Here is a 71,855-nt window from a genome sequence, read left to right as displayed (position 1 = left end):
AACAAAAGAATTTAGAAGAAAAGGTAATCCGTTAGTCAGTACAAAGAATTTCATATCCTGAATATAATCCTGAAAAAATTGAAGATCTAGGGGCCTTTGACAGACTATTTTTTTTCTTTGCATAAAACAGTTTTGACTTTCACTCTAATGCAGCCTTAGTCCAGTTGAAGGCAAGTAGCTTGCTATTTGATAGGGCTATTTGCATTTCAAAGCTAATCAGTATTAAATAATCCGCTGGCAAAAGAAGAGTAAGAAGGTCATTGTGTGCATTTTATTATTGTGTAAACCTGGGAAAACAAGCTGAGAGTCTGAGAAAGCTCAAATTCTAACAGATAAGAAAGTGTTTTATGTAAAAGGTCTCTTAATGAGTGAGTTAGTCTTTATTTCTCTGACTGACTTCCGCAGAGTCAGGAGGATCACATGACAGCTAGGCTTTATAAGGAAGTAAAGACAACCCGTGAAGAGAAAAACCATTTATTTTCAATACTTAAGGTAAAAGAACTTCTTAAATATTTAGTTCTTATTCTTCTGTAACTTTTGAGAACATTTAACAGTTTTAATTAATATTTAATATTAAATTATACTATTTCATTGGCCAATTCATATCAAACTTGATTATAACTCTAATTCAGTGGTTCTTAACCCTGGCACGTTAGAATCACCAAGAGAAAAGAAAAATATTGATGTTCGTTCCTACCCCAGAGAGTTGATGTAATTAATTTGGGGTGTGGTCTGGTCATCAGTATTTTCTAATAATTCCCAGGGAATTCTCCTGGGTTGAAAGTTGAGAACCATCCGGGTGCAGTGGCTCATGCCTGTAATCCCAGCACTTTGGGAGGCCGAGACAGGTGGATCATAAGATCAGGAGTTCGAGGCCAGCCTGGCCAAGATGGTAAAACCCCGTCTCTACTAAAAATACAAAAATTAGCCGGATGTAGTGGCGGGCGCCTGTAATCCCAGCTACTCGGGAGGCTGAGGCAAGAGAATCGCTTGAACTTGGGAGGCAGAGGTTGCAGTGAGCCGAGATTGTGCCACTGCACTCCAGCCTGGGTGACAGAGAGCAAGACTCCATCTCAAAACAAACAAACAAACAAACAAAAAACAAAAAAAAAAGAAAGGAAGAAAGTTGAGAACCATTATCCATTATTATAATTTATATGCTGAGTATATCCTTCTCTGCAAATAAGACCTCAATGACTCTCCCACTGTTTACAGTATGGTCTTAAATTTTAATTGCATACATCTATTGGTTAAAAAAAAAGAAAGAAAATTAGAGGTGCGGCGGCTCCCCCCTGTATAATGTCAGCACTTCAAGAGGCCAAGACAGGAAGATTGCTTGAGCCTGGGAGTTTGAGTCTAGCCTGGGCAACACAGTGAGACCCTGTCTCTACAAACATTTTAAAAATTAGCCAGGCATGGTAGCCTGTGCCTGTGGCCCCAGCTACTTGGGATGCTGACATGGTAGGACTGCCTGAGCCCAGGAAGTCTCAACTTCCTGGTTTAGTCCTACCACTAAAGCCTCAGCTTTAGTGAGTCACCGCGCTCCAGCCTGGATAACAGAGTGAGGCCCCGCCTCAACAACAAAAAAAAGAAAAAATTAGAGCACATACCAAAGTATATGTGTGTATGTATATGTGTATATATATATACACACATTATTATACACACATATATATTCAAATTATTTAGGTGTGTTATTTTTACCAATATGTTATCTATATTACAAAACAGAAAAAAGACATTAATAAATCTATGAATAATTAATAAATAATTTCTTCCTATACCCCTTACCATCCTTTTAGCCACTTCACTTTGGAAACAACTGTTTCATAGGATAAAGAATAAATTCCAGGCTAGGCACAGTGGCTCATGCCTGCAATCTCAGCACTTTGGGAGGCTGAGGCGGGTGGATCACCTGAGGTCAGGAGTTTGAGACCAGCCTGGCCGACATAGTGAAACCCCGTCTCTACTAAAATACAAAAATTAGCTAAATGTGGTGGCACATGCCTGTAATCCCAGCTACACGGGAGGCTGAGGCATGAGAATCACTTGGGCCTGGGATGTGGAGGTTGCAGTGAGCCAAGATCACGCCACTGCACTCCAGCCCGGGAAACAGAGCGAGACTCTGTCTCAAAAAATAAAATAAAATAAAACAAATAAATAAATAAATAAATTCCATATCATGGAGTTCAAGGTTTTTCTCTAGGCAAAATTTCATCTCTCTTTTATTGTTTTTTTGTTTGTTTGTTTTGTTTTTTTTTTTGAGATGGTGTCTCACTCTGTTGCCAGGCTGGAGTGCAGTGGTGCAATCTTGGCTCAGTGCAACCTCCACCTCCCGGATTCAAGCGATTCTCCTGCCTCAGCCTCCCGAGTAGCTGGGACTACGGGCGTGTGCCACCATGCTCAGCTTATTTTGTATTTTTAGTAGAGACAAGGTTTCACCATGTTGGCCAGAATGATCTTGATCTCTTGACCTCGTAATCCGCCTGCCTTGGCCTCCCAAAATGCTGGGATTACAGGTGTGAGCCACCACGCCCGGCCTCTTTTATTGCTATATATCCTACTGTTTTAGGTTATCGTTACTTTTTTTGTTGCTGATTTTTTTTTTTTCAGACGGAGTCTCGCTGTGTTGCCCAGGCTGGAGGGCAGTGGTGTGATCTCAGCTCACTGCAACCTCCGCCTCCCAGGTTCACGCGATTCTCCTGCCTCAGCCTCCTGAGTAGCTGGGATTACAGTGTGCGCCACCACGCCTGGCTAATTTTTGTATTTTTAGTAGAGACGAGGTTTCACCATGTTGGTCAGGCTGGTCTTGAGCTCCTGACCTCGTGATCCACCTGCCTCGGCCTCCGAAAGTGCTCTGATTACAGGCGTGAGCCACCGGGCCTGGCCAGAAGATGTTTTTTAGCATAGCACAGGTTCAATCAATTCTCTGCTTCAGCCTCCCAAGTAGCTGGAATCACAGGCACCTGCCACCATACCTGACTAATTTTTGTATTTTTAGTAGAGATGGGGTTTCACCATCTTGGCCAGGCTGGTCTTGAACTCCTAACCTCATGATCCACCCACTTTGGCCTCCCAAAGTGCTGGGATTAAAGGCATAAGCCACCATGCCCGGCCTGTTGCTGATGTTTTAAAATCATCACTATATATTTTACTATTTTATGTCCAGTTTCTCAGGGAGTCTGAGATGAGGACTTGCAGGTAGAAAGTTTATCGAGGAGTGAAGGACATAGGATTGGGGCACTTGCAACAAAGCCCTTAGCCAAATCTCATTCTGAAGAGGGGCTCTGGGATGCTCACCGTGCATCCTTGCATTCCACTGCGTTCCTTGCATTCAAGGGCTTAGCACAGACTGTTCCTCACTCTGGAATATTTTACCCTCAAATTTCACAGGCTGGGCTTCTGGTCTGGAAAAGCTCTCTCAAAGGATGAATAGAATTTAGATAGATGGTAAACTCCCTGATTAGCAGTGAGCTGATCTGTTATACTTTTCTATCTCTCACACTGCTTAATACATACTAGGCCCTCAGTTCTAAAAATATATATGTTTATATTATTATATATTAATTACATATATATGTGTAATTTTAATTAACATGCTGAGTGAGGCCAGGCACGGTGGCTCATGCCTGTAATCCCAGCACTTTGGGAGGCTGAGGTGGGCGGATCACCTGAGGTCAGGAGTTTGAGACCAGCCTTGCCAACATGGTGAAATCCCCGTCTCTACTAAAAATACAAAAATTAGCTGGGTATGGTCGTGGGTGCCTATAATCCCAGCTACTTGGGAGGCTGAGGCACGAGAATCGCTTGAGCCTGGGAGGTGGAGTTTGCAATGAGCCAAGATTTTGCCACTGCACTCCAGCCTGGGTGACAGAGCAAGACTCTGTCTCAAAAAAAAAAAAAAAACAAAAACAAAAACAAAAAAAGCATGCTGAGTGTATAAATTGAATAGCTAGAGAAGACTGGACAAAGATTTCAGGCTGGTAGCAGAGCTGGAGGGAAACAGAGGTGACAGAACTCAAGACATGCCGGGGGGTCAGAGAGAAAGAGCATTTGGTGGGAAAGGAGTGCTCTTTTGCAGGAACAAAATGGCCAAGAGGATCAGCAACAGAAGGTAGGTTTGGAGATTTTTGTAGACCTTAAATAATATATTTTATGTTGTTCATTGTATGAAATGAAGAACACATAAAAATCTTGCTAAGGAAACACACATCTGAGCATTGTTACTTCCAATCCCAGGACTTACATGGTTAAGTCTGAATTCCTCAACCAGACTTCCATTCTTAAATGTTTCAAGTCTCTTTTCATCCCTTAATCTTCTTGTTTTCCCATTCCTCTGACATCCCCACGTGGTCACTACACACCCTAGCAAATCCCCCAGTTGGAATTAATCTTCCCATATTGTCAAGGCAGTCTGTTTCACCCATGGCTATAGACCTTGTTAGTTTGCCAGTTGACTGAGTTCTTTGAGTAGATGTCATCGCAGGCACCAGATTGCATGCATACAGAGAGCGTGGGCAGTGTCTTACTCATCTTTGTCCACGCTCCTTCCAGCACTCAGTAGAGAGTGGTATTCAGGGAAGGTCATTTGAAATAGTGATTTCTTATTATAAACCAGTGAAAAGGCTGAATGTTGTTTCCTCTTATAAACTGACATTGATACACATTACAAGTAGGCCAACATAAAAAAACTGCTTAATGGATAGTAAAAGGCACAGTTATATAAATTCCTCTGCTTGAAGAATTATTTCTACCTGAATCACAAGGTGTTTTCCATCCAACTAACAAAAGTAGTTGCGTTAAGTCTTCGAAATGTTTGACGGGGTGAAAAAAATTATGAGAAAGGTCAGTTACTATTAGGAAAAAAAGTTTTTCTACTGAGAGGAGAACCTGTCATGACTAGATTTTATGACCTTCCTGGCTGGGTTCTGTTAAAGAAACACAAATTTTCTCTTGTCATAGTTTGATTTTTTTTTTTTTTGAGACAGAGTCTCGCTTTGTCACCCAGGCTGGAATGCAGTGGCGTGATCTCAGCTCACTGCAAGCTCCATCTCCTGGGTTCACGCCATTCTCCTGCTTCAGCCTCCTGAGTAGCTGGGACTACAGGCACCTGCCACCACACCCAACTAATTTTTTGTACTTTTAGTAGAGACAGGGTTTCACTGTGTTAGCCAGGATGGTCTTGATCTCCTGACCTCGTGATCCGCCCGCCTCCACCTCCCAAAGTGCTGGGACTACAGGCGTGAGCCACCGCGCCCGGCCAGTTTGATTTTTTTTTTTTAAGTGAAGGAACGGTCAGGATAATTATACTTGACATTTTGTGGATTACAAAGATCATATTGTCAGCTGTGTTGGGTGCAGGGCTGGACTTTATTCCTTTAGTTGATAAGCATTATCAACATTTACAAGACAGAAACCTTATATGAAAGTCATTATTTGTATTTCCTGGTTCATAGTTGGTTTCGAATCTCTGCCTGTACCGTGCTTATGTTTGATTACTAAGTGTGCTTTCATACAGGGACAGAGAGAGTCTCCGGACATGGAGGAAGCCACTAGACAAGGCCAATAAAAACATAAACCTGGGCTATTTTTAATGAATAACCAGTAGGTATGAATGAGTAACAAATGAGCAGCAATCTGGCTGGGCGCGGTGGCTCATGTTTGTAATTCCAGCGCTTTGGGAGGCTGAGGCTAGCAGATCACTCGAGTCAGGAGTTCAAGACCAGCCTGGCCAACATGGTGAAACCCTCTCTAGTAAAAATACAAAAAAAATTAGCTGGGCATGGGGGCGTGTGCCTGCAGTCACAGCTACTCGGGAGGCTGAGGCAGGATAATTGATTGAACCTGGAAGGTGGAGGTTGCAGTGAACCGAGATCATGCCACTGCACTCTAGCCTGGGTGACAGAGCGAGACTCCATCTCAAAACAAAGAAACACACAAACAAACAAACAAATAAACATACAGTAATCTACTTGAAAATGGAAAAATGTTTCTTAATCCCCCCTGGAGGGCTATAGATAGGTGACTATGTCATACATACCATTGTATGTCCCTCAGGCAATATACCCCGGAAGGGAATGCCCCGGCTAGAGCTCAACTCCAGAGACTATACTGAGAATGGTGCCCTTACGAGTTGGAGAACATGGCAGCCCTAGAAGGCATTCAATAATACTTTCTTTTTTCTTTTTGAGATAGGATCTTGCTCTGTCACCTAGGCTGGAGTACAGTGACACGATCGTGGCTCACTGTAGCCTTGACATTCCGGGCCCAAGTGATCCTCCTACCTCAGCATAAGTATTTTTTTTTTTTTTTCTATTTGTAGAGACAGAGTCTCCCTGTGTTGCCCAGGCTGGTCTCAAACTCCTACGCTTGAGCGATCTTCCCCCTTGGCCTCCCAAAGTGCTGGGATTACAAGTATAAGTCACCGCGCCCAGCCAATAATGATTTCTTGATTGAAGGAATGAATGAATTAAAAGGTTCATCTTTGGACACAAAGGCTGACAAAAGTTTGACAAAAGGCATTTTGAAACCAGGACCTTTATTATAATATTAGTCTAAACAGTGGGACCCATGAATAAGCATGGCAATGCTATATTCACCATAGCAGACATCCTTGAAAATGTGCCTCCCCAGATAGATCAGCTAAGAAAGAATAATTCTACATACAATCACTTGCAGATATGTTTCCTGATAGAAATACCAGGAACAAAGCTAACATCAATGTCAAGTCCAGAAAATGATTTTTGAATGTTGGTAGTTTCCCTCTTCACATTCTGCTCTCTTCACTCTCCTATCCCTGAAGCACAGATGCTGTCCTTTAGTTTGAATAAGTAAGAAGTGCCAGTGAGTCATATTAGCTATTTTTAATGCACAGACATGTGAGGGATCTGTTTGATGGAGGACTTGCTTGCCAGCAATCGAGTTCGAGAAAGTCCAGGGCTTCAAGCCAGATTCTGGAGTGAGGCAGAAATGGGGACTAGACAGAAAAGATTGTAGGCTTTTCAGGCTAGAACGGAGAAAGTGCAGATGCAAAACTAGGGTTTAATTTGAGGAATCATTTAGAGTAGGTGTTGATTTAGGAAGATCTAAAAGACGTAGAATTAATGGAAAGGTTAATGATGGGCCTCTTGAAGTGAGCGAATGATGACAGATTATGGGATACACTTAGCTCCTAATTATTATGTATTTTAATACTTAGGTGCTAAAAAGTGGTAGCTAAAAATAAATAGTCATATATTTTTAAATAGTAGATTTCTTCCCTTCCCTAAATTTCTAACCTTGTTTCATGAACACAAACCTAATTTTAAAGGTAAAGGAAACTCATGCCAAGCAGCAAACAAAGAGACTGTATTAATTCTTCAGTTCACAAGTAGGGAAGTATTGATTGAGATTAGAGAATTATTTGTTTGCTTATTTATGGTATTAATTTATATATTTGGTTTCTTGCCTTACAGATAATTTAGGCAGAAATGACAGCTACCTGCCTTAAGACAACAAACCTACAATCTATAACATTCTCCCACCCAGCAATCTCACATATCTGGAACCCAGATGGGAAACTAGAATAACCCTCCAAATCTTTACCCATATAAATAGGTGTTATAAGATTCATGCTTTAAGTCAGTCAGTACTTTTCAACCACAATAAACCACTCAAGCCCTCACTCATTATTTGTTTACTTTAATTTTAGACATAATGATAATAAGCTTGGTTATCAGGGTTTATTTAGACCACAGGAGACCACAGGAGCATGTGGCTGCACATTTCCTTTGGCATGAACAATTATAAAAGGGTTTTCACATCCATCATTAGCTGCTCAAGGCAGACACAGCAATAGCATCAAGAAGTGTCAGTTGAGTGCCTGACAGCCCCAAGAAGACAGAATAATTCTAAACAGTAGGCAGATAAACCACAAAAATAGACTAGTCTGTAGCCATGGTTAGGAAGAAAGAGAAAGACATATGTCACCATTCTCAGATGGCATCTCTTTCCAGACTCAGAACCCCACGTGCATAGAGAGGTTGTCCAGTCCAGGCTCCTGGTTAGCACACAATTCCCATCAACAGTTCTCTTTTTGGGTGGTCAGACAGTTCTGCTGATGTGTTGGCAAGGAATCTGTGATGATTAATTTTATGTGTGATAAATTTTCTTTTTTCTTCTTCTTCTTTTTTTTTTTTTTTTTTTTTACCAGCACTCCTGATTTGGAATGGATTTTTTTTTTTTTTTTTTTTTTTGAGACAGGCTCTCACTCAATCATCCAGGCTGGAGTGCAGTAGCACAATCACAGCACCCTGTAGTCTCAATCTCCAAGGCTCAAGCAATCCTTCCATCTCAGCCTCCCTAATAGCAGGGACTACAGGTGTGCGCAACCATGCCCTGCTAATTTTTTATCTCCTTGTAGAAACTGAGTTTCTCCATGTTGTCCAAGCTGGTCTTGAACTCCTGGGCTCAAGCAATCTACCCGCCTCAGCCTCCCAAAATGCTGGGATTACAGGCGTGAGCTACTGCACTGGGCTAATTTTATTTTCTTTAACTTGGCTGGGTCGTAGTACCCAGGTATATGATCAAACATTATTCTGGATGTTTCTGAGAGCGTGTTTTTGGATGAAATTGACATTCAAGTTGGTGGACTTTGAATAAGACAGGTTACCATTACTTTTTTCATTTTTAAGACAGGATGATATGGTTTGGCTTTGTGTCCCCACTCAAATCTCATCTCTAACTGTAATCCCCACATGTTGAGGGTGGGACCTGGTGGGAGGTGATTGGATCATGGGGGTGGTTTCCCCCATGCTGTTCTTGTGATAGTGAGTTCTCATGAGATCTGATGGTTTAAAAGTGTAGCATTTCTCATCCTCTGTCTCTCCTGCCACCTTATGAGGAAGGTGCTTGCTTCTCCTTCACCTTCTACCATGATTGAAAGTTTCCTGAGATCTCCACAGCCATGCAGAACTGTGAGTCAATTAAACCTATTTTCTTTATAAAGTATGCAGTCCCAGGTAGTTCTTTCCCCACCCCCAACCTCCACCCTCTGAGACAGATTCTTGCTTTGTCGCCCAAGCTGGAGTGCAGTGGCAGATCTCATCTCACTGCAACCTCCACCTCCTGAGTTCAAGCAATTCTCTTGCCTCAGCCTCCTGAGTACATGGGATTACAGGAGCGTGCCACCACAACTGGCTAATTTCTGTGTTTGTATTTTATTGTATTTTATTTATTTATATATTTTTTGAGATGGAGTCTCGCTGTGTTGCCCAGGCTGGAGTGCAGTGGCACAATCTCAGCTCACTGCAGCCTCGACCTCCTGGGATCAAATGATCCTCCCACCTCAGCCTTGTGAATAGCTGGGACCACAGGCATGCGCCTCCATGCCCAGCTAATTTTTGTATTTTTTGTAGAGTTGGGATTTTGCCACGTTGCCCAGGCTGGTCTCAAACTCCTGAGCTCAAGGGATCCACGTGCCTTGGCCTCCCAAAGTGCTGGAATTACAGATGTGAGCCATCACGCCTGGCCCAGATTACTCTTCCTAATGTGGGTAAGTCTCATCCAATCGGTTGATGGCTTGAATAGAATGAAAGACTGAGCTACCTGCCGCAAAAGGGAATCTGTAGCAGATGACCTTCAGACTTGAACTGCAGCATCAACTCTACCCTGGGTCTTCAGCCAGCTGGTCTACCCTGCAGATTTTGGACTTGCCAACCCCCATAATTGTGTAAGACAATTTCTTTATAAACAAGTTTCCTTGTGTGTATATACATCCTATTGATTCTGTTTCTCTGGAGAAACCTGCCTAATACAAAATCCCTTTCCAAATTAGGACATGATACATCGCATAGCCCCGGATGTGACAGTAAATAAAAATTCATAATGAAAAATGTTCTTTGTAGCATTATTTATAACAACAAATTGAAATTAGCCTATATGCACATCAATAATGAATTGAATAAATGAATTATAAAACTACTTTCACGCCATAGAAAGCAATTGAGATACAACTGTATAAAATGGTGGTGGTGATGTAAAAGTATGACCAAGGTAGATTGTTAGAGAAAAAATGCAATTTGCGGTGAAGTATACATAATTGGATCCCACTTACGTAGAAATTTATATAGTTGGAAAATAGTATGATAAAAATAGGTAACACTTACTGAGGGCTTCCTATATGCATTCACTTCATTCATTAAATTCAACAAATATTTATTGCATGCTGTGCTGGGTGACAGGCTCTCAGCAGTAAATTAGACCAGTGGTTTTCAACCTGGGTGATTTTGCCCCCCAGAGGACATTTGGCCATGTCTATAAATACTTTTTGTTGCAGGTAGAAGTGGGTAGAAGCCAGAGATGCTGCTACACAACCCACAGTGTGCAGGACACCAGCCCCTCTTTCCACTACCGGAAATTATTCAGCCTAAAATATCAGTAGTACAGAGGTTGAAAACCCCTAAATCAAACAAAATCCCTGCCTTTATGGAGTTGGCGGTAATTAATTTAATTCTCATGTTGCCTCTATTGGGTAGGTACTATTATGATCCTCATTTTATAGATGTGGAACACATAGCAACAAAAAGGTCAAGTAAAGGCACAGGCCAGGGGCCAGGTGTGGTGGCTCACACCTGTAATCCCAGCACTTTGGGTGGTGGAGGCTGGCGAATCACTTGAGGTCAGGAGTTCGAGACCACCCCGGCCAACATGGCGAAACCCTGTCTCTACTAAAAATACAAAAATTATCCTGGCATGGTGGCACGCGCCTGTAATCCCAGCTACTTGAACCCGGGAGGTTGAGGTTGCTGTGAGCCGAGATTGTGCCACTGCACTCCAGCCTGGGTGACAGAGTGAGACTCCATCTCAAAAAAACAAAAAAACAAAAAGCCAGGCACAGTGACTCACGCCTGTAATCCCAGCACTTTGGGAGGCCAAGGCTGGTGGATTACCTGAGAGGCCAGGAGTTTGAGACCAGCCTGGCCAACATGCGGAACCCCGTCTCAACTAAAAAAAATTAGCCAGGCGTGGTGGTGGGCGCCTGTAATCCCGGCTACTCAGGAGGCTGAAGCAGGAGAATTGCTTGAACCCAGGAGGCGGAGGCTGCAGTGAGCCGAGATGGCACCACTGCACTCCAGCCTGGGCAAGGGCAAAATTCTGTCTCAAAAAAAAAAAAAAAAAAAAGACACGGGCTAAACGACTCACAGGTACCTCTGTAAATTGGGGTTAAGGTGAACTTTCACTTTTACATAATATATTTTGATATATTTAAAATTTTAATAAACTTATTTTACTTTTATAATAATTAGCTTTGTAATTAAAATGTGAGTTAAAAATATTTTTAAATGATTTATCACTTCCAGTTACTTGTTTAAAACAATCCTACCTTTCCAGGCCCTCCATGATCTAGTCCCATTTGCTTCTCCAACTCATTGCTCCTCGCCTCATGCACTCTCCATTCCAGCTACCCTAGGTTAATGTCTTTTTTGAGTTTGGGACTTTTGTTCGCTCATTATTCCATTACCTGCGAAACCAAGTAAGATCTTGCACATAAATTATGAATCAAAATGAATTATAAAGAGGAGTTTCTTTCATATTGAATCAAAATCCGCTTTTCTTTTTTTTTTCTTTCTTTTTCTTTTTTTGAGACGGAGTTTCGTTCTTGTTGCCCAGGCTGGAGTGCAATGACGCGATCTCCGGCTCACCGCAACCTCCGCCTCCCGGGTTCAAGCGATTCTCCTGCCTCAGCCTCCTGAGTAGCTGGGATTACAGGCATGTGCCACCATACCCGATTAATTTTGTGTTTTTAGTAGAGACAGGGTTTCTCCATATTGGTCAGGGTGGTCTCGAACTCCCAACCTCAGGTGATCCGCCCGCCTCGGCCTCCCAAAGTGTTGGGATTACAGGCGTGAGAGACCGCGTCCGGCCCAAAATCTGCTTTTCTGTAATGATTTTTACCAATTAGTCTTAGTATTCTATTAGATATTTACAGTTTTCTTTATTTCTCTCTCTCCGCACCCCTTCTCTCTTTCTTTTTTCTTTTTTTCTTTTTTCTTTTTTTTTGAGACAGAGTCTCGCTCTATTGTCCAGGCTGGAGTGCAATGGCGCGATCTCGGCTCACTGCAGCCTCCGCCTCCCAGGTTCAAGCAATTCTCCTGCCTTAGCCTCCTGAATAGCTGGGACCACCGGCTTGCACCACCACGCCTGGCTAATTTTTGTAGTTTTAGTAAAGACCAGGTTGATATTTACAGGTTTCTATTCAAGGCATCGTCACAAGACAATACTACCAACATTTAAATATTTTTATATAAGTTTTCTCTAAGTTAAGCTTCTCTAACACTTTCAGACATTTTGCTGGCTGAACCTTGTTTCAATAGCGTTTACCATCCTAGCTTCTTTTCTTAGCTAGAATACTCCACTTTGCCAATATCCTTCCTGAAGTGGGGCATGCTGGAGAGTACACCAGAGTCCAGGGATGAAACGAGTAGTTAGAAAGCAAACAGCTTCCTGTGCTTTGTTTTTTTCTGAACTTTGTGTGTGTGGAGCTCTCATTGCACTCACTTCCTTGACGGTGTGTCCCACATCACTGAATCACAGTTCACTGCAATAATCAGCAATGGCTGTCACGGTGCTGAGTCCTCAGTAAGGTATTATTCAGCGCATTCTGTTTAAGACGGCAGGAAAGCATTTAATATAAATAGCATTTAATGCAATTTATATTTTTATATAAATGAATTCAATTTTTAAAAAAACTGGTGTTTATTCAAGAGGTACTCACACGGCTATCTGGAGCACTTTATTCTCAAAAAACCCCCCAATTCCCCCAAACAATCTGGAGAGGCAACATTTAATTGTATCATGAATCAATAAGTAGCAGTACTTCAAGTGACCAACTTTTTTGTTGCTGTTGAGGCAGTGTCTCACTCTGTCACCTAGGCTGGATTGCAAGTGGCATGACCACAGCTCGCTGCAGCCTTGACCTCTCAGGCTCAAGCAATCCTCCCTCCTCAGGCTCTTGAGTAGCTGGGACTACAGGCACGTGCCACCATGCCCGGCTCATTTTCTTTTTTTTTAGTTTTTTTTTTTAGAGACAAGAGTCTCCCTGTGTTGCCCAGGCTGGTCTCGAACTCCTGGGCTCAAGCGATCCTCCCCACTCGGCCTCCCAAAGTGCTGAGATTACAGGCATGAGCCACCATGCCCAGCCAAGTGACCAAAATATTATCATCTTCCTTCTCCATTATCTAGTCTCTCGCAACAAAGAACACCTTCCAGTCGCGTTCCAATCATGTTACTGCTTTTCCGCAAGTTTTCTATCGGTGCGTGGGTGGTTCAGTGGTAGAGTTCTCGCCTGCCACGCGGGAGGCCCGGGTTCGATTCCCGGCCCATGCAACACGGTAATGTGTTTTGGAGCGTGCGCGGGAGGTTGCGGTGAGCCGAGACTGCACCGTTGTACTCCAGCCACAGCAACAATGAGAGAAACTTCGTCTCAAAAACAAACAAAAAAACGTTCAAGGGGTCCCAAATGCTTCTTCAATTGAATGATTTGTAGAACAGGCTTTGTGACCCAGTGACTAACTGACCATCCTTTATCACAAAAGACACTAGTTTTCCTCCCATATAGCATTTCCTCCCCAGTCAGGAGAGAGACTTTCCCCCAAACATGTCTCAGCTCAGCCATCTGGAGTTTGCGCATGTGTTTGCCATGTTAATCCCTCCTTCGTAAGCGCTCTCTCTGGGGTTGTGAATCTTCTCAAACGGTATGAGTTTGACAGCTAAAATGGACTGATTTAAATCACTGTTCGCACACTGAAAATACAGTGGAATCAAGGTTCAGAGAAGATGGCTTGAGGACCTTGCTTTACTAGGAAGCAAGTTCTGGAACGGACACTTGCTTTTGGAGTACCCTTTCCTATCTTCTATTTAATTACTTAATCCTTTATTATATTCTCCCTGTCCCCTATTGCCCCCACCCCTGCACTTTTTAACCTCTTCCTGTAAGACACTAAACATATAAAAGAATATAGGGGAAAACAGTAAAAATAACAGCTAACTATTGATAAGAGTGTTTCAGATAGATCCGGGCTCTTCACTTACTTTATCCGTAGTCTTCACAACGGTTCATATAAGGAAGAGGTGGACGCAATTTTTTTTTTTTTTTTTTTGAGACGGGGGTCTCTCTCTGTCGCCCAGGCTGGAGTGCAGTGGCGCGATCTCGGCTCACTGCAAGCTCCGCCTCCCGGGTTCACACCATTCTCCTGCCTCAGCCTCCCGAGTAGCTGGGACTACAGGCGCCCGCCACCACGCCCAGCTGATTTTTTGTATTTTTAGTAGAAACGAGGTTTAACTGTGTTAGCCAGGATGGTCTCGATCTCCTGACCTTATGATCCGCCCACCTCGGCTTCCCAAAGTGCTGGGATTACAGGCGTGAGCCACCGCGCCCGGCCTGAATACACATACTTTAAAGACGTGAAATTGGCTGTTTAGTAATTATTCAGAGCCACACCAGTACTAAATTTATTAAAGGGGAAACAAAAAAAAAATTTGTAACTCATTATTAGATATCACTGTGCCCGTGGGGAGAATGGAAGAGGGACATTTGTGGATGGATATGTGAAAAAAAAAAAAAAAAAATTCAAGAGCCATTGATGATTCTTTTAGCAAAAAAATGGAAGCATTATGAATTACGGTGCAAGGGTCAAGGAGTATTGGGAGTTAGTTTCCCTGACGAATGCTGAGTCAGATTTACTTTGAAGTTGGAACCATTGGACTTTTGAAAACCTATAGAAAAGAGAGTGGATGGTAGCTAGGGAGCTAAAAAGTCTTTGATGCTTTATTTTTGTATGGGCTTTCTATTACAATTATTGGGAAGTAATATTTGGGTGGGACTATTTCTATATCAAATAGTCTGTATTTGCGTGGGCTGACATTTAGATTGAATCTACAGTAGGATTACTACACAGCTTTGAGATCTGGGTTTGTGAAGCACGTGGTTCATAACATAAAAAAGAGTGATTTGAATGTCTCACAATTTTCATTATGACAACTTGGATGAACAACATCTACAGTAATTTCTAAGTCTCACACCATTCCAGCCACACCCAGTCTGGGCAACAGAGTGAGACCCCCACCTTCAAAAATACATACATACATAAATAAAAGAAGAATAAAGAAAAGAAAAATGGAGATTTCTTTGTATATGTGTGTATAAAAATCAGGAAGCTAAGACAAAATATTCCGAAAGTATGAGTCACAAAATTATATTACTTGACATATGATCAGGATCACAAACTGAGATAATTGTATTTTGAAAGATTAATGCTAAAAAAGTTGGGAAACTATATACATGATTACAGCATGAAATTAAGAAAATAATAAGGCAAGCAGTTTTATCCTGGATAAAACATTTTTTGGTGGGGTGGTGGGGGTAGGGGGGCGTCCTGGTGAAGACTAAGAAATCTGTTAGACAAATTCTAAAAGAGCTGAGCTGTAACATTTTTATTTATTTATTTATTTATTTTTAAAATTTTTTTAGATTTCAGTGTTGTTCGGGAGTGGTGGCTCATGCCTGTAATCCCAGCACTTTCAGAGGCCGAGGCCGGCAGATCACCTGAGGTCAGGAGTTCCAGACCAGCCTCACCAACATGGTGAAACCCCGTCTCTATTAAAAATACAAAAATTAGCTAGGTGTGGCGGCATACGCCTGTAATCCTAGCTACTCGGGAAGCTGAGGCAGGAGAATCTCTTGAACCCGGGAGACGGAGGTTATAGTCAGCCGTGACCGCACCCCTGCACTCCAGCATGGGTGACAGAGGGAGACTCTGTCTCAGAAAAAAAAAAAAAAGATTTGAGTCTCACCATGTTGCCTAGGCTGGTCTCAAACTCCTGGCCTCAAGCAACCTTCCTACAGGCACGAGCTACTGCTCCTGGAAAGACTGTATTTCTTTAAATCTTAGAATTTAAAGACCATCTGGGAATAAAGTTGGCTTGGAGGGAGGATGAAGAGATTGGAGCTGTTGATGGAAAACAAAACACCATCACATTTTTTCCCTTGCTCTTCTTTCAATAAATATCGGTTGACCTCCTGCATTGATCTCCCTCATTGCTATCCCCAATTTATTTTTTTTAATATTCTAAATGTGTAAGATAAACCTGAGAAATATTTGACCTCATGCAACAATGTAATTTCCATTCTCAGTTCCTCCAAATCAGGGAGCCGTCTATATTCTCATTTTTCAGGAGTAAGATTGGCAGATAACTGTAAATCCATGCTCACTAGCAGTGTAAAATTTACACAGAGAGGAAACTACAAGTAGATAGAGTTGTTGTTAAGTTCAGCTCTGTCTAATTTAGAAATGAATCTCGTGTTTGGATAATCTAGTCTTAGCTCATTTTATTTATTCAGCCAAGTTATTTCCTGCACAGATCCCTCCTTTGCCTGCCAACTGTAATCATTTTTTGCTTTTCATGTTAGTTCCCACTACTCCTATTTGAAGTGCCACCACATACAGCTTGCGGTTGCTTTACTTTCCGTCTAGTTAATCTCACCCGTACTGGTCATCTAAACAAGCCAATTCTTCCCAATCTCTTGATTTTCTGATCATTCCTTCCATAATGAATCTATAATCTGATGGAAAGAGACCATTTTACGTTGAGTAACTTTAGTTATTTTTAGTGTGTCTCTTACTCACTCTCCTAAGTGACGTCACCTCTCATGTTGCCTCATCAGGAAAATGATTAGGCAACATGGAGTAGGATTAGATGGGGTGTCCTTAATTCTGGGTGCATATTAGTAGTATTTGGGGAACTTTAAAAAAATACTGCTTACCCGGGCCTGCTGGCTTATGCCTGTAATCCCAGCACTGTGGGAGGCTGAGGCAGGTGGATTGCTTGAGCTCAGGAGTTTGACACCAGCCTGAGCAACATAGTGAGCCCCTGTCTCTACACACATGCACACACGCACACACACGCGCACACATGCACACACCCGCACATACACAGCTACTCCTTCACCACATAAGACAAGCGTAATCAAATTTTCTTAGCATAAGACCTGGGCGTTGTTGGCATTTTATTAAAAGCTCAGCCAGAGTTAGGAACCACAGTATGAATGATTTTCACCTACCTCTCCAACTTTATGATTCCCTCATTCTCTTTTTTAAAAAAAAATTTTGTAGAGACGGGGGTCTCCCCGTGTTGCCCAGATTGGGATCAAACTTCTGGGCTCAAGTGATCCTCCTGCCTCAGCCTCCCAAAGTATTGGGATTTCAGTCATGAGCCACTGAGCCTGGTCGATTCCCTTATTCTTTTTTTTTTTTTTTTTTTTAACATATTCTTGCTCTGTCACATGGGCTGGAGTGCAATGGCGCAATCTCAGCTCACTGCAACCTCTGCAACCTCTGCCTCCCGGGTTCAAGCGATTCTCCTCCTCATCCTCCCGAGTAGCTGGGATTACAGGCGCCTGCCACTACGCCTGGCTGATTTTTGTATTTTTAATAGAGATGGGGTTTCAGTATGTTAGGCTGGTCTCGAACTCTTAACCTCACATGATTTGCTGGCCTCGGCCTTCCAAAGTGCTGGGATTATAGGCGTGAGCCACCACACCCGGCTCCTTAATATTATACTTACTGACTTGCACTGTTTTTCCTCTATAATTTTTATAAGACACTAAAGGAGACGGGCTTTCTTGATGTGATTCATTAACAGTTTGAATATGACTATTAATATCATACCCATAACATATGATATTAGTGAGATTATGTGACATCGTTCTGTGACATTTTAACCACAAGGGTATTAAGAAAAATAAATACAGTAGGGAGCAGAGCTTGAGCCCACATTTCTTAAGATGTTAAAAAAAAAGCTTATGTTTTTTGCATAACATCTTTAATGCTTCCATATGCTAAATGCTGAATGTACAATTAAGATGCCTTCCATGGTGTCTCTGCTGAGGGAGACAGTCAAGAAAACCAGTGATTCAGAGAGGCGTGCATGAGATGCCATGGCAAAAAAAAGAACTACCTGTCTCAGACTGGGACGCAGGGGACGATTTCCACACTCCTATGTCTGAAGAGTACTGTACAAGTATCTAGAGGAAAAGGGGGTGGAAGTTGAAGGGTAGTGAGACAGGAATAATACAGGGTGGTGGTAGGAGAATAGAAAATTCTAGGCAGCAGTTTCACATGACTATCAAAAAGGAAACTGTTGAAATAGCTGCATAAACTAGGGGCTGATACTTTGCAAACCAGGGTGTAGACCAAGCTGGCTGAGGCTGACTGGACCCAACATGGTGCTGGATTTCACCTAGGTCTCATGAGGACTTCACTGTACATTCATTAACATACTAAATTACATACCCACCAATGCCATGACACTTCTGGGAACACCCATATTTGGTGTAAAAATGGGTGGCACCACAGTTCCAAGAAATCTTCACCTTTTTTCCAGAAATCTTCATGAATATTTCACCCTTTGGCTAAAGAAACCCATAAAGATAGCAGCCCCAAGCCCTGCTGGGAGTGTCTCTCTCTTGAGTAGGCCGGAACTGCACTTCCGTGGAGATTCACTTTGCAGTAAATCTTCATACAGTCACTGTTTTCTGACTCGTCGTCTTTGGATTCCTTCTATATCGGTGTCAAGTGCCTGGACACTAGCAGGGGTCAGGGTCTCACCAGTATTTGGGGACCTCCCCCAGCCAACTGATACCGTGGGTTGACAGGTAAGATGTCCTCTGAGAAGTGCAAGGAGTTCAGCGAAATGTGGGCAGTTTGGGATGACAAGGATACAGAGGTTATGGAAGGGGCATATCGCGAAGGAGCTTATTTCAAATTCATTCACCAGATATTCTCTCTTCACCTCACTATAGCGTAATGGAATTGCTCCACCTCACCTTTTACGAGAACCAGTACGACATTAATTAAATATTTTCAGAAGTGTATACTACCGAAATAAATTGAAACAAAAATGAAGTCTTTGGGAAAGAAAATAACTCAAAACATGCTTATAATAGACTCCTGATTTGGTGAAACTTTTATTCATGTTGCAACGTTTTTAAAATTTGTTTTCATTTTTCTTTGACCCAATATCATTGTTATACTAGAGCTTAACTTCTTATCTCAAAATATAATTCCTTATTTTTCCTGTTCTAGGAACTATTTGGCTAAATTATTTTTCTTCATAGTCATTGGGATTATAAGTACAAGGATGCTTTCTACACATGTATGTTTCAGCTTAAAATGAATAGCCCTTGAGCATGTTGCATGATGTCTGCCTTCTCCGTCACTCTGTAATTTCTCTCTTTTTCTGTCTCTCATCTTCTGTATCTGTAAAAAATAAATCTGTGGTAATTTTCATCACTCATTAAGCTCATATCGATTTCTGCCTCTCCTGGAATTTATGGTACTGGATGTATTTTAATTTTTAAATAAAAGTGCCCCAAATTATTTTGTATTATTTTCTAACTATCTTATTAATTTTGCCTATCTACATGATAGTAATATAATAATGGTTAGAATATTAAGACACATGAAGCAAGAAAATATTTTTCAAATTAATTAATTTTATTATTTTATTTTATCTTTATTTTTTATGAGATGGGATCTCACTATGTTGCCCAGGGTGGTCCCAAACTCCTGAGCTCAAGCGATTCTTCCACCTTGGCCTCCCAAAGTGCTGGGATTACAGCCACCATGCCCTACCTAGAAAATCTTAAAGATTAAAAAAATAGAAGGACGCCGGGCATGGTGGCTCATGCCTGTAATCCCGGCACTTTGGGAGGCTGAGGTGGGCAGATTACGAGGTCAGGAGATCAAGACCATCCTGGCTAAAAAGGTGAAACCCCGTGTCTACTAAAAAAAAAATACAAAAATTAGCCGGGCATGGCAGCGGGCACCTGTAGTCCCAGCTACTCGGGAGGCTGAGGCAGGAGAATGGCGTGAACCTGGGAGGTGGAGCTTACAGTGAGCCAAGACAGTGCCACTGCACTCCAGCCTGGGCAACAGAGCGAGACTCCGTCTCAAAAAAAAAAAAAAAAAAAATAGAAGGACTAAAATTTCTGGCTATTATAATATGTTAAAATGTTCAATAAATAGACCTGCACTTTATTGGTGTTAGAAATGACTTGTAGATCAGTACAATAGAATGAACAGCCCATAAACATGTCTAAGTTTATTTAAGTGTTTAAAAAGAAGATAATTCAAATTTAGTATGGGTCAGTAGACTGGTATCTCAAAGGACTTTGACAAATCCAATATTTCTTCCTAGTTTAAAAATAAAAGCAAACAAAGCAAATATACAGATAAGGAACTTAAACCATCACTAAATAGGAATAAATGTAAAGTCTTTGAAATTAAAATTGTGTGTGTATGTGTGTATATGTTTAAACTATATGTCAAAGCCAGTATTGTTTTTCATGGAAGCATTAAAAGATTTTGCAATGGAAGGCAAAGAAGTCCATCATCACTACTAGTACTCCTAATTTAGTGGTACTACTCAATGTAATTACTCAATGTAATTAGACGTGAGAAAGTAGTAAGAGGTATGAATACTTGAAAGAGGAGACACAATTATTGTTTGCAGATAATAATATATCAATTAAAACAGAAGAAACAATGAGATAAATCAGTAAGCTAGTTGACTTCACACACACAAAAGTATCTAAATCAATAGTTTTTCTATATATAAAGAAGACTTGATTAGATAATATAGTGGAGTAAAGTTACCAACTGCAGTAGCAACCAGAGAAGAAAAAATTATTAGAAAAAGAGCTGAGCATGATGCCACACATCTGTAATCCCAGCTACTCAGGAGGCTGAGGTGGGAGGATTGCCCTAGCTCAGGAGTTTGAGATCAGCTTGGGCAATATAGCACAAAACTGTCTCGAAAAAAACCCAAAACCAAAACCAAAACAAACAAACAAACAAAAAACAGAAAGAAAGATAAGAAAAAAAAACTAGAAAGAAAATTGACAAGAAATGGGCAGAAACTAGGTGAAGAAAAGTTAACACTCTCGAAGGATTTAACAGACAAGGATCTGAAGAAATACTCTAATACAAACTGCTGGAGCTGGGCGTGATATCTCAAAGGGCATGTTTAAAACAAGTTTAGATGATTGCTAAATTTTCTTCTGAGGAGGGCAATTTCTGGTAACTGGAGGGCCCTTTGTTTGGCTGAGCATCAAGGCAAGTTTGAGGAAGCAAGTTGAGCAGAAGAACTGATTTGTTTGCCAGCCACCCTCTACCCCAGTCCCAGATATAACAGATAATGAGAAAGAACAGACATGTCTATGAGGGATTTTTTTCTGTGAGATGTGTTTTGCAAAACCTGTTTTCCACCTTCTCTATGAAAACTCCAGTGATGTTTACATGTTCACTGAGGTTTTTACATTAGAGGATTATTTAAGAGCTTCAAAGACAGGCTGAGTTCACGTATCCTGGTAGTCATAAGGTAAGGGATGAACACAAATGCAGCTATATATGGTCTTGGTGTTCCCTCCTGGTCCCTCAGATTAGGAGACACCTGAAATCTGGGTTTGTTAATTAATTAATTAATTTTTATTTATTTATTTTTGAGACAGAGTGTCGCTCTATCACCCAGGCTGGAGTGCAATGGCCTGATCTCAGCTCACTGCAACCTCCGCCTCCTGGGTTCATGCGATTTTCCTGCCTCAGTCTCCCAAGTAGCTGGGATTACAGGCATGTGCTGCCACAGCCAGCTAATCTTGTGTTTTTAGTAGAGACGGGGTTTCACCATGTTGGCTAGGCTGTTCTTGAACTCCTGACCTCAGGTAATTCATCCTCTTCAGCCTCCCAAAGTGTTAGGATTACAGGCGTGAGCCACTGCACCTGGCCAGAAGGCTGTTTATTGTAGAATTAATTATAATTATAGAAGTTGAAAAGAATTCAAGCAATCAATCATAGAGTATTAGTTAAATAACTTATAATACATCCACTTAAGAGAATACTATGTACCCATTAACAATGATGTGGTATGCTGGGCGCAGTGGCTCAGGCCTGTAATCACAGCACTTTGGGAGGCCAAGGTGGGAGGACTGCTTGAGCTCAGGAGTTGGAGACCAGCCTGGGCAACATGGTGAAACCCTGTCTCTACCAAAAATACAAACAATTAGCCAGGCATGGTGGCACATCTGTGATTCCAGCTATTCAGGAGGCTGAGGTGGGAGGATTGCTTGAGCCCAGGAGGTAGAGGTTGCGGTGAACCGAGATCACGCCACTGCACTCCAGCCTGAGCATCACAGAGAGATCCTGTCTCAAAACAACAACAACAACAACAACAACAACAAAAGCACCCAAAAAAACAACCAATGATGTGGTAAATATTTATATACTGACATAGTGATTTGTTGTTAGGTAACAAAGACAATTTCTACAACACAATATAATTTATGATATTTTGGTAGGAAAAATTTATCCATGTGTATCAGGTACCATATATATCAGGTCCCATGGAACCGTAGTCTATAAATGTATGCATGTTTAGGAGGCGGAATTATGGGGGATTGGAATGCTTTCTATGCTTCTCTATGTTTTCTGTTTTTTAAATGAAATAAACTCGTATGATGATGATGAGGGTGAAACAAGCAAGACAAATGTACCCATCAAATCTTTTAGGGCTCTAATATCTTACTACTCCTTGAAAAATATTTGTGTTATGTTTTCCCTTCATCTTAGTTTATAACTTTTTTTCTTTTTGAGACGGAGTCTGGCTCTGTCGCCCAGGCTGGAGTGCAGTGGCGCGATCTCGGCTCACTGCAAGCTCCGCCTCCCGGGTTCACGCCATTCTCCTGCCTCAGCCTCCGGAGTAGCTGGGACTACAGGCGCCCGCCACCACGCCCGGCTAATTTTTTGTATTTTTAGTAGAGACGGGGTTTCACCATGTTAGCCAGGATGGTCTCGATCTCCTGACCTCGTGATCTGCCCGCCTCGGCCTCCCAAAGTGCTGGGATTACAGGCGTGAGCCACCGCCCCCGGCCCTTAGTCTACTCATTTAAAAAGAGGCAAGAGTTTCTCTCCCTCTCCTTCGGGGAGCTGCAGCTTTCCTTGTATTTTTTGGCATGAACAAGCTGTAGGAAGGGTGGATCAGTGCCTTCCTGCAAACCCCAGCAGTGTTTCAGGTAAGAACGTTACTGTTTTGGCACCTGTTCCAACACAATCACCCAGGGCAATTCCAGTGCCAAAAACTTTCTCAATGTGTGTGGGTATATAACATTCTGGGAAGTGACCTAGCTAATCACACATGGACATAAATATGGGAAAAGCTAATCACACGTGGACATAAATATGGGAAAAGACACTACAGACTATTACAAGGTGGGGAGTGGGAGGGTTGAAAAACCTATGTTGTGGTATGCTTACTACCTGGGTGATGGAATTCGAACCCCAAACCTCAGCATCATGCAATATTCCCATGCAACTAACCAGCACATCTACCTCTGTATCTGAAATAAAAGTTGAAGTTAAAAAAAAAAAAGGAAAAAGAAAGCCAAACGTGAGTGGGCTGGGTGGCTCATGCCTGTAATCTCAGCACTTTGGAAGGCTGAGGCGAGAGGATTGCTTGAGGCCAGGAGTTCAAGACCAGCCTGGGTGGCCGGGCACGGTGGCTCATGCCTGTAATCCCAGCACTTTGGGAGGCCGAGGCAGGTGGATCACAAGGTCAGGAGTTCAAGACCAGCCTGGCCAAGATGGTGAAACCCTGTCTCTACTAAAAACACAAAAAAAATTAGCCAGCTGTGGTGGCAGGTGCTTGTAATCCCAGCTACTCAGGAGGTGAGGCAGAGAATTGCTTGAACCCAGGAGGCAGAGGTTGCAGTGAGCCGAGATCAAGCCACTGCACTCCAGCCTGGGCAACAGAGCAAGACTCTGTCTCAAAAAAAAAAAAAAAAAAAAAAAGACCAGCCTGGGCAACATAGTGAGACCTCATCTCTACTAAAAATAAAAATTAAAAGATTAGGGGACTGTGGTGGCATGTACCTGTAGTCTCAACTACCCAGAAGGCTGAGGCAGGAGGATTAGTTGAGTCCAGGAGATCGAGGCTGCAGTGAGCTGTGATTGCACCACTGTACTCCAGCCTAGGTGACAGAATGAGACTCTGTATAAAAAAGAAGAAAAGGAAAAAAAAAAAAGAAAGCTAAACATGAGCTGTTAGGCATGGCTGCACACACACACACACACACACACACACACACACACACACACACACATTTTCCGACCTTTTTCAGACATTTTCAGACTGCTTTCGGTCTTGAAACTAGGCCAGTATACCGACTACATGGGATGTTACATCATTTTTCTTGCTACTTTTCTATGTATTTTGCAAGCTGAATCAGTGTTCGCAGATACTCTTGCGTTTCAGTCCGAGTAAGATAGTCTTTAAGATACCTTTTAATATGCACGTTGAAAAGATAGAATGTATGATGCTGAGATTACAGGGATTGAGAAAGGCAAAGTATGTGAATCAGGTAGGCCAGTTCTCTGGCTTTGTAATTTGACATTTTAAATGAGTAGCACATCCTTTAACCAACAAAGTTATGGGCTAGCCTAGAAAGAGAAACCACTTGAATTTTAAATAGAGGATACAGAGAAGAGAACAGAATCTTCCCTGTGAACTGTCTTAGCAGCATCTGGTTCTTTTGAGGTACTTTGAATGTGTTGGAGCTTAGAAACGGATACCCCAAAATATGGCACTTTGACATGCTGAACTGAAAAAGAAGCCTCGAGGTCTCTTGGACCTCCTCCCTGTCCTGTCTCTTAATCCTCCTTGCAGGATGAAGTTGTCCCCTGAAATTCCTTATTTGCCTACATTTTGGACCTGACAATGAAGAAAACAATTACTTCTGGCCCCTTCCCTGAGTTTTTATTAACTGAACTCATGGGAAGAAAGACTGAATTCTATCAACACGCCTGGACAGACTGGTCACAAACTATTGTCTGCTCTGCTGGCCCAAAAGACTTTATCCCAGGCCACTGTATGTTCTCCAGGCCCATTGAAATCCCTTAAAAATCATCTACACTTCTCTATCTGTCTTTCCCCTAAGAAGTATATACAACCATCTGTACCTCACTGGGATATTGGACAATCATTCTGTGATTCTCCCTCATGCTCACTAACACATCTGTAGGCCATTTTGCCTATTAATCTGCCTTTTGTCAGTTGATTTTTCAGTAAGCCTTCAGATGGCAAAGAGAAGTTTTTCCTTGATCCCTATAAATTTATAGTAGAATGTATGCTATAAAAGACCTGATAGCCCCATTGTCATGGATGACATTTCTCTCATGTGGGTGTGCCAACTCGTGCAGATGAGAATTTTATAAATGTGTGTGCTCCTGTGAATTAGACTGTTATAGTAACATTAAACTGCTAAAGAACTTCACCTACTTTCTGGATTTGCTAGTAAATAATTTGGCTAATTTTTTTTTCAGTCTAAAGGCAGATAGCTAATAAGCTACATGAATTGGCCCAGTGGATTAAGTAATTTTTCATAATGCCTGATTACTAGTTTCTGAGAGTAGGATATCTAGAGAAGGAGTTTTTGGGGGAGATAGGAACAGAGGCTGATCAATTTATTTCTTTATGCTTTGACCTCCTCTAAGAAAAATGCTGGCTGCTACAAAAGTTTCTATCTTAACATTTTTCTGCAAGTTTGCTATTATCATTTATGAACTCCCCATTTCCCACAGAGGAAGGAAAGAATAGACAGAACTGAGTGATAAACTAGACAAAGGGAATGGCTTAGTAGGACACGGCTTCTGCCTTTTGTGTTTCCAGTATTTGTCTACTGCTAAGGAAATCGGTATGTGGCACATAACTGGGGCAAAGGATTCAACACTCAGCGCTTCAAGCAAGAAGTCATCATCATTAGCATTATTGTGGCAGCTACAAGGAGACGCCCAACAATTTACTGCAAATGAGATAAAATGGATACACTGACTCCCAGCTGGATTTTTACTATTTTTGTCCACATTCTGAGGGCTATCAAAATACTTTTTAATTCACTTCCAGACCATCCCAACTTCTACAATGACTCTTTCTCTCTATAACCAGCTAAACTTAATTTCATTATGATTTGCCAAAGGTTAACTGAGAAAAGTAACAGCCAAGAATTAAGAAAACAGGTATAACATGAAAGAGGGAAAAAATCATTTATTTTGGACGGTGGCCTGACCAAGCAACATGGCTCCAGAGTGGAATGAAAGAGATAAAAATAGGAAGACAATTGGGTGAAGCAGAAAAGAAAACCAGGAGCAGTAGAAACAGATCAATGAGAATGTGTTTCTAGAGCCTATTATGTTTCTAAAGTTGAAGTGATAAACATATTGCATACCCTTTGTTCTAGAGACCTTTCAAAAGACAGAATTCCTTTATTCAAGCATTGAGCTCTCTCCATCTTTAGAGTCTTTTCAGTTTGTTTCACACAGTGTCAGAAGGTTGCCTCAAAAGTTGGTAGAATTACTGTAATTCCCTCCCTGACAGTAGTAAAGTTGGATCCTGCTGATTAGAGCAAAACACAAAAGCTCACTTCCAGAGAACTGTGATCTTCTCATAAAACAGTTGGCATCGCCTGAAAGGGAGGTATTGTTGGTAGGTAAGCCAATGTCCTAGGGCCTGGGACTCAGCCAGCATCTCATGTAACAACCATGCTGCCTATCCACTTTTGTTTGTTTTCCCAGACAAAAATGATTGCAACACATTTCAGAGCCAATGCAAAAACTCTGCGTTTGTAGTATACTGACTTGCTGTCAATAATTAGATGTTCTAAATTGCTACACTAGACAATGAGGTCCAACTTAAAAAAATACAAAAACCCAGTTAAAATCTCAATTGGCCAAGAGGTTATTTCTGCAAAATGATCACCAGTGGTTTTTTTTTTTTCTTTTATTTTTTGGGGGGTGGGGGGGTGGGCGGGTGTGGAGTAGATGAAATGTGTCCAGAGAAGAAAAAAAAATCATACTTCTGTAAATATTTTCTTAACTTCCTTTTGCCAGGCAGCTCTGGTTTAGTGAGACATACACTAGGTTAAATTTCAAAACACTTGGATACTAACTGTGCTACTTTGGAGCAAGCCATTTAATCTCCCTGAGGCCCAGATCATTCATCTATAAAGTGAGAATAGTAATACTTCAACTGACCACGTCACAGTATGATTAAATATCCAATGATATATTGTACATGAAAGCATTTATCAACTGCAAGGCATGATACTAATGTGAGGACTGTAGAGTTGCCTTTATTTTCCTCAGAGCAGATTTAATTCTGGGGTGCTGGAGAGAAGTAGGAGAGGTTCAGCTCCAGCTCTATCTCATTTCCCCACGTCTGAGAGGCTGGAAGAGAAAGGAGTGGATCTTGAGTTGGCAACTCCCATTTCTCCATCAGCAGAAAGAGAAAACTGGTTTTCACGTTTCCTCCTACCCCATGAAGTAAGAGTCCCTTCCTCTAAATGTTAAAGAAATTTATTAACTCTCTAGATTTTCCTTGACTTTTGCTTCTTTATCTAGGCTATGTTGTTCAATATGACAGCCACTAGTGATTTGTGGTTACTGAACTCAAGAAATATGGTTAATCAAAATTGAGATGTGCTGTTAGTGAAGAATACATGCCAGGTTTTGAAGATAATAGTCCAAAAATACCTGAAAGAATGTAAAATATCTCACTAATGTTTTTTATGTTGATTTCACATTGTAAAGATAATATTTTAGATATATTAGATTGTACAAGATATGTTGTTAAAAGTAAATTTTATGTTTCTTTTGACTTTTTCAAATGTAGCTACTAGAGTTTAAAATTTTATATTTTATATCACTTTATATGTCTTTTTTTTTTTCCCAAGATGGAGTCTTGCTCTATTGCCCAGGCTGGAGTGCAGTGGTGTGATCTCGGCTCACTGCAACCTCTGTCTCCCAGGATCAAGCAATTCTCCTGCCTTAGCCTCCCGAGTAGCTGGGATTACAAGTGTGTTCCACCACGCCTGGCTAATTTTTTGCATTTTTAGTAGAGATGGGTTTCACCATGTTGGCCAAGCTGGTCTCAAACTCCTGACCTCAGGTGATCCACCCGCCTTGGCCTCCCAAACTGCTGGGATTACAGGCATGAGCCACCGCACCCAGCCTCACTTTATATTTCTATTGGATTTGGACAATCAGAGAGGAAGGAAAAACCTGAGTCCCCAGTAGCCTTATTTCATGCCTCTTTCTTTCCATTTTTCAGTCTCTCTCCACCTTCATGCGTTCCAGGTATTGGGAAGTCAATTCTTTTGAGACAAACATCAAGAAACCAAAGAAAGATCAATAGGAAGATCATTTCGTCACATTTATAGCACATGGCACCAAATAGACAGTCAGCATTCATTCAGTCAATCAACCATGCAGTTAATTAAAATGAAGAATACAGAAATTTGGCAATCTCATGTCCTGAAAAAACAGATACACTAGGAATGAGTAATTTCTCTTTTCACTCTTACAAGTTCTGGAAAGGAGGAGATACTTTGATTAGGCTATGAACTATACTGTGTATAGTCGCTTATTAAAATCTTATTTTATATAATGGCTATCTGTAGGCATTTAAAAAAAACTCCCTTCTAAAGGTCTGGATATCTTGAGGTCAATAAATGTGCTCTGTATCCAATAAGTACTGAGCAAATGTTGTTGAATATAATGAATAAAATAAATGATATAATCAGTCTATCACTTTATCTTTCTAACCAAAATTAAAATTTGAAGCTAAAATGTTGTATGGTTGATCTGATGATGATATAGGCATTAAAACATGAGTTGTGCCTTAAGGTATGCTTTGCTTTTATCTGATAAAACAATCTTATTTAAATTTTTTTTTTTTAATAATACAGACTAGGTCTCAATATGTTGCCCAGGGTGGTTTTGAATTCTTGGGCTCAAGCAATCCTTCTGCCTCAGACTTCAAAAGTGCTGGATTACAGGTGTGAGCCACCACACCCAGCCAGAAAAATCTTATTTTTAAGTCACTTCAAAAAGTAACCCATTTGAGAGTGAATAAATTCTTCCCAGATTAAATCCTGGCTGATGAAGAACACTTATTCCTAAAATAAAATCCCCATCCATTTTTGTCATCTCAGCAACCATCTAAAAATTGTCCCAGGAACAAACTGATTCACCCTATATGAAATAACAGAATAACAGAGAAGAACAATAATCCCATTAACCTGGTAGATCCGGAATGAAATGCAGCTGGAGGATGGAGCAGATTGGAGGTGGGAACAGTGAACACTCAGCAGGCTCCCAGCCCCAACACCCCTGGAGTCTCAACAGCCTCAATCCATCTGGAAGAGAGGGCTTGGGGGAAGGTCTGAGCATGGCTGCAGGGATCAAAGCTAAGCAGGGGAAAACAGCTAGAGCACTGTCTGCTCTTTGAGCAAAGATAATAGAGTCCTCTCTGTGGTGAAGAGAATGAACACACAGGAAGATTTAAAAACACAACAAACCCAGAGCTGATCAGATTCCTTTATTCCATACCTCAAACTCATCAGGCTTGTCCTCAATTCAGAATCTCTCTATATTGAATTACAGGGTTAGAAAAATAAAGGGCATCCCATTGAGTGCTTTTCAAACAGTGGGTTGCCACGCTTTAGTGTGAGAGAATCAATTCAGTGGGTGGAGGTTTGCATTTAGAAACTGAAATAAATTAGAATGGAAAAGAGAAGGAATTGCATGGAAAAGGGATAAATATTGTTTCATGAATTTTTTGGTGTGTGTGTGTTTGGTACACATATAAACTACATCTTATTGTAGGCATTAGCCAAACTGTGAAACTGAAAATCAGTCAACTCTATCTCCCTCCCATATTATTATGGGTTATTAAAATCAGTTCTTCAGGCCTTCAGGAATAGGCTTTTTAGAACCTCCACAGCTAATTCTCTGTTGAGGTATTCCTCCTGCCTTCTAGAAATATAGACCATGTCACAGACTCAGTGCAAACCATCCTGAAAAATAGCTCCAGGATCAGGCATTGCATTATGAGGAAGCTAATACTGTTTGTCAGAATCTGAGGGCAGCCTCCCTTTAAAGACCCTAATTAAGGAGAGGGAATGACGAAAAAATGGTAATAGCATGCCTCAAATGTGAGGCTGCCTCTTGGCCACTATTCATTAGAAAGCCCACAAACTGTGGGCTCTATTTAAGGAACGTCTGGGATGGTTTTGGGCGGGGAAGCAAACAGACCCAGTCAAATACTTCCCCTTTTATTCTCAACTCTGTTGTCAGCTTACTTTTCTCACCTTGATTTATTTCTTGAAATTTTAGTCAAATTCATTGACAATTTGCCTTATGATTCACAAAGTAGATGAGAGTGAATAGAGAAGCGACCTGACAGAGAAGAGAGCAGGACTATTTAAAAGATTCTGGCAAGAGGTGAGAACATTCCTCGATCCACTATAGAAAACCACCAGTGATCAAACAAACACACTGAGTTCCATTTCTAGGTCTCAAGGAATTAAGCATAACATTCAAAGTTGACTAGATAAAGGAAAGATTTATTATTATTATTATTTTGAGATGGAGTTTCACCCTTGTCATCCAGGGTGGAGTGCAGTGGCCGGATCTTGGCTCACTGCAATCTTCGCCTCCTGGGTTCAAGCGATTCTTCTGCCTCAGCCTCCCGGGTAGCTGGGATTCCAGCCACCCGCCACCACGCCGGGCTAATTTTTGTTTTTGTAGTTGAGAAGGGGTTTCGCCATGTTGGCCAGGCTGGTCTCAAACTCATGACCGCAGGTGATCCACCCGTCTTGGCCTCCCAAAGTGCTGGGATTACAGTTGTGAGCCACTGCACCTGGTCAAGGAAAGATTATTAATGACAGACTTCATTGCATTCTGCAAAGCTGAAAGGCAAGGAAAGAATTGGGGGATGGAGGGGGGAATTCCCTAAAAGAAGTCCTAGTAAAGTTGTATATCAAGAAAAAGGCAGATATCTTCATATCCAGACACAAAAGAAAGTTCTTAAGGTTTTACAATGGTATGGCCACTAACACAACCTTTCAAAGAAGAGCAAACGTCCTTATCGCCCCAAGAAATCAAAGTAAACCATGTGAAACCCAAGTGTAGGAAATCCCGCTGCTCAGATAAAGTATCCAGTGTGGCACTGAAACAGCACTATTGCTTTCAGGCAGCCTGGCTTAACCTTGAGTAAAGCCTTTCCTGGGAGTTCAGCTCAGTGAAACAGACATTCTGTCAACTGTATCAGAGACAAGGATTTTAGCTGTAATTATGGTCTGCTAATCTGGTGTAGCTTTAGTTAAACAAACAGAATCAGCACATTATCATTAGGGAGGCAACATAGTTTTCTCTCCCTTCCACAGAGCATTGCTCTAGGAGAGAGACGACTATTGAAAAGTTTGGCTGCTGTTACCAGTTTTACTTCTATCTAATCTTTTAGGAGCTCAGTTTCTCCAAATGAAGAAATGTGTGACACCCTCCCATCTCACAGGATTGCTGAAAAAACACAAAAAAGGCAGTGTTTAAACATGTCGTAACTGGGCACTGAATTGTTCCTGATGAGTCTGTACTGTTCTGTCCTTTCTCTCCCACCATCTCTGGGAAACTGGCATGAAATGGGTCTCACTGCCTACTTTTTTGTCTTTTCTTCCCAGGCCCTTCTCTCCTCTGGTTAACCCGGTCTGAAGACTTGGAGACATCTGTCATATTTTAGATACAGAGGAGTATTCCAGCTTAAATGGTTGCTTTCAGAATACTAATTCTTGGCCTCCCTCCCCAGCCCCAGTAAAGAATATCTTACGGTGGGAAATTCAGTTTGCTGAAAGCTGGATATTAAACATAATTTTGAGATATAGCTCAGCTAATATTTCCTTCGAATTATGCCATGACAGCAAAACTTGCCTCATTTATGAGCCCTTTAATATGAAATTGTCTTCCTTTTTCCCTCCCTTTCTTTCTCTGTTTCTCTTTCCTCTCCTCCCTCTTTCCCTCCCTCCCTTCCTCCCTTCCTCCCTCCCTCCCTTCCTCCCTTCCTCCCTTCCTCCCTTCCTCCCTTCCTCCCTTCCTCCCTCCCTCCCTTCCTCCCTTGCTCCCTTCCTTCCTTCCAATATTTCTGCATGTCCACCATGTGCTAGGCTATCTCTAGCACAATCTCTCCTCCAGACACTCACTTTAGTGGGAAATGTAAATATAAAAATTGAAAACATATGTTATTTTAAGTGTCAAAAGACAAAATTACAACAAATTTAGTTATAGATCAAAGATGGGCATTTATTTGGGATTTACAAATCAGGGCAGCCTTCATTCCATCAAATGTACTGAAAGCTCTCACGAGCAACTGCTGAACAGTGGGTTTTACAAGGTGGGAACAAGGAAACAGAACAATAGAAAAAAAAAAGCTTGACTGGTAAACATTAGGTTACTTCAGGTTACTTTTTTATATGAGTTTAAGCAAACGGAAGTGTCCTTGTTATAGCTGACTCAGACTGGAATCTCCAGTTTTCAGGAAAAACTGATCTGTTTTGAGATCTATCGACTTCCTTAAAGTTTCATTTTGATGAAGTGGCATTTAGCACAAGTGACTCCATTTTGGTTTGGTCTGGTCCCTTGGGGCCTAGTGCAGAAGCTCAGTCCAAAACAATAGTGTTCCATAATGCGTTTAACGTAAGAGATGTTTGAAAGAGGTACTTCTGGCCAGGGCTTGGTGGGCCAGAAAATACTTTTTGGTGAGATCTGAATTGAATCTTCAAGGGTTTGTGGGCCTGAAGTGCAGGCGAAGGGATACTGTAGACAGAGGATGGCAGAAGGAGGAATGGAATGAGAAAAAAGATGATTTTCCAGAGACTATGTGTGATGTGACTGAGTAGCAAGGGATGGGCTGAAGAGGCAAGTAGAGTCATTCTATTGTCTTGTGATCTTGCTTTTTATTCTGGAGATAAATGATTTTTTTCCCACATAATTATAGCAGCAGACATTTTTCCCAAATTAAATTTTATATGGCATTCTGGCCGGGCGTGGTGGTTTATGCCTGTAATCCCAGCACTTTGGGAGGCCGAGGTGGGCAGATCACCTGAGGTCAGGAGTTCAAGACCAGCCTGGCCAACATGGTGAAACCCTGTCTCTACTAACAATACAAAAAACTTAGCAGGGTGTGGTGGCACGCACCTGTAATCCCAGCTACTTGGGAGGCTGAGGCATGAGAATCACTTGAACCTGGGAGGTGGAGGTTGCAGTGAGTGGAGATTGTGCCATTGAACTCCAGCCTGGGCAACAAGAGTGAAACTCCATCTCAAAAAAAAAAAAAAAAAAAGAAAAAAATTTATATGGGATTCCAACATTAAAAGATTTTCTTTTCTTTTCTTTTTTTTTTTTTTTCAGATGAAGTCTCTCTCTGTCGCCCAGGCTGGAGGGCAGTGGCGCGATCTCGGCTCACTGCAAGCTCCGCCTCCCGGGTTCACACCATTCTCCTGCCTCAGCCTCCCGAGTAGCTGGGACTACAGGTGCCTGCCACCACGCCCAGCTAATTTTTTTTTGTATTTTTAGTAGAGACAGGGTTTCACTGTGTTAGCCAGGATGGTCGCAATCTCCTGACCTCGTGATCCGCCTGCCTCGGCCTCTCAAAGTGCTGGGATTACAGGCGTGAGCCACTGCGCCTGGCCAAAAGATATTCTTTTTAATATAGAAATTAGGTTTAGATTAAAAGGAAATTTAATTAGGATAAATTTATTTTATAAATTAAAACAATGAACATTATGATGTTTGTTTGAATGCAAATTTGATATAGAGATTATGGATGGCAATTGTATCTTATACTAGCCTCAGCATTGCAATTCTTTCACATCTGAGTGTTTTTTCTTGTATAGTGGCAAGATAATTTTTACACAGATACATAGTTGCAAATGGTAACAACTTTAACATGAATTACCTAGAAACTCAGGATGCTGTTCCATGGAAAGAGATGGCAGAGAAAGTTTTGTCCTCAGTTCTACACAAAAACGAAATTCCAGTTTGGGTGACTAGGAGGATAATGGTATTGGCAACTAAAACGATTCCTCTCTAAAGAGAGAGAAAATTCCAAGAGAAAAAACATGAATTCGATTTTGGGCATTTTGTGTTTAAGGTGCTTTATTTAGAAATATAGGAAGCTTCCTATAACCATGGAAATGATTGGTTCACTAAAAACCAAAGATGAAATATTGTTCTTTTAGGATTGTATAACCTCATGTAAGCTTTTCCTCTGACCTCCAGCTGTGGCCTACTTTTGATGAAATTTTAATGGTTCATTTCAGAACCTCATCACTCTTGGAAATTCATGCAGCCACTTAGCCTGAAATTCAGAATTCTGCAGTTTCATCATTTCAGATTTCTTGACTCGGCTAAAGAGGCATCCAGGACAATGTCATTTTGTGTTTAGCAAAACTGAAATAACTCACAGACTCTTGTGTTCTTTTTGATTACTACACATATCTAAGCTAGGTCATGCTAGCATTCTTCTCTCTCAGTCAAGCTGAATTAAAATGTATTTTAATGAATGGCATGTTATAGAGCAAAATGTTCGTGTTGTTTCCCTAGCAGTATAGCACCATGATCATTCATTTATTCATTTACTTAATTATTCATCCGGTAGAAACATGCTATATCCTTCCTTGATGAGGGTAAGTGACTATTAGTTTGCTAGGGCTGCTGTAATAAAGTATCACAGACTGGGTGTCTTTTTTTTTTTTTTTTTTTTGAGACAGAGTTTTGCTCTTGCCCAGGCTGGAGTGCAATGGTGCAATATTGGCTCACCGCAACCTCCACCTCCCAGGTTCAAGCGATTCTCCTGCCTCAGCCTTCCCAAGTAGCTGGGATTACAGGCATGCTCCACCAAGTCCGGCTAATTTCGTATTTTTAGTAGAGATGGGGTTTCTCCATGTGGGTCAGGCTGGTCTCAAACTCCCGACCTCAGGTGATCCGCCTACCTCGGCCTCCCAAAGTGCTGGGATTACAGGCGTGAGCCACCGCGCCCGGCAAGACTGGGTGTCTTAAATAACAGAAATGTATTCCTCGCAGTTCTGGAGGTTGAAGGTCCAAGATTGAAGTCCTGGCAGGTTGGTTTCTTCTGAGGCCTCTTTCCTTGGCTTGCTTGCTGCCTCTTCACATGGTCTTTTCTCTATGCAGGCATACTGGGGTCTCTTAGTGTGTGCAAATTTCCTTTTCTTATAAGGACACCAGTCAGACTGAATTAGGGCCCACCTTAATGGCCTCATTTTAACTTAATTACCTCTTTCATGACCTTACCTCCAATGACAGTCACATTTTAAGGTACTTGGAGTTAGGGCTTCAACATAAGAATTTGGGGCAGGGGATGGGGGATGGGGGAAAGGAGGCACAATTTAGCTCATAACAACGGTTAAATATTTTGCTTTGGTTCTTACAAAAAAGGCAATTCTAACCTCGGTAGGTTTAAGCTTTCTTCATAGCATCATGACGTCTTCCATTTTCATTTGCATTTGTATTTCCCTCCCTCCCTCCCTTCCTTCCTTCCTTTCTTCCTTCCTTCCTTCCTCCTTTCCTCCCTTCCTCCCTTCCTTCCTTCTTCTATGGGATCTCGCTCTGTAACCCAGGCTGGAGCGAGGTAGTACGATTGTAGCTCACTGCAGCCTCGAACTTCCGAGCTCAAGCAATCCTCTGCCTCAGCCTCCCATGTAGCTGGAACTACAGGCCTGTGCCACCATGCCCAGCTAATTTTCTTTCTTTCTCTTTCTTTCTTTTCTTTCTTTCTTTCTCCTTCCTTCCTTCCTTCCTTCCTTTCTTCTTTCTTTCTTTCTTTCTTTCTTTCTTTCTTTCTTTCTTTCTTTCTTTCTTTCTTTCCTTCCTTCTTTCTTTCTTTCTTTCTTCTTCCTTTTTTGTGGAGACGGGGGTCTTGCCATCTTGCCCAGGCTGGTCAAAAACTCTTGGGCTCAAGCCATACTCCTGCCTTGACCCCAAAGCACTGGGATTATCAGTGTAGGCCACCTGCAGCCGGCCTCATTTGCATGTTGATGGAACTCAGAATTAACCTTTCCCTCCCCTGTTGGATAAAGGAAGGTAAATCTTTTCAGTGAGGAGTCATCAATAATGCAATATTTTTCAGCCTTTTTACTAACCCAACACATAGGAGGCAAGTCACGCACCCACAATAAATGAAGGGCTCACTTAAGAGCTTGAGCTGTGGATTCCCACAGATTTGAATGCAAACCTTCCCTTTACACCTTTACTCCAAAGCTGTGTAACTTTGTCGAATATCTTATCCTCTGCAAAAATACAGTCCACGCTACTTTATTTTTAAATTTTTTTGAGTAAATATAAGTGTACATATTTATGGGGTTCATGAGATGTTTTGATACAGGCATGCAGTGTGTAATAATCACATCATGGAATACGGGGCCTCCATTCCCTCCAGCATTTATCCTTTGTGTTACAAACAGACTAATTATACTCTTTTAGTGATTTTTTAAATGTACAATTAAATTATTATTGACTATATTCACCCTGCTGTGCTATCAAACACTGGATCTTACTCATTCTTTCTAACTATGTTAAAAGTATGGAACACATCACAAATTTGTGTGTCATCCTTGCACAGGAGCCACGCTAATCTCTGCACTGTTCCAATTTCCATATATGTGTGCCATGCTACATTAGTAGAGAGATCCCTACAATACTGTGGCTTAAGAAGAGAGATGTTAAACTTAGCTGGGCGTGGTGGTGGGCGCCTGTAATCCCAGCTGCTTAGGAGGCTGAGGGCAGAGAAATTGCTTGAACCGGGAGGCGGAGGTTGCAGTGAGCCGAGATCCTGCCACTGCACTCCAGCCTGGGTGACAGAACGAGACTCCGTCTCAAAAAAAAAAAAAAAGGAAGAGAGACGTTTGTTTTTCTCTCCTGAAATAGTCCTCAGTGAAGCAGAACAGGGTAGGGTAGGATGGACAGCTCAGCCCATCCTCAAAATATGGCTTCTATCTCTGGATCTGTGAGGGCTGTTCTAGCTCCTGCCATTACATCTGCATCCCAGACAGCAGGAATGGTCAAAGGAACAAGAAAATACACCCTTATTTCTTTTAAAGGCAAGGCTTGTTAAATAAAAGCACTTATATCCCATTGGCAAAAAGTTACATGGTCTTATCTGGTTGCAAAGATGCTGGGATAATATAATCTATAACGCAACGGTCCTGGGCACAGCTAAAACCTGGGGGTTTCAATATTTTTAAATTTTATTTTATTTTATTTTGAGATGGAGTTTCACTCTGTTGCCCAGCCTGGAGTGCAGTGGCGCAATCTCCGCTCACTGCAACCTCCACCTCCTGGGTTAAAGCGATTCTCCTGCCTCGGCCTCCTGAGTAGCTGGGATTACAGGAGCCCACCACCACACCCAGCTAATTTTTGTATTTTTAGTAGAGACGGGGTTTCACCATGTTGGCCAGACTGGTCTTGAACTCTTGACCTCAGGTGATCTGCCTGCCTTGGCCTCCCAAAGTGCTAGGATTACAAGAGTGAGCCACCACGCCTGGCTGGGGGTTTCATTATTAAAGAAAGAGGAGACTGACTAATATTGTTGTATGTCTTAGCTTGGGTTCTTGCAAAGTAGAGTCTAAGGCAAGGGACTTGGATGCATTTACCTATTGACTGATGATATTGATCCCAGGAAGCAGAAGTGAGGTGTGAGAAGAGAGAGACAAGGAAGTGAGAAAGCCTATAAAGTGTGTGCTACTCAGTTGGAAACCATTATGGAAAAATAAGGCCCACTTACACTCAGGATCAGCTGTGGAACTTCATAGACTGTGCTTCAGCATTGTTCCACTGAAGGACAAGGAGGCTGGGGCATTAATCTGCTGACTTCCATCCACTGTTACTTACTAACTCTCCTGCACTTCCAGGCTGTGGCCTGGTTGGGTGTCCCCAAGGGACACCACAGCACCCACTGGAGGTGGGGCACTTGCAGCATGCATGCCGCTGTTCACATTAGTGGCACTAATGTCAGGTGGGCCCAAGGGATGGGGCACAGGGCATCTTAGGCAGGTGCTTCTGGGTAGAACTAACCCTCTCATTTTCCATCCACACCCTACAGTGAGCATAATGGAGCGTGTGTCCCAGAGTTGGGTGGGGACAGGGAGAATATTTTTAAAGCACCTGAAGCAGATACTGGCATGTAGTATGTGCCCAGTAATGTTAGTTCTTTCCTTCCACTTCCCCTTTGTCACCTTAACACACCACCTTAACATCTTAACAATTAAATTTATCCTATTAACATAAAACATCCTCCTTAAGTTCTTCAGCCTTTCTACAGATTTAATAACTTAAGCTTTCATACTAGGGGAAAATATCTGCACATCATAGTTTTTAATTTTTTTTTTTTTTTTTTTTTGAGACAGATTCTCCCTCTGTCGCCCAGGCTGGAGTGCAGCGGCGCAATCTCTGCTCACTGCAACCACCACCTCTCAGATTCAAGAGATTCTCCTGCCTCAGCCTCCCGAGTGGCTGGGACTACAGGCACGTGCCACCACGCCCAGCTAATTTTTAATATTTTTATTAGAGACAGGGTATTCACCATGTTAGCCAGGATGGTCTTGATTTCTTGACCTCGTGATCTGCCCATCTAGGCCTCCCACAGTGCTGGGATTACAGGCGTGAGCCACCACGCCCAGCCAATTTTTAAATTTAATATGAAATATTTATTTCAGATTTTGTGGCCAACTAATGGCTGCACTAGACAGATGCAAAGGTAAAGTGTGTAATAGGATTACCAGAATGAAAGTCTGTATTTATAATGAGAAGACAATCTTATGTGCTCTTTAATGCCTCTATTATACCCATAACTGAGAAATTTAGCAATTAAAAACAATGTGTCAGGGCTTCACGAAGTCTCTGTAGGTGCATAGGCGCCGGCATAAGAGGTGGCCGCCAAGTCACATTCATTCATAAATTCTCCAAGCGTGCCTATATGAGAACGACACTGTTCTAGAGGTTGTGATTAAGATATGGTCCCTGCAAATGTCAATTTGATAGTCTGTAGGAATGGGGGAATGATTCACCACAGGAGGATAACTACAGGTGCTATAAGTCCTTATGCCACTGAAAGGTTTGGATAGAAGTGGACAGTTGGGCTCAGGTGGAGAATGAAAGAAAGAATTGAGTGATATGTAATGATTGTGTTTATCAGCTAAACAAAATGTTCACAGAGTCTTCAAGTATCTTCTTACAGGTGAATTATTTTAAATTTTATTTTAAAGCGTCATCATACATACAGCCAAGCATGGTGGCTCACACCTGTAATCCCAGCACTTTGGGAGGTTGAGGTGGGCAGATTACTTGAGTCCAGGAGTTCAAGACCAGCTTGGGCAATATGGTGAAACCATGTCTCTACAAAAAAATACAAAAATTATTCCAGGCATGGTGGTACGGGCCCGTGATCTCAGCTACTCAGGAGGCTGAGGTCGGGGGTATTGCTTGAGCCAGGGAGGCAGAGGTTGCAATGAACTATGATCATGCCACCACACTTCACTGCACTCCACTGCACTCCAGCCAGGGCAACAGAGTGATATTCCATCTTAAAAAAAAAAAAAAGAAAAAGAAAAAGAAAAATCATCAAACTGTAAAATTAACTTATCAGCCAGGTGCGGTGGTTTACACCTGTAATCCCAGCACTTTGGGAGGCTGAGGCAGGCAGATTGCCTGAGGTCAGGAGTTCAGAACAGCCTGGCCAACATGGCGAAGCCCTGTCTGTACTAGAAATACAAAAATTAGCCAGGTGTCATGGGCCTGTGGTCCCAGCTACTCAGGAGGCTTAGGTTGGGGGTGGATTGCTTGAGCCAGGGAGGCAGAGGTTGCAGTAAACTGTGATCGCACCAATACGCTTCATTGCGCTCCACTGCACTCCACTGCACTCCACTGCACTCCGGCCTGGGCAACAGAGTGAGAATCTGTCTCAGGAAAAAAAAAAAAAAGAAAAATCACTAAACTATAAAATTGACTTATTTTTTGGTATAACATTTTATGAATTTTTTTTCCACACCTGGGATTACAGGCATGAGTCACTACACCTGGCCTTGTTTTATGAATTTTAACACAAGTATAGATTTATGTAACCACCACCACATTCAGTGTACAGGACTGTTCTATTACCTTACGACTGTTCCATGCTATGTCTTTACAGTCATACCTCCTCTAACTCCTGGCAACCACTGATCTCTTCTCTGTCACTATAGTTTTGTCTTTACAAGAAGAATGTCACATAAATGGAATCATACAGTATATCTTTTGAGGCTGGCTTAATTTTTTTGAGTTGGAGTCTTGCTCTGTCTCCGGGCTGGAGGCTGGAGTGCAGTGGCTTGATCTTGGCTCACAGCAACGTCCATCTCCCGAGTTCAAGCGATTCTCCTGCCTCAGCCTCCCGTGTGTCTGAGATTATAGGCGCCTGCCACCACACCCAGCTAATTTTTTAATTTTAGTAGAGAACAGGTTTCACCATGTTAACCAGGCTGATCTCGAACTCCTGACCTCAGGTGATCCACCTGCCTCAGCCTCCCAAAGTGCTGGGATTACAGGCATGAGCCACTATGCCTGGCCAGTTTGTTCTTTTCTATTGTTCAGTGTATTCCAGTGTATGAAGGCATTGCTTTGTTTATTCATTCATCCACTGAAAGACGTTTGAATTTATTTCAGTTTCTGGCAATTATGAACAGAGCTGCTATAAAAGCAGACTACTAATTAGTCACAAAGGAAGAAAGAGATACTTTCACTGAAGAAGTGATTAAGCTTAACATCACTAATAATGGGACAAACGGACGTCAGGAGCCTCCAGATGCGATGCACTGAGAAGGACACATTATTCCTGTACTCTTCCTTCAAAAATGCATGGTCTGTATTTCAGCATAAGGAAATAATCAGACAAACCCAAGGCGAGAGCTGTTCTACAAAACTACTGACCACTACCCTCCAAATATGACAATGCCACGAAAGACAGAAAGAGCAGTGAAGTGTTTCAGAGTGAAAAAGGCTAAAGACATGGCAACCGAATACAATGTGTGACTCTAGATGGTAAAAACTTGGCTAGAAAGAATATTATTGAGAAAATAATATCAGAAAAGTAGTGTTGTAGCAATGTTAAAACTTCCTGATTTTGATCACTGTATTGTGGTTATGTAAGAATATTCAAGAGAATGTCTTTGTTTTTAGATTCTTGCTGGGGTAAACAAGGATATCTGTTATTTATTTATTTATTTATTTATTTATTTATTTATTTGTTTGTTGAGATGGAGTCTCACTCTGTCACCCAGGCTGAAGTGTAATAGTGTGATCTTGGCTCGCTGCAACCTCCGCCTCCTGGGTTCAGGCGATTCTCTCCTGCCTCAGCCTCCCAAGGAGCTGGGATTATAGGCACCCACCACCACGCCTGGCTAATTTTTGTATTTTTAGTGGAGATGAGATTTCACTAGGTTGGCCAGGCTGGTCTCGAACTCTTGACCTCAAGTAATCCACCCGCCTCAGCCTCCCAAAGTGCTGGGTTTACAGGCTTGAGCCACCACACCTGACTAGATACCTGTAATTTATTTTCAAATGATTCAGAAAGGGAGAGAGAGGGGAAGAGAGGTTGAGAACTTTGAAAAAACTAACAACTAGCAAATTTCATATAGGTGTATAAATTAATTCTTGTAACTTTCTGTAGGCTTATGACTTTTCAAAACAAAAAGTTGAGGAAAAAGCAATTTTATAAAAAGAAGAGTCAGCCAGGCATGGTGGCTCACATCTGTAATCCTAACACTTTGAGAGGCTGAGGTGGGAGGATCACCTAAGCCCAGGAGTTCGAGATCAGCTGTTCCACAGTATGCTCACAAGGAAACCCCTACCAAACCTTTAACTCCTTAGATGATGTTTGGTTGGACTTTGTTGGGGAAAAAATCATATATAGAGGCTAGTTTCAAATTTATCTTTTCATATTTTATGTTTCCTCTTATTATTTCTCCCAGCATCTATGTGTGATGATGTGTGGAGGAGGAGATGGACAAGACTAAAGGAAATTATCCAGGTCCCCACTGACAGTGCTAAGTGACACGTGGGCCATGGCAGAATGTGAAGAAACAGCTGGGAACAGAGAACTCCACAACAAACCTGCAATGGGTCTTTTCCTAAATATATTAGTGATAGGTGGCCCTAAAAGTGGAGAGAAACACTGGCTCAGGTAAGTCAAAGAAAAAAAAAACTGGTTTGGTGGTTTGGTACCTCTCAGAGGTAAGGAAATGATAGTATAGAAACTTGGTAAGTTTAAACCAGATATAATGGGGAGGTGTATAGGTTCTGAACTTCTAAAATTGAATGCTTCTGTAATGTTTGGGGAAGCTTGGAGAGCCTATAGGCAGAGGATCAGTTTTGAGGTGATTGCTGTGATCTAGGTATGAAATGGTGAAAGCTGGCCTTGGGTGAGTTATCAGTCTGTTCTTGCATTGGTATAAAGGAATATCTGATGGCCAGGTGTGGTGGCTCACACCTGTAATCCCAGCACTTTGGGAGGCTGAGGTGGGCGGATCACCGGAGGTCAGAAGTTTGAGACCAGCCTGGCCAACAAGGTGAAACCACGTCTCTATTAAAAATACAAAAATTAGCTGGGTGTGGTGGCGCATGCCTGTAATCCCAGCTACACGGGAGACTGAAGCAGGAGAATTGCTTGAACCCGGGAGACAGAGGTTGCAGTGAGCCAAGATCACGCCACTGCAATCCAGCCTGGGTGACAGAGCAAGATCTGTCTCAAAAAACAAAAACAAAAACAAAAACAAACAAACAACAAAAAAGAAATATCTGAGACTGGGAAATTTGTAAAGAAAAGAGGTTTAATTGGTTCACGGTTCTGCAGGCTGTACAGGAAACATGATGGGGGCATCTGCTCAGCTTCTGGGGAGGCCTCAGGAAGCTTACAATCATGGCAGAAGGTGAAAGGGAAGCAGGCACATCACATGGCCAGAGCAGGAGCAAGAAAATGAGTGGGGGTGTGGGGAGGGGAGCAGCGCTACACACTTTTAAACAACCAGATCGCAGGAGAAGTCTCTCATGATCACGAGAACAGCGCCAAGGGGATGGTGCCACACCATTTATGAGAAATCCACCCCCGTAATCTAATCACCTCTCACCAGGCTCCACCTCCAACATCAGAGATTAAAATTTGACATGAGATTTGGGCAAAGACTCAGATCCAAACCATATCAAGTGGGGTTAGTATGGAGGAAGCAAGAGGGAAGGCGTCAAAGAGATAAGAAAACCATGGGAGAGAAAGGAAAGCAAGGCGCCGAAGAAGGTAAAAGAAGAAAGTAGAATGAGTAGGGGGTAGAAAAGAAATGAAGATGGGTGTGAAGGATAGTGGACAACATTTGTCTCCACAACACTCACTTGAAAATGTGAAAAATTAAAAGGTAAAATATTCAAGTGATGGGATAGAAGTGTTAAGGTGAGGAAAATAATATAAAATTCTTGTGATATAAAATTTTAATCAGAAAATATCCTTGGATTAGCACAGGAAATAAGGTGAATACGGTGACAAGTCAGGTTGTCACAAAGTGTTGTCAAGATAGAATGTCAGGAAGGTACCGAAGTCAAATTTTGACTTTTTGCACAAGGTAGGCCTTAGAATTGGATTGTTATCCTTTCAACTTCTTCTTTTGAGTCTCCTAACTCGAACAACACTCTTTACTTCAGAGTAAGTGTAGGATTTAAATACAGAAATTTATACATAGCATTTTAATCTAACTTAGCCAAATCTAATTTTTTCCTGAAAATACAAAGGGCAGAATATATTTACGCTTGTGTTTGGTTTTAAAAGCGCCAAAAGAGAAAGACTATCATTATTAAAAGAAAAAAATAAGTCTCTTTTTTCTTACTAAAGAAATGAACGTCTTAATTAATTTTAAAATTCTGTAACAACACATTTCAGGTTTAAGCCACAAATGACAAATTGCTTCTCTATACTACTTTAAAAAAACCTTAAAAAATACTTTCAAAGTTACAGATGAGCTGCAAGAAATGTACAAATATCTTTTAAATATGTATCCTTTATCCAGATTCATAAATTAACAATTTGACACATTTGCCTTACTACTTTTTCTACTTATAATGCATATTATTGTTAATTTTTCCCTGAACCATGTAAGAGTTAATTGCAGATATCATTTTCCTTTATTTCTAAATACTTCAATGTGAATTTCATAATAAAAGGGACACTTCCTTACATAACCACAGTCCAATAATCCTATTAAGAAGTTTAATATTATTACCTAATATACTGTCAATATCAAATCTGGCAATTGTCCAATATGTCCTTTTAGTATCTCTTCCTCCCCATGATATCCAGTCCAGGGTCACACATTGCATTTACCTGTCATGTCTTTTTTAGTTTCTGTATTAGTTATCTGTTACTGCATAAAAATTACTCAAGTCTGGGCATGGTGGCTCACGCCTGTAATCCTAGCAATTTGGGAGGCTGAGGCGGGCAGATCACTTGAGGTGTGGAGTTCAAGACCAGCCTGGCCAACATGATGAAACCCTGTCTCTAGTAAAAAAAAAGAAAGAAAGAAAGAAAGAAAGAAATACAAAAATTAGCTGGGCATGGTAGTGCATGCCTGTAAGCCCAGCTACTCAGGAGGCTGAGGCAGGAGAATCGCTTGAACCCAGGAGATGGAGGTTGCAGTGAGCTGAGATCGTGCCACTACACTCCAGCCTGGGCAACAGAGCAAGACTCCATCTCAAAAAAAAAAAAAAATGACTCCAAAACTCAAGTTTAAAATAGCTCACAGTTTCCCCTGGACAGAAATCCAGCTGCAGCTTACCTGGATGCCTCTGCCTAAGGATCTTGCAGTCAAGGAGATCCAGCAGGAGTCACTATGATCCAAGAGCCTGACTGAGGAAGGATCCACTTCCCAGATCATTCATGTGATTTTGGGCAGCATTCACTTGCTCATGGGTTGTTGGACTGAGGGCCTCAGTTTTTTACTGGCTGTTGGCTGGAGGCCTCCCTCACTTCCTTACCATATGGACCTCTCCATATGGACCAACTCTTGTTGTGAGCTGCAGGCTCATGGCAGCTGGGTTTCATCAAAGCAAGTGAGAGTAAGAGACTCAGCAAGACAGAATTTAAAAGCCAAATAAGGAAGTAGGTTTTTAAAATTTATAGCTTTAATAGATTGAATTAATTTTAGTAAGTAACCATTGAAATCATTTTTCTATGTACAAAATTCACTCTTAGGCTCAGCATGGTGGCTCATGCCTATAATCCCAGCATTTTGGGAGGGCAAGGCAGGAGGATTGCTTGAGCCCAGGAGTTCAAAACCACCCTGGGCAACATAGTGAGACCTCACCTCTACCAAAAAAAAAAAAAAAAAAATCAGTTGAGCATGGTGGTGCTTGCCTGTGGTCCCAGCTACTCAAGAGGCTGAGGTGGGAGTATCATCTGAGCCTGGAAGGTCAAGGCTGCAGTGAGCTGTGATCATACCACTGCACTCCAGCCTGGGTAACAGAGTGAGACCCTGTCACAAAAAAAACAACAAACAACAAACAAACAAATAAAATTCACTTTTGAGGACACCAAAAATCTCAGACCAACACAGAGTAAGAGTTTTAGCAGGCTGGATGCCAAGTACATACACTCTTTCTATGGAAGAGAAAACTGGGTTTAATAACTCGTGTAAGATTTTAGAGCTCTTCTGTCATTATCTGCATTCTCCTTTGAAACTCCTCCTTAAACATGACACTGTTTTTAGAAATATCAATAAGCAAATTTCTTGTCTCCAAAGTTGGACATTTTCTGCTGCATGCTTATATTTTCTCCACAGAAGAATTATTCAAACTCTCCCTACTGGATATATAGACATCCTTATGCTTGCCAGCAGTGATACCATGCACTTCTGCTAGGTAATGGGTGCATGAGTCCCTTTACATTTTTCTTTTTTTTTTTTTGAAACAGAGTCTCACTCTGTTTCCCAGGTTGGAGTGCAGTGGCATGATCTCAGCTGACTGCAAACGCTGCCTTCCAGGTTCTAGCGATTCTCCTGCCTGGCATGTGCCACCATGCCCAGCTAATTTTTGTATTTTTAGTAGAGACGGGATTTTGTCATGTTGGCCAGACTGGTCTGGAACTCCTGACCTCAGGTGATCCGCCCACCTCAGCCTCCCAAAGTGTTGGGATTACAGGCGTGAGCCACCACGCGCGGCCCATGAGTCCCTTTTCTAGAAGGCTGGGAGGTTCCCTGACTCTGTCTTTGTTCTTTGGGGACTTTCTGCGTTTGCCTGTATTCTCCTCTGTATTTTCGTCTCCTGGTCTCTCCTAGCTGTGTTGTTTGCTTTTGGAAATTCTAGTCATCCACTTGCCACCTATCATATGAGTGGGAAGCTATAATAATAATATAATAATAGCTTTCTATTATTCCTTGTCTTTACTCAGAAGTTATTCTTCTTTGAGAGAGGACAGTGGAGGCTTCTCTTGAATAATGCAGGACTGTGAAGAATAAAACATTAACTTAAAAAATCAATAGACATTGTGCTGGTTCAGAGTTTCCCAAACTCTTTTGGTTTATGGTGCCATTTGTGTTTTAATTTTTTTCACAACATTCCTGGGCCAAAAAACAAAAACAAAAACACTCCCCCTTCACTCCTTGCCAAAACAACCCTAGCAGTTACGTGTATTAAGTTATTAGGTTCAAACACCTTTAAATATTTATGTTTTAAAAACCAAGTAGCTATTTGGAAAGCAAACATATAAATATAAAGAAAAAGTAATACTTAGTTTCATTCTTGAATGAACACAGTTACTAATGGGACGTGTGTGCCTGTGGGGCACTGCCCACTGGACAAGTTTGGAATCAGAATGAACATGTCACTCTCATTTCCTATTCCACATTGCTTTTTCATATGGTACTTTCTAAGAACTTGTAGTGACTGCTGAACACCCAGCCTTGCAAAGAAAGGGCTGGCTTTGAAGGGAATGTAGCCTGATCTAATGAAACTGCGAACCACCTCGAGGTAGAGACTGAGTGGTGTCTGATAGATGCCACTGTGCTGTCCTCAAAAATTTATTTTTTTAAATTTTATTTTGTTATTACTTTTTTGAGATAGGGTCTCACTCTGTTGCCCAGGCTGGAATGCAGTGGTGCAATTTCAGCTCACTGCAACCTCCACCTACCCAGGTTCAAGCGATTCTTCTGCCTCAGGCTCCTGAGCAGCTGGGATTAAAGGCCGTGCCAACACGCCCAGCTAATTTTTGTATTTTTAGTAGCCATGGGGTTTCACCGTGTTGGCCAAGCTGGTCTTGATCTCTTGACCTCAAGTGATGTGCCCGCTTCCACCTCCCAAAGTGCTGGGATTACAGGCTTGAGCCACCGCACCCAGCCTGTCCTTGAAAATTTAAAATATGCTGCTGGGTCTTCTGAGTTCTCTGTGGCGCCTGGTGGGGGTTGGGGTACCTCAGAGCACAGTTTGGAAACTGCCGTGCTAGTGAAGGAAAATGAAAAGACATATTCCCTGTAAGGACCCTAGCTATAGTGCAACACACAGATGAGTTGTCTATTGGCTATGCCATAAGGGAGATGACAGCAGTCAAAACATAATAGACTTCCCCTACCGTTTGTCTGTTATCTGAATTCGTTTCTTACATTTGGAATATCTGTACTATTGGTCTTGCTGGGAGGCAGAGTTCATCTTCCACTGTAAAATCTGAATAGACTTGAAACTTACCTCTCAACCTCCCCTGAAGCTAGGGCCTGAACCCATGACTTAGGTGTGACAATCAGACCTGTGAGTCTCAGACCTGGAGACAGAAACCAAGGGTCAAAAGCAGTGAGGACATCTCTCTGGCTGTGGGGTGTTGGGCTGCATGCTGGCAACCAAGACAGTGGTAGGGCCAGGGTCAATGCTGGCAGTATGGATGGTCTCCGCAGCGGCCCTGTGACGCAGTGGTATCCTCACTGGATTTGTTCTGTGGCTTGGTTTTGGCTGTGGTTTTGGTGGCGTAGCCTCCTCTTTTTAATGCCTATTCTGAATGTAGTTCTCTAGTCTTCCTGAAGATGTGGACAACCAAGTGTTCCTCCAATAAATTCTTTTTTCTGTTTAATTTGACCTAACTTCTTTCAAAGACGGGGAAATAATAAGAAATATTCCTGGAAGATTTCCAATAACAGAAGAGAGGCAAGATTATAGATGTAATATTGCACCGACTTTACTAGATGAAACAAGGAACTTGGTGAGTTTTGAGATGTGCCTCTGAAAGCTCCAGACAGCAAATAATAATCAGTGGGGAACCAGCCTCAAAGGCTGAAAAAGCTATATACAAGGAGGGTTTAGGTAATATGGACAGATTTGAGACAGGAGAAGGCTTGGAAATTTAGCACAGAATCCATTAGCCCCTATTATGTGATTCTCAAAATGATACATTTGTGGTAAGTAGGAAAGTTTCTAAAGTATTTGTTATTAGGGATAATGCTTAGAAAATTTGCAGACCCCCAGAAAAGGTAGGATAATATGCGCTAAAGAGGAGCTAGCCAGGACAAAAATAAATAGAAATCAGGTTTGAGATGAACGATAGGCTGATGAGAGGATTAAACGTAGGTGGAATTATCCAAATAGAGGAAATAAGAATGGACAAATGTCGTTTGGAGCACAGATGCTTTTGGCAGACATTTGTTTCTCATTGGCAGACGCTCCATAAGGCCAAATATAGAAGAATGTGCTAGGAAATGAAATAACTGGCTCAGAAAGCAAAAGGAAAAGAATGTAGTTTACCTGCACCAACTTAGGCATGTGAAATATTTGAAACTCAGGTGCACCTGCCCGAAAAGAGGAGAAGGACAATATCAGGAAATGAAATCCTAGAAGCATACCCATGGATGAAGAGAACATTGTGGCAGAAAGAATTGTTCTGCTGTTTTGAAGTAACACAAATCCCTCAAGATGAAGAACTAGATTTGGAGGTGGACCAGCAGAAGGTATCCGTCTTCTCTTGCTTCAGTAGAATAGAAGAGGACGTACATTTTTAGCCTACACACTCTTTGTGAAATAAACTGCATCCCCAATTTTGAAATTGACAGATTGTTTGGCTTCAATGACATGACACAACTTCAGGTGTGACTCATTTCCTCCCTTCATAAGTGAAATTATGATGTCATGTACACATGCCATTGTTAGGTACACATAGGCTTGTGGGACTTCCATGCTCTTAGGAAATATATGAGGTGGGAGTATTTGGCCCAAAAGCCTCTCAGCTATTAGGCAACATTATAATTTATATTACCTATTCAAAAATAATCACTGGTTCTAGCAGTGTTCAGAAAAACACATGAATATTCTTAATATGAAATTTCATTTTTAGTTCTCAAAGCTTGGCTTAAAAACAATTACCTAAGCGGTTTTAATTATGCTTCAGGATTCTATCCTATCCACCCATCTTGTTAACCTGCAGGCTGCACGTAACCTCTCTTGTGTATTTTTTTTTAATCAAATTCTTGTACATCAACTCTTCCTATCATGGGAAGAAGGGAGGTTCATTCAGATATGAAAATGCTTACCTCGTTACAACACTAGGAGAATAAAATGTTTTTATGCTGTTGAAATTATTTGTTTTGGCTGGGCACGGTGGCTCACGCCTGTAATCCCAGCACTTTGGGAGGCCAAGGCGGGTGGATCACAAGGTCACGAGTTCGAGACCAGCCTGGCCAATATGGTGAAACCCCCATCTGTACTAAAAATACAAAAATTAGCCAGGTATGGTGGCACATGCTTGTAGTCCCAGCTGCTTGGGAGGCTGAGGCAGGAGAATCGCTTGCATTGGGAGGCGGAGGTTGCAGTGAGCCGAGATTGCGCCACTGCACTCCAGCCTGGGTAACAGAGCAAGAGTCCGTCTCAAAAAAAAAGCAAACAAACAAACAAAAAACACAAAGAAATTATTTGTTTTGAGTTTAGGTCAAGATTTAATTATTGGATTCATTTTCCTTCTATAATGGTCAGTGACAGAGAAGGAACCAGAAGGTTGGGAAAAAGCCCCTGGAGATTAGAGGAAGTGAGCCAATAGCAGATGTGTACAGATGCCATGGGTCTGCCAGTGCACTTGGGCCTTCTTCTGCACACTTGGCACAAAAATTTAAAAGAATCGTCATTATTCTTTTAACAAGTGGATGTGAACGGAGCCCTTCACATCCAATAATCTGCAGTTCCAATATTATATCCTACGATTTCATCTCACATATTCCAAGCAACCACCCTACAGAGTTCCTCATGGTTACCTTTCTACATCAAGACTTTTTGTGACTTTGTTGTTTGCTCCTGCTCTTGTTTCCTTATCAATATCCTTCTTCTTCTTTATAGTTTGTATGGAGTTATTTGTTATATCTTGTGTCCAGCAAGCCCAGCTAACTTTCATATTTTTAGTAGAGACAGGGTTTCACCATGCTGACCAGGCTGGTGTCGAACTCCTGATCTCAGGTGATCCACCTGCCTCGGCCTCCCAAAAGTGCGGAATTACAGGCATGAGCCACCGCGCTCGGCCTGTTTTATGATTTCTGATGCCATCTTTTAACTTCACCACATGCTGGGATTCAGAGCTGCCAGGTCTATCACCCAGACATTTTTGTTCCTGCCACATTGCAGGAAAATTATGATGAAATAATCACTGATTATAGCAGTGATTCAGTAAAAATGGAATTGAGGCCGGTCGTGGTGGCCCACACTTGTAATCTCAGCACTTTGGGAGACTGAGGTGGGAAGATCGCTTGAGCTCAAGAGTTGAGACCAGCCTGGGCAATGTGGTGAAACCTCATCTCTACAAAAAATACAAAAAAATTAGCTGGGTGTGGTGGTGCCAGCTTGTGGTGCCAGCATGTATTCCCAGCTATATGGGAGGCTGAGGTGGGAGGATTGCTGGAACCCAGGAGGCAGAGGTTTTAGTGAGCTGAGATTGTGCCACTGCACTCCAGCCTGGGTGACAGAGTGAGACCCTGTGTCAAAAAAAAAAAAAAAAAGAAGAATTGAATCGTCTATGTTAGTGTATGTATGGTCAAACTCACTGTCTAGAATGTTTTAAGAAAGACTGTGTATGTTTGTCTTGATTTTCACTTTTACAGCAATGTGTTGTGAAACAAAAAAGTCACTAAAATTCAATGAATGTTTTGTTTCATCTATAAAAAGTAGCATTTTTCTTTTTTCTACCCCAGCTCCTAGACAGGTTAACACAAAAAGTTGCATTTTTCTGGATGACTTTGAGATGCCCTTTGATTTTTACATCCTTAGTTTGTAATCCAGGCCTTTCAGTGTGACCTGAGGCAATTTACTTAACCTCTCTGTTACATGAAGAAAGTATTTCCAAATTCGAGGTGGTTGTGAGGATTAAATGAGATTATATCTGAAATGGATTTAGATTGTTTCAGTCAATAAATATTCATTGAGCACCTGCCTACGTGTCAGAAACTATGCTAGATATTAAAGTTCAATAAGATACTATCTCCATCCTGGGGGAAGCTGCAATCTTGAAGCCTTGCCTGGCACATAATATGGACTCAAAAATATGGACTCAAAAACTGTTCCCTTCCTCCTTTCCTTTCCCAGTTCCTCACTACCAGGATTTGGAATGAAATGAGGAGAAAGCTTTACATTTTACATCTGTTTCTCACATGATATTCGGAAACGGAGATGAACCTTACTTCAAGATCTAAAGCTCAACTCATGGCATCCCTTAACAGAGAAAGGGACAACATAATTTGGAAATAACAAGGCCAGACAAGAGCAATCCTAGATCACATGGGAGTTCTGTACTCTCAGAAGTATGTTGTGGGAGTAACTGGCCTGATGTTCTCTCAGCCTCTCTCAGCTGAGAACAGCATTTAAGATTTCCTTATCATCTAAAAAAATAAATAATTTCTCTTTTGTTAGCAGAAGAATGAAGTAAACACAGTGACTAACTTTTCCTAATGCAGTAGTTTTATACAATAAAACAGTTTCTTAAGAAGGTTATACTGTTATTTTGGAAACAAGCCACCCAGTGGATTTGGCCTCCAGGAATACTGACCACACATTTTGAAAATTTATACCGGCCAATCAGTTTTGACACTTCCATTCTGCCCTACTGGTTTGCTTTACTTCATCTCATTTAGCACCGTGTCTGTATGTCCATCAGCTGCATATATCGTAAATTGTAGCCGCATGATACCAGATCTCCTGCTGTAAATGAGCAATGAAATGATTTACTCACAAAGATGTTCTTAACTACTTACATTTTTTTTTTTTTTAAAGACAGAGTCTTGCTCTGTTGCCCAGGCTGGTGCAATCTCAGCTCACTGCAACCTCTGCCTCCTGGGTTCAAGTGATTCTCCTGCCTCAGCCTCCTGAGTAGGTGGGATTACAGGCATATGCCACCACGCCTGGCTAATTTTTGTATTTTTAGTAGAGACGGGCTTTCACCATGTTGGTCAGACTGGTCTCAAACTCCTGACCTCAAGTGATCTGCCCGCCTCAGCCTCCCAAAGTGCTGGGATTACAGGCGTGAGCCTCCGTGCCCAGCTAGAATTTTTAAAATAACCAAGTTCAAAAAGTCAGAAAATACTAGAGACTTTTATTTTAAAGTGCCAAATATCTGGCTGTTGCTGCTGTGGAGTTTGGCTAGGTGCGTTAATATAGTAAGTTATACTGATAATGAATAATAGACAATTAGCTATCAGAGTAGGAAGAAGTGATTTCACATAGCAAATTATAACTTTAAAAGTATTTTTTAAAGATAAATGATCTATATGTAAACAAACAGATACCTTTTACTTTTCAGACACTAAAAATAAAACAGTGAATAAAGTTGCTTGAAGTTGCTCTCACTCTAATTAGGAGAGGCAAGTACAGAAACACATGATCACAGAACAGTGTGAGAAGTACTTCCATAGAGGCAGGTGGGAATTACTACAGGAACACAGAGGAACAGAGGAGCTGCTGCTTGAGGTGTCTGGGAAAATTTCAGAGCACGGAATATTTCATTTCCTATAAGAAGAAAAGGGAATCACTGGTTAGAAAAGCAGGGGGAGGGAATTCTTAGTAGAGGAAAAAGGATCTTCACAAGCATAGAGATGTAAAGGAGCATTCAGGGATGCCAAGGACGTATTTGGGATGCAAAGTGGGGCAATGAAGCTGCTATGCTTGGTTGTGTTTGGTTGTGTCTGTTTGCAACTAGTCCTTTGTGCAGCTCTAAGGAGTTGGGACATTGTTCTCTGTCTGGGAACCACCAGATGTTTTTAATCAGGACAGTGAAAGTCTTGTATTTGTACTGGCATTGGTTGGTCTGTGCACCTGTCCCTTGCCTGCTGCAAGAGTCTGTAAGGACTTCTAGATGGCCTGCATATTATTCATGGTCTCCAGCTTCAGCAGGTAGGAGGTAGAGGCCTAATACTCAAGCAGCATGGCATTTAGGATGTGTAGCTGGAGGAGAATCTCTGGAATTTTAGTGCAAAGCATAGAAGGACGGCCCTGGTGTCTTGGCAAGAGATCCACAAGGTTGCTGCAGTTTTGCAAGATGGAATAAAATGTGCTTGTAACTCTTAGCTCCATTTGCAATTGTGAGAATTCTGTTTCTATGCATTGTTAGAAATTGAGTAGTGTGTCCAGAGTCACCAATGCAAACTTGATTTTTTAATAGAAAGCCAAAACTTCAGAGAATTGAAGTCATTACTTGTTACCCATTCTAGGCCTGCCACATTAAAAAAGAAGCTGAGGAAACCTTGTAGTCACAAATGCATGTGAGTGGTGGAGGTTATGGTAGACTCCCCGACATCTGCTCCCACCTTCCCCTATTGAGAAGTTATGATGTAATATGAGGCTCAAGAGTTGGATGTGTCTTTTCTAAAGGAAGTGCTATTTTCTTGGCAGTGATTGGTTTAGAAGTTGGTATGTGACTCAATTCCAGTCAAAGAGATGCAAGGAGAAATTTCCTGTAGGTGTTTCAGAAAGTTCTCTCCTTTTGAAAGTGTTAGATGAGAAACCAGTTTCTCTATCTTTTGCTGAACGTAAACAAGGAGCACATAGCTCTGATTGCTACTGGAAGCCATCTGAAGACTTCAAGGTCAAGTTAGATTGAAGCTCTGGGCTAAGCACTAATACAGAAGGAACCAAAGTTTGATGCCATGGTCGTCTTCAAATCATTCACCTTCAAAACCCATCAAACCTCTGGCCTTCCAGTTGTGACAGTTGTGATAATTAAAACATTTCTTTGATGTAAAATTATTTAAATATTTTCTGACCCTCATTTCTACTCCATTGTGCTAGGCTACCCCTTCGTTCAAACCATACCACCCAGTTGTGCTGCTTTCTTTCTGCCATTGTCCCCTTGACTCTTCGTTCATGGTTTTATACTCATTTAGACAACTGACAACAGACACATGTCTTCTCTACTCAAATCCTGCCATCATCCTGGGTGACTTCAACTTTCTTGGGATGCCATGCTTGATAGCTTTACATTAGGTACAGTGAACGACCTTTACTTCTGTTCCTCCCCAGCACTCATTTCTGAAGTCACATACTCTAAAATCTGTGATTTTGCTTTCGATCACAAAGCCCTATCTTGTCACTTCTCCTACCTGTACTGTTTCCTTCCTTTCCATGTAACATGTTTTTCTTTTTCATCACACCCTCCCTGTTCTGGCTTCCTTCCTGGCTTCCCATTTGTTCAGTTTCTTCCTATTTTGCCTCCCTCCCTGAATACACCAAAAACCTATGTTTCAATTCCCCAATGGCCCTCTTATCAACACTCTCACTTCTCTCTACCCTTTGGCCTTCTGCTAATTCTGGATATTCTTAGCTTTTAAGTAATTGGACCATTATTTTCACAGCTAATAGTTTTGGGCATGGTGTTGCTGGAGGAGAAGCACATGATTAGACTGAATTCATTTGTTATTTTCAATCCACCTGGATTTATGAACCATTCTTTTTTCTTTCCTTTTTTTTTTTTTTGAGACAGAGTCTTGCTCTGTTGCCTGTTGCCCAGCTGGAGTGTAGTGGTGCGATCGCGGCTCACTGCAACCTTTGCCTCCTGTGTTCAAGAGATTCTTGTGCTTCAGCCTCCCAAGTAGCTGGGATTATGCGTGCCCACCACAACACCTGACTAATTTTTGTATTTTTAGTAGTGACGGGGTTTCACCATGTTGGCCAGGCTGGTCTTGAACTCCTGACCTCAAGTGATCCACCTGCCTTGGTCTCCCAAAGTGGTGAGATTACAAGCGTGAGCCACTGCACCAGACCGTTGTTTTTTTTTTTTTTTTTTTTTTTGCTTTATTCATACTTTCCCCAGTAGTGACCATTGACAGCATTTATCTGATCTTCAAACCTCTATTCTTTCTCTCAGTCCCTCATTCTTAGCAGACAGCCTGGCTTCTTGCTTCCCATAGAAAATAGAAGCTACCAATATAACTTACCTCACATATTCTTATCCCCAATCCTGCTGCCTCCTTCCCCAGCTTTCCACCTTTTCCTTCTGTCTTAAAGGAAGAAGTATCTTCCCACTTAGTGGAGGAGACCCCTCCTTCCATGGAAACTCTTGACCTTATTAACTTTTGCTAGCTCTAGAGTTTTACCAATGATGTTCACAGCTTCTCGGTCCCTGTTTTCTCTGGTTCCATTCCTATGGAGAACAGCACATGCTGGCTTACTCTTGGCAGAATCACTAGTGGCCACTTCCTGAGTTATACCTGACCAGAGCAGAGGTTGCAGGGGGACCCTGAGCTTCACTAGCTGATGGCAAGGGAATTAGCTAAACTGTTGAAGAGTTAGCATTCAGATGCCTGGGGGGAGCCCCAAGCAATTTGTCTTCCCATTGGTGTTTACTTTTAACTCTCTGTGACTGAGCTTCTGCCTCCAGCTCCTGTTTAGTGACCTGATCCCACACTGGGATTAGAATTTTAGCTCCCCTTTGCCTGCTTAGCTAATGTTCAGTTAGGTTGCCTTTTGTTGCAAAACTGCTTTTGTAGTAATCTTAAGCAAGAAGAAATCTTGTTAGAAGGATATGGAGATCTCCAGGAATCAATGAAAGACTGCAGGAAAATTTTGACAAAAGGGCAAGAACCAGGGCAGCTACAGAGCATAAGGATGCCTGGCTAGTCAATGGTGATTTTGCCACGAGACTATCACCATTACTGTGGCTGTGAATGGATTCTGACTATTTTGTTTTCTTTGTGTTACTTATTTATAACTCAAAGACTTGAGCAAGAACAGCCACTTGGCCTACCTGAATCTCTTGCTTGTGTTGTGACTGCCAGGGTAGGAGCAAAGACGATGGCTGGGAGGGATTGGCTTCCTTCATGTTCCCTAGCAGGTAGGATGTTCATCCATCAAGACTGCCCTGGCAAGGGCTCTTCTGGCTTTCCAATATCCACACACATACTTCTTCCCACACTTACAGTGATGAGACAAATATTCTCACTTAATGTAATGCCTGAAAACAAACTCATCCTCTCCCACTGGGACAAGAATTCCTGACTTGCTTCACTTGGAGACTAACCCAGTGGCTCACTTTTTCACTTCATTTCCTCAAAAAAGGAAATGCTGCAATTTTGTTTCCAACACAGGTAACTGCACTTTAAAATGATAGCCTCCATTGCTTCTGAGAACAATCTCAAGGAAATGTAGAACTATTAGAGTAAATAAGCAGGCCAGGCATGGTGACTCAAGCCTGTAACCCAGCACTTTGGGAAGCCGAGGTGGACAGATCCCTTGAGGCCAGGAGTTCGAGACTAGCCTGGCCAACATGGCAAAACCCTGTCTCTACTAAAAATACAAATATTAGCTGGGCATGGTGGTGCCACCTGTAGTCCCACCTACTCGGGAGGCTGAGGCAGGAGAATCACTTGGACCCAGGAGGTGGAGGCTGCAGGGAGCTGAGATTATGCCACTGCACTCCAGCCAGGGTGAACAACACTCTGTCTCAAAAAAAAAAAATAAATAAAAAAAATAAAAATAAGAAATAAGCAGCATATTTACTTCAAAATGTAATAAAGGATCTCTGACCTAATTTTCAAGGAAGTTTTTTCTTTTTATTTTAGCAGGCATTTCACCTATTGAAACAGGTGAACAATGACAAGTTCAAGGTTGAAATATGAACATTTCCCCTGTTAAACCATGGTATAACCCAAGGATAAATAAGTTTTAGTGAAATGACAGCCACCAAGAAACACATGCCAGTTTTCTCAATTTTCCCCATTATTGACTTTCATTATTTGTAGACTCTTCCTAGTCTACTAATGAAAGTGAATTCTAAACAGCACAATCATGGTATGACAAACACAATGAGAGAACAAAATATTCCAGAGAAACCTGAGTGCCGAGCATAAATGCCTGCTCTTTTCTCCTTCTGCTTCAGGCAAAGGGGTTGGGATCCCTTATTGTTAGAGATAGTTATTTTCTTAACACTCTATCATTACCATTAAATCACATGGGATTGGGTTGGTAGCTTGTTTACTTTCTGTTACAATGTGGCAACTTCAAGTTAAATGCCTTTAATTAAAAGTCAAATTTCTCTAGACCAGTGGTCAGCAACATTTTTGGGACCAGGATGGGTTTTGTGGAAGACAATTTTTCCACCAGAAGGGGGGCAGAGGATGATTTCAGGATGATTCAAGTGCATTACATTTATTGTGCACTTGATTTCCATTATTATTACATTGTAATATATAATGAAATAATTATACAATTCACCATAATGTAGAATCAGTGGGAGCCTTGAGCTTGTTTTCCTGCAACTAGACGATCCCGTCTGGGGGTGATGGGAGACTGATCTGTTAGGAGGTAGAGCTCAGGCAGTAATGCTTGCTAGGCCGGTGGCTTACCTCCTGCTGTGTGGCCCAGGTCCTAATAGGCCACAGACCGGTACTGGGGGTTGGGGACTCCTGCTCTAGGCTGTTCAAATTCTAGAGCAGGACACCAATAAAGATTGACACATCCCCACCTGCTGGGATATTCTTTATCATCTTGGTTATCAAGGTTGAAAGACAAAGCCAAATGCTTTGAATAGAAGTGTTCAACTGGCTTCTCGGGGCTTTAGGAATCGAAATCACTGATATAATTTTGCTGTGTCCCCACCCAAATCTTATCTTGAATTGTAGTTCCCATAATCCCCACGTGTCATGGGAGGGGCCTGGTGGGAGGTAAGTGAATCATGGGGTCGGTTACCCCCATGCTATTCTCATGAGAGAGAGTGAGTTCCCATGAGATCTGATGGTTTTATAAGGGGCAGAAGCTCAGCTTCACTCGGCTCTCCTTCTTCCTGCCATCATGTGAAGGAGGACGTGTTTGCTTCCCCTTCCACCGTGATTGCAAGTTTCCTGAGGCTTCCCCAGCCATGCGGAACCGTGAGTCAATTAAACTTCTTTTCTTTGTAAATTACCCAGTCGCTGGGCAGTTCTTTATAGCAGCATGAGAAAGGACTAATACGATCATTCAGTATGTTACCTGCCAATCTCAGATAGAACTCAGTGGATATGAAATCTAGTTTCCCTAGTCTTCAATGCAGACTAACAGTATGTTATAGTAATAATGAGAGTAATAGTAATATAATATTTTATATATATTCAATGATTTACTGACTGAAATGATCATAAAACTTTATTGTAAATCCATTATTCATATTTACACTATAAGTTAGTAATTATGCAATTCACATTGTTTTGTATTTCTTATTTATTTGCATTGCTATATTTGATTTTTCACAATTTACATCACTTTTAGTGGATTTAGCAGTTATGGAAATGTGCTGCTCAGATCTCCTGCTGTGGGGAAGATGTAATTGGTGCATAGCTGCTGGGCTCTGAATCTACCATTGCATTTCTTCAAAGTCTACATTTCCCACAAGCTGCTCTCAGCCAATACCTGAGAATGGCAGGGACATTAAGGCAGGTCAAACCCTGCAAAGAGCAGGTATCTTCCACAGGGTGACTTTGGCTTGAATATGTCTCATTTGCCTGGCTGAAGCTTCTTAAAATGTCCCTGCATTCTGAGACTCTACTTATCCAACCCTTTCTCTCCTTTCACCTTCAAACTGTCAGAACTTGTATCATTGTCTGAAGGCCGGCCTTGCCTCTTCTAGCTCCCCTCATTCCTTCTCTAAGAGGTGTTTCAAATAAATCTCTTGCATATTTAATCCCATCTTCACGTCTGCTTTTGGAGGATCTGAACTAATGCAAGAGATACTGTTAGTGTTCCAAGAGGCAGTAGTGTGATCATGTTGAATGCTCAACTACCTACCCTTTAGCTTCCATATCATATGAAGTAACTACATATCTTTGTTATTTCTTCTTTAAACATTTTTATTGTGAAATATAACTTGCAAATATATAGAAATGTGCACAAACAAGATCGTACAGCCTAATGAATGATCGTTAAGGAAATGCTCATGGAACCACCAGAAAGGTCATGAAATAGGACATTGCCAGAACCTAGAAGGTCCCCAAATGTTTCCTCCTAGACATTACTTCTTCTCTACCATATGGAGAAAGAACTTTACTAACTTTTAAGGCAACAGCCTTTTTGCATTGGTTTACAGTTTTCTCTCCTAAGCATGCATCCCCAAACAATGAACTTTCATTTTGCCTTCTTTTTTTCACTCTATATAAATGGAGTCAGGCACTATATTTTGTGTCTTGCATCTTTCACTCATTATGTGCTTAATATTCACCCGTGCTCATCATATGTTTGTAGTTTGTTAAATTTTATTGCAATATAGTACTCCATCTTATAATATATGAACTTAGTTATCCATTTTCTATTAATGGATACTTGAATTATTTCAAGATTGGGATTATTAAAAAAATGCTGTGGACATTCTTGGATCTGTTTCTTAGTGCATATGCATGCATTTGTTTGGTATCTCCTAGCATAGTGGTTGAATTTCTGATCGTAGGATATGTGTACCTTCATTTTAGAGAGAATAGTGGGCTGGTTTCCAAAGTGATTATATCAATTTACACTCCCACCTGCACTGTGTAAGTTGCTCTGCACCCTCACCAATACCTGCTGTTGTCAGTCTGTTTAAAGAAAAATAAAAAGCCAAAAGTTAGAGAAATCATATCTTTAGTAGAACTGAGAAATGATACTTTAGAGTGAAGTTAACACGTAGATTGTGAAAAGTATGAGTCAGGAAGATACGGATTTTTTTTCTCCTTCTGTAAATGGATCTTTAATGGTATTTACCTTGAGAAGGTGTTGTAGGAATAGGTAACAGAATTCATGCAAAGTACTTAGAACAGTAGCTGAAACATGATAAAGAATCTTAAGTACTATAATCATAAATAATCATAAATACTATTACTTCTATTTTTAATTTCCATGGAAGAAAAGGTAGGTGGAATAAATAGAAGTTTGAAAGGAGATATTGAAATATTGAGCAGTTTGATAGAAAAGATATATTCTGGACAGAAGGAAACTTAGAAGCTAAACCATCTGTGGAGAGTGAGATGCTTTGGCTGACACATGGAGGAGTAGAAGGAGGATAATTCTGGAAATTGGGGTTGAGAGATCCTTGAGTATAGGGAAGAGCTTTAATGATTGATGAGGTATTTAGATCCCTTCTTTTCTACTTTGACACTTGAGGAAGATTCTTTTTTTATTTTTATTTATTTTTATTTATTTATTTATTTATTTATTTTGAGATGGAGTTTCACCTTGTTGCCCAGGCTGGAGTGCAAAGGCGCGATCTCCGCTCACTGCAACCTCCACCTCCCAGGTTCAAGCAATTCTCCTCGTCAGCCTCCTGAGTAGCTGGGATTACAGGTATGTACCACCATGCCTGGCTGATTTTGTATTTTTAGTAGAGACAGGGTTTCTCCATGTTGGTCAGGCTGGTCTCGAACTCCTGACCTCAGGTGATCTGCCTGGCTTGGCCTCCCAAAGTGCTGGGATTACAGGCATGAGCCACTGCACCCGGCCTTTTTTTTTTTTTTTTTTTCCCCAAATTTTCCTATTGTTTCTGCATACTGGCTTTGTATTAGTCTGTTTTCATGCTGCTGATAAAGACATATCCAGGACTGCGTAATTTATAAAGAAAAAGAGGTTCAATGGACTCAGTTCCACATGGATGGGGAGGCCTCACAGTCATGATGGAAGGCAAAAGGCACATCTTGTGTGGTGGCAGGCAAGAGAGAATAAGAACCAAGTGAAAGGGGTTTCTCCTTATAAAGCTATCAGCTCTTGTAAGATTTATTCACTACCATCAAAACAGTATGGGGGAAACCTCCCCAATGATTCAATTATCTCCCACCAGGTCCCTCCTACAACATGTGGGAATTATGGGAGCTACAATTCAAGCTGAGATTTGGGTGAGGACACAACCAAACCATATCAGGCCTCTTCCTTGATTGGTTCCTATTTCTTCTTTTATCTTTTTAAGTTATTACATCATTATGGCAAGTTGCAGAAAAATGATCACAGATTCTTTCCCTTCCACTAAGAAGTCCGGTCTATCCCTGTAATTCTTCAATCTGGATTGGCCCTGTGATAAGATTTGGCTGTGTCCTCACCCAAATCTCACCTTGAATTGTAAAAATCCCCAGGTGTCAATAGTGGGCCAGGTGGAGATAATAGAATCGTGGGGGCGGTTATCCCCATACTGTTCTTGTGGTAGTGAATAAGTCTCGTGAGATCTGATGGTTTTACAAATGGGAGTTCCCCTGCACAAGCGCTCTCTTTCCTGCTTCCATGTCAGACGTCCCTTTGCTCTTCCTTCACCTCCGTTATGATTGTGAGGCTTCTTCAGCCATGTGGAGCTGTGAGTTCATTAAGCCTCTTTCCTTTATAAATTACTCAGTCTTAGGTATGTCTTTATTAGCAGTGTGAGAATTGACTAATAGACCCTGTGACTCATTTAGGCCAATTGATTGTGGGAGATAAGGCATGGTACGAATTCTGAGCCTAAGGCTCAATAAGTTTTCCACAATTCTGTCTACTTTCTTGGAACCCTCAGATTACCATGGGAACAAACCCTCACTAGCTTGCTGTAGAGACCACATGGAAAGGGGCTCCAGGAGTCCCATTCATCCCAGACAACACCAACTTAAAGCAGTCAGACCTGGCCAATCCATAAGATGACCAAGGACATAGGAGTGATCCCACCTGAGTAATTATCCCAGCCCAACCCAGCCCAGCCTAGAAGAACCACTCTAATTGCTGACTGCAAAAATGAGGTAGTTGTTGTTTTAAGCCATTAAATCCTGGGGAACTTTGTTATGCAGCAAAAGCTAACTGATGCACACAAACTTATTTTAGAGTCTCTTTCAGATTATTCTACCACTAATTTTTTTTTTCTCTTTGCTGTATCTGCTAATTCTCCATTATGGTGGTTCATTTCTTTGTAAAGGTTGTAATTTTTTATGGTGACCCATTTGCAGTGAAGAATTTTGTTGAGAGCCTCTGCATTTCCTGGTTATGATTGTAAAAGATCAGTTTTTAGTTTTCTTCTCCTTGAACCCTAGCAATTTCAATAGTCTGAATGAAGCATTAATTTTTTTGGCTTGTAAATTTTGCACTACGTGAGTGGTTTAAATTTGTATATAGATAGCAAGATTGTTTTCTGTTATTTTGGTTAGTTGGATAATTTTTCTAAATGCATTTTTCGTAAGTTGGGAAGCTTTTTTTGATTGTCAGTATTACCTGGTGACTCAATTTAAGCTCCTCCACTTTTAGCCCCTGAAGCTATATCCTCTATTCTCTAATGGGTATTAAAACCTCAGCCCTACAGGGCAGTTTAAAATTTTGGCTTCTGAAAATAGTGTTTTTTCGTGTTTGTTTTTGTATCCATGTTTGTTTCTATGTATGTCAGGTCAATCTATAATGTTTCTGTACATCTGGCTAGGATTCTGAAGCATTGATGACTGTCTGCTGAGTAACTGCTACAAATTTAGAGTACATTCATTATTGGTTCTACTCCCTCTATTAGCTTCATTCAATCTCTTTAATTATCTGTCTTACCCTGTCTCCCCTGAGTAGTTTATAAGCTTGTTGGAGGAAAGGACCTCATTTTGTTCTTTTTGTATTCTGCCTCTTCAAAAATATCTAGGATAATAAATGTTCAATAAATATTTTAAAAATCCACTTTTAAAATGTATAATTTAAAAATAATTTGTGAAGTAACAGGCTCCATGGAAAGTTTTAAAAATATACATTAACTGTCAAAAAAAACTATATCTCTCACCGCAAACAAGATTCAGATTATGAAATGGAAGTGATAAAGTTTTCTTTACCGTTCATGAAGGTTGATAAAATATTGAAGAGCGCCTTATTAATGTGAAACTTCCCATTGAGGTCACATGAACATCAGGGTCACCTCTCTGATCTGCTTTCTATCACCTTAGAGCCAACCTTTTTAAATTTTTTTGATACAGGGTCTTATGTTGCTCAGGATGGAGTGCAGTGGCACAATCATGGCTCACTGCAGTCTTGACCTTCCAGGCTCAAGCGATCCTTCCACCTTAGTCTCCTGAGTAGCTGGGACTGCGCGTATCACCATGCCCAGCTAATTTAAAAAAAAATTTTTTTTTTTTTTTGAGATGGAGTTTCGCTCTTGTTGCCCAGGCTGGAGTGCAATGGCGCAATCTTGGCTCACCGCAACCTCCGCCTCCCGGGTTCAAGTGATTATCTTGCCTCAGCCTCCTGAGTAGCTGGGATTACAGCCATGCGCCACCACGCCTGGCTAATTTTGTATTTTTAGTTGAAACGTGGTTTCTCCATGTTGGTCCGGCTGGTCTCAAACTCCCGACCTCAGGTGATCCACGCGTCTTGGCCTCCCAAAGTGCTGGGATTACAGGCTTGAGCCACCGCTCCTGGCGCTAATTTTTTTTTTTTTAATTGTTTCTAGAAACAAGGTCTTGCTATGTTGCCCAGGCTGGTCTCGAGCTCCTGGGCTCAAGCAATCTGCGTGTCTTGGCCTTCCTAAGTGTTGGGATTACAGGCATGAACCACCGCACCTGGCCCTAAGAAGGACATTTTAAAGGATAAACATCCAGATGAAAAGATACAAGGGTGAGGTCTGGAAGGGGTGTGCCACCCTCCCGGCACTTGGACGAATTCTTCTTCATTTTCCTGTTGGCCTCCATGTATTTAGCTTTCTGGAAGTTCTAATCATTTTTAATCCAGTCATTGCTGTGGCTACCAGACATGGCAGGTGAAACTAGACTTCCCCTTGTCTTAGTTGCACTGTGAGTGTTGTGCTTTCTGCCATGGGCTTCTTTGTCACAGCCCTGTAAAGATGCCTGGGGGAACGTGTTCTGCCATTCTGATGCATGGACAAACCTAAAAGGGAGGAAGTACGAACCCTCCATGTGGCAATGCTTGACCAGTAGAAGATGGGCGACTGGATGAGTCCTCTGCTTTTTCATCCCCCCCAGGTTGACAACCCTGCATCACATCAACACGGCTTCTCAGAGAGTCTCCAGGAGGTGGGAGGATCAAGGCTCTGTTGCCCATAGTGATGACCAGTTTTGTAACATACGTTTGCTTTGACTTTCTCTCCTCAATTCCTTTCTACTAAGTCCCTTACTCTTGTTCCTTAGGATTACTGCCCCTAAATGCCTCTCACCTTGTCTCAGGAAACCCAGGCTAATACAGGGAAACGAAACTGATATATCAGAGAACAGTTGGTAAAGAGGCCTAAGTTCCCTGAAGGAGGGTTTAACTTTACCAATCAATTCGAAAATCTTTAGAAACATATGTCTGGTTGAGAAAAAATTGGCCAAGTTGAAGAGAATGTCTTTTAGAATTCTAGAGCCTGGAGAGACCTGCAGAAGGACATTGTTAATTCTGGTGAAGGAATTATTAAGCCATAGATGCCTAGGAGGTTGAATTGGTAGGGAAGGGTGTACTGGTAGGGAAGGGTGGTAGGGAAGTGCAGAGCCAAAATAAGGCGGAACTTTGGACTTCCAAAGCAACTAAATGTTTTTCTCCCATATTGCGGGCTCTGCGTTCTCCACTAACTTCCTCTCTTTTCTCAATTGAAAAGGATGTATTTTGGCATTGCTTAAGAGATGTGCTGGAACCATGTGGCTCCAACTGATAATTGAATCAAGAATCTGGTGCCTAATGTGGGCAGACCAGATGGCTAACAGCTTCTGCAAAATGTTACTCGAATAAAGCCCATTCTTCTATGACTAATAAACTGTATGTGGCAATAAGATATTTAGAAGGTTGAGGCCAAAGAGAATAAAATGCTCTCTAGGCCCTCTAACCCTGGTTGGTTTCCTGCCTTGTCCAAACTGCTGACAGCGCATATCTCAATTAGCTGGGGAATTTTTTGTGTGTCTTTTTTCACGGTGGTGCTGATAAGCTCTGCTGTTAGTAGTGGACACCGGTTTGATTTTAACCACAACTTTCTTTTGGGAATTATGCTTAGGGTAACTTGAACAGAGACTTATGAGACAAAGGGAAATCTAATCTATCTCTTGAGTGAACATTTATCAAATAGAACAGTGTATAAAACTTACTATATCAAGAAAAGCCAGCCTCTATATGAAACATGGCTTCTCTCAAGTTTAAACAGATTGTTATATAAATAATAGGTGGCAGTGAAAATAGCAAGAACAACAAGTTGTCAAGAGTCTACCTGTGCGAGGCTAGATACTGTGGCTACTTTCCATACAGCATTTCTAGTCCTCAGAACAACTCTGCAAGGTAAATATTATTATCCTCATTTTCCAATTGAAGAAAATGTGCTTTCAAGGACACACTGCTGGTAAATTGCAGTGCCTCAATTAGAATAATCATCATCACTGTAATCAAAAAGATTGCTGGCATTTGTTATGTACATACTGATGACCGCATCTGGGATGAGCACCTTACATATGATTTTAAAATTTAATTCTCATCATAACCCCTTGAGTTGGTTCATGCCTATTCTAGAAGAAGGAAATGACTTTTGAAGGTAAACTTCATCAAGGGCAAATAGCAGCTCTGGGATTTTAACTGAGATATGAAGGGCTCTTAAGCCTTCATTTATCCCATGAAGTCTCTGAAAACAGATTTCTTATACCCTGCCCTATGCATGATAGAAACGTGTCTCAACCGACATGGTTCTATCAAGCATATGACAGAGAAACTTCCACTACCCACTATTGCCCCAAAGGTCTGGCTAACGCTGCTCTCTTTAAGAAGCTGCTAACATCTCTAGCTTAAGCAATGTGCAAAACAACTGATGCGAATAAAACACCTTCCTCCAAGGCCTCTTTTATACACAATTCATTTTCTGGAGTAACATAACCTAGAGATAGCCCCACAGGGTCAACCAGTGAAACATTGGTAACTTCAGTGCCTCAGTAAAGCAACGAACAAGATTTAATGGAAATTAGGCACATTTTTATGGTAAATCAGTTCCATTTGTGAGATTTGCTCAAACAGTGTCTAAGGAGCCATGATAAGCTAGAAAACTACATTGACAATTGATTCCAAAATCTGCTGTCATATTCTCCTTCCTTCTGACGTGGCATGTTTCTCTCTTAGATGGCAAAATTATAGATCCCTGGGATTCTAGGTAGGAAGAAATAATTTTAAATGTAGGTTGCATAGCAACTTTTTGGGTTTTAGCAAAGCATCTTTGACATTTCTGCCTTCAGAGAGGAACCTAAGGACAATACAAAGGAGGAAAGAAACAGAAAAAACAGTCTCGTTTTTATTTCTAGACTTGTCAATGAAGTGTTAGACAATTTCCTTATTTTCTATTTGATTCCCCAAACACCCAGCCTTTCCTTTTACACTCACCCTTTAACTTTTTTTTTTTTTTTTTGAGACAGGATCTTACTCTGTCACCCAGGCTGGAGTGCAGTGGTGTGATCTCCGCTTACTGTAACCTCCGCCTCCTGAGTTACAGCGATTCTCCCACCTCAGCCTCCTGAGTAGCTGGGACTACAGGTGTGCACCACCACACCTGGCTAGTTTTTGTATTTCTTGGTAGAAACAGGATTTCACCATGTTGGTCAGGCTGGTCTTGAACTCCTGATCTCAAGTGATCCACCTGCCTCAGCCTCCCAAAGTGCTGGGATTACAGGTGTGAGCCACTGTGCTCGGCCCTTTAACATTTTTTACTTAAATAAAAAGCAGAACTTTTATTGAGAGTTCCTTAAAATAAAAGTAAAGCTTATTAGCTAATTCCTAAATCACAGAATAATACAGTTATATAAATCTGTGGCACGCAAAAATACAGTTTTCATACACAATTGCATTGTGTATGAAATTGCAAGCTAAAGCTAGTGAATTGCAAGCTAAATTGTGAATTGCAGTGTGTATGAATTGCATTGTGTCTGAAATTGCAAGCTAAAGCTGGTGAATTGCAAGCTAAAGAGTAAAGTGCATGGGTAGAAATAAGACCCACTGCTAATAAGCTGTAGTAAGTTGGAAAAGGCTATTGATCTCTGTGAACAGTTTCTATATCTGTAAATTGGGGTTACTGGTTTTAAGTGCCTCTAATATTGTTCTAGGCCCTGAGATTTTTGTGTATTCTATTCTATACAAATGCAAGATCATAATATAGACAATACCCAAGAAGAAAAGATGAGGAATTCCTGGTTATATTCTGCTAATTTATTTGTCTGTTGTATGGCTTATGGTTTTTCTTTACTGCGTTTCCTAAAGGGACACAAGTGAGTTACTATCGTCCTGTAATTTCTGTTTAGAAACCCTTTTCAAAGAGAGAAATCCTGCTAGCTCTCACTGGCCTTTGATTTGACAGTGTCACCGAAAAAAATATATATCTGCCTGTGATTTAACAAAGTCCAGACTCTTGAGTGAAAGGGCAGAACCCAGGGGGTTGATCTGATTTTCCAGATCCTTTAATGTGAATTGAATGCAAGCTCACGAGGATGTCTTTCATTGGCTAACATCTTCCCTTTCTTCTCATATCCCAAATAAGAGGAGACAGTGCAGAACCTGGGTCATGTGAAAGGGAAAGTAGGCATGCCTGCATACTCTTTCCCCATGCCCCAAGAAATAAGAGGAAAGAGAGTTCTGTATTTGTTGATTGCCTTACTGAAGTAAGCCACTTACTGTGGTAAAGCATATGTGAAGGCCTTACTGTTTTATCTTTTCTTTCTTTCTTTCTTTCTTTCCTTCCTTTCTTTTCTTTCTTTCCTTCCTTTCTTTTCTTTTTCTTTCTTTCTTTCTTTCTTTCTTCCCTTCCTTTCCTTTCCTTTCCTTTCCTTTCCTTTCCTTTCCTTTCCTTTCCTTTCCTTTCCTTTCCTTTCCTTTCCTTTCCTTTCCTTTCCTTTCCTTTCCTTTCCTTTCCTTTCCTTTCCTTTCCTTCTTTCTTTTTTTTTGTTTGACGGAGTTTCGCTCCTTTGCCCAGGCTGGAGTGAAGTTGAAGTGGTGTGATCTCTCAGCTCACTGCAACCCAACCTCCACCTCACGGGTTCAAGCGATTCTCCTGCCTCAGCCTCCTGAGTATCTGGGATTACAGGTTTATGCAACCACACCCGACTAGTTTTTGTTAGAGATGGTGTTTTGCTATGTTGATAAAGCTGGTCTCGAACTCCTGACCTCAGGTGATCCACCTGCCTCAGCCTCTCAACGTATTGTGATTACAGGCATGAGTCACGGTGCCTGGCTGGGCCTTACTGTTTTTACTTTACAGATAGAGAAACTGAGGTATGGCATGATTACTACCTAAAAAATTACACAGCTAGACACTTGTGGAGTAGGAATTCAGTCCTAGATGTGTCTCTACTGCCTCCCCTAAATGCTGGGTCCATGGTGCCATAAAAGCAGGGGGCATCCCATGGCCTGCAGCAATTGTTGACAGTAAGTTAGATTGTTTCTCTGTTTTTAAGTTCAAGGATGTGAGTTGAATTAGTAAATGTTTTATAGTGGAGTCTATTAAAAAAAATGCACAGCTAGGCATGGTGGCTCATGCCTGTAATCCCAGCACTTTGGGAGGCCGAGGTGGGTGGATCACCTGAGGTCCGGAGTTCGAGACCAGCCTGGCCAACATGGCAAAACCCCATCTCTACTAAAAATTAGCTGGGTGTGGTGGTGCACATCTGTAATCCCAGTAACTTGGGAGGCTGAGGCAAGAGAATCACTTGAATCCCGGAGGTGGAGGTTGCAGTGAGCTGAGATCGCACCACTGCACTCCAGCCTGGGCGACAGAGCAAGACTCTGTCTCAAAAAAAAAAAAAAAGTTCTAGGCCGATGCAGTGGCTCATGCCTGTGTTTGCAGCATTTTGAGAGGCCGAGGTTGGAGGATTGCTTGAGATAAGGAGTTTGAGACCAGCCTGGGCAACACAGCAAGACCCTGCCTTTACAAAAAATTAAACAATTAGCTGCAGTGAGCCATGATTGCATCACTGTATTCCAGCCTGGGCGATAGAGTGAGACTCTGTTAAAAAAAGAAAAAAAAGGTGCTTTGAACACCTTCATTAGGAATTCGTGCTGACTGAATTTTTTTGTAACTCTCAATTTTTTTTTAATGGCTTTAAAAGTGAGTGATGCTCAGAGAAGATAAGAAAACATGTACCTATAGTAGAGAGTTTGAGGGCAGGGGGTCCATATCTACCAGGAGGCAGCCTCTGATAATAGTCTTCACACAGGGCTTTGCACAAGTATATCACTGATGAAATTTAGAAAAAAAAATAGCCTTTTCCCAAACCCCTCAAGGAGGTAAGTCAGTGATGAAGAGGTATTAGCAACACCGCATTTTCTTTAGGCCTAATCAGAACATGTTGGCTAAGATTTCTGAAAATCAAATTAGAAACAGGTAGTCGGTGCCTTCAGAAAAGGCAATATCTGTTTGGGTGAAGTAGCAGCAACCACAAGAACATAGCAAAGAAAGAAAAGGTGTGGGTGGTTTTTTTCCCTTTATTTTCACAATTTCATTTTATAGATTGCTCAGTAACATCTGTTGGTTATCGAAAATCCCACGAAGAAAATTAAAGGCCCACGATTCACGGCTTTGCAAACACACACTGCGGAGTGGCTCATTTCTGAATATATAACTACCAGGCATGCTCCAGCATCAGCTCAGTTTGCCCTCGTTTCCTTATTCTTGTAAACACGAAGGAGGGTGGTTTCTTTTACATAGACTCTGCCTGCCCTTTCCCTGCAACTCACCAAAGCAAAATAAACTACACTTTGGAAAATCCTGTCAAATGTAGCTTGGATTTGATATTTCTATTGACATTTTTCAGTTATACTGGATGAAAACTACATATGTTGCTCTCTCCCTCCCTCCCTTCTTTCCTCTCTCTCCCATCTTTATTTTTGTTTTTACTTTTTGTTCTTATCAAAGATATAAATGTATAAAGCTGAAAGAGTCAAATAATTATGAAAAACAGCAGTTCCCTGTTCCTGTCTGCCCATCTTCTCCCTAGGGAAAACTACATTCCCCCATCTTCCTATCTTCCTTCCTTCCTTCCTCCCTCCCTCCCTTTCTCTGTCCCTCCCTTCCTCTTTCTTTCTTTCTCTTTCTCTCTTCCTTCCTTCTTTCTCTTTCTTCCTTTCTTTCTCTTTCTTTCTTTCTTTTTCTTTCTTTCTCTCTCTCTCTTTCCTTCCCTCCCTCCCTTCCCTTCTCCCTCCTTCCTTCCTTCCTCCCTCCCTCCCTTCCTCTTTTTCTCTTTCTCTCTTTCTTTCCTTCCTCCCTTTCTCCTTCTCTTCCTCCTTCCTTTCCTTCCTTCATTCCTCCCCCTCTCTCTCTTTCTCCTTCTTTCCCTCCTTTCTTCTTTTTTTTTAAAGATGAGTTTCCACTTTGTTGCTTAGGCTGGGTCAAACTCCTGGGCCCAAGTGATCCTCCCACCTCAGCCTTCCCAAGTAGCTGAAACTACAGGTGCACACTACTATGCCTAGCTTGTATTTACTTTTTTGCCTGTAAATAACGTGCTTATAGGACTACTTTATTTTTCAGTTTTATGCGTTGTCTATCAGTTTCTCACTGTAGAAGATGAGGATTTTGTTTTCTTTCTTCCCCCATCTTCACCACACCTATCTACTCCTTCCATATATTTACTTATTTTTTCACTATGATTATGCTGTAATTTTGTTTGGATTAAAAATCAGTGTTCACATATTATGAGAGATATTCATAGGTTTGTAATCATAATGTTCCTTTTGCTCATACCGCTCTGACCATTTTCCTTTCTTGAAGATTCTTTTGTTCATACCACTCTGACCCTTCATCCCAGTCTATGCCTGTTTGTCTGGTGTAATAAATAGCAATGCTTTCTCTTGCTGTCAGTACATCCCAGTTTGGAAAACATGCTATTTAACACAAAGCCTTTGCCAGTTATCTGGGGATATTCTAGCAATTACATTGTGCTGGGAGAAATTTCTTCCAGAGCCTTTTGACTAACTGCAGTTGGAACTAGTCCTCTATGCCAGTGTACAGCTGTCATTCTGGGGTCACTATTTACATCATCTAGTAGAGTCCTGCCACCCCTTTCTCATGCTGAGTCTCCTTTTCCCTGTATTTTATACTTTCCTGTTTCTTGATTTATTCCCTCCTATTAATGGGCCTAATCTTTTAGTAGCATCCTGACGAAGAATGCATGGGAGGCAACTTTTTTCAGTCCTTGCATGTCTGAAAGCTATTTTCTTGACTCTCTATTATCACAGTCAATGGAGGGTTTACCTGGATACAGTATTTGAGTTTGGGGAAAAATGTCCCTTCAGAATTTCTAAGGCATTGTTCTATTGCCTTTTACTTTCTAGTCTTCTTGGTGAGAAGTCTGAAGGCATTCTTTGTATTTAACCTTTACTTTTTTTTTTTCTCTTTTCTTTCTGGAAACTCTTAGGATCTTTTTTTGTGCCATTTTCCTGAAATTTCACGACGTACATGGTTCTATTTTTGTGTATTATGTTGTATGTGTAATTAACTTTTTCAACCTGGAAACTTATCTGAGAGTTCTGGGTAATTAACAAACTTATTTCTTCAGTGACTTACTCTCTATT

General features: G+C 41.4%; 1 long non-coding RNA gene, 1 other non-coding gene and 1 pseudogene across 3 annotated transcripts; 1 reads left to right on the top strand and 2 right to left on the bottom strand.

Annotated features, from left to right (window-relative positions):
* The first annotated feature begins 13,294 nt into the window (after positions 1-13,294).
* On the top strand, positions 13,295-13,365 carry TRNAG-GCC (transfer RNA glycine (anticodon GCC)). The gene has a single exon. It is a non-coding gene; the product is annotated as a tRNA-Gly (tRNA).
* Positions 13,366-18,973: 5,608 nt separating this feature from the next.
* LOC134757892 (uncharacterized) lies at positions 18,974-29,289 on the bottom strand. Of its 2 annotated transcripts, none has more exons than XR_010132449.1 (4): positions 29,162-29,289; positions 26,312-26,478; positions 23,961-24,078; positions 18,974-19,295 (listed from the first exon to the last, which is right to left on the bottom strand). It is a non-coding gene; the product is annotated as an uncharacterized lncRNA (long non-coding RNA). The 2 variants fall into 2 exon arrangements; XR_010132450.1 differs by having other exon boundaries at positions 18,974-19,289.
* A 7,218-nt stretch (positions 29,290-36,507) lies between these two features.
* On the bottom strand, positions 36,508-36,608 carry LOC115931880 (uncharacterized; annotated as a pseudogene).
* Positions 36,609-71,855: the final 35,247 nt, after the last annotated feature.

Source organism: Gorilla gorilla, chromosome 22 (genome assembly GCF_029281585.2).
Source record: "Gorilla gorilla gorilla isolate KB3781 chromosome 22, NHGRI_mGorGor1-v2.1_pri, whole genome shotgun sequence".
NCBI classification, from domain to species: Eukaryota; Metazoa; Chordata; class Mammalia; order Primates; family Hominidae; genus Gorilla; species Gorilla gorilla.
Note: the sequence above shows the minus strand (reverse complement) of the source record. Positions and strands in the feature narration are given on the sequence as shown.